Here is a 72,089-nt window from a genome sequence, read left to right as displayed (position 1 = left end):
AATACAAAATGAAAAAAAAAAATCTTCGAATAGAACTCTCTATTCTAGTGAAGGATGAGAACAAAAATTTATAGTCATTCTTGCTGTAACGCCTTACTAATTCAAGACCGTTACATCGTGTGTTGAAAATAGTGTTTAACTCGTTAAGCGAGTCATTTGGACTCAAAAATTATAATTCAAGTTAAACGTTGGTTTTGGTATTAAAAAGGTTTGAATATTTACAAGGGATCCCAAAGAATTTAAATCAAAATACAGGTATAACAAAATTACAAAACTAGTTGACCTAAGCGGAAAAATAGAGCTAATACTGCATGTTCCTTAAAAGTATCTCGACCGTGGTGGCCGATCAAGCCGAGTATGTACGCTCCGCCCCTACAGCTCTCCAACTCATGGTCGGTCCAATTTTCCTTTGCCCTTACCTGCACCATAAAGAACCTGTGAGCCGAGACCCAACAAGAAACCTCAATCCAGTAATATACATATTCAGATAAGCATTTATATCAAATATATGCACTATAAATCATAAACAGATTCACGTTGATTTTCCAACAAGTATAACGACTCATACTGAGTAGATGCACACCGCATCCCTGCAATGGCCCCACCACTACGGCCTACATTACGCATGTAGTGTCAATAACGACCTCCTGGTCGATCAATCACAACAACAACCAATCATTACAAACGATTATAACAACACATGCTTATATATAGCAAACATTTAACTTTAAATAAATTCATAGGACAGTCATACTCGTGTTCGATAATCAGGACTCAAGATCCTACACTCAATGCATGTGTCAGTTTTCTTACCTCAAGTCCTATGCTGATGACAAAATGACCTCGAGTGTGATCCTCTTTCCCGAGCCTCGCAGAACTCTTAGTCACAACATAAATGGTATGCTTGTTTGGGACTAAATCTCATTCACGGGTTTCAAAACTAAACCCTAGCTTTCGAGACCTCCCATTCCATTCAATTGGGTAATGGAATTGCCCCCTGAGCCCCCAAGTGGGTCCTTAAATCAAATCCCCTAAGCCCCAAGCCTTATTCCTAAAACCTGAAATCGGTACCTTAAAAAGGTATTAGCGCCGTGGAGCCCCCACTAAGGGTCGCGACTCCAAAGAAGTCCAAGAAGCCCTCCTAATAATAATAAAAAATAGTGTCGCGACGCCTCTGCTAAAGGGTCACAACGCCACAATAGTCCGAGAGCTCACTCTTTAATCAAATCCCACATTAGCCCCGTGACACCCTTCTAATAGGGTTGCGGCGCCACAGGGGTCAGAGGGTAAAGCATGCCCTCAAGGTAACTCATACGCGTCTCAGCGTTTAGCTCAAGAGCCACGGTGCTACCGCGAAAAAACCCAGAAATGGGACTTCCCCCTACGAATTCAGACCCCAAAACCCAACAAAATGATCCAAAAACGACCCCAATCTCACTAGGTGACTAACATATCATAACCTAATAGTATAAACACTCCTAATCATAACTTAAAACTAACAATTGACACACCTAGGATCAAAATTAATAATCCATCAAAACACAAAGAAAACTAGCTGAAACAATAAAAAGAACTCATACCTTCTTCCAAATCTAAAATTCCTAGCTTGATTACTGGCTTGGCAGCTGGTAGACACAATTTGTGAACTCAAATTTTCCTTAGCTACTCTCAACATTCTCAAAACTTGGCCTCCACTTGCTACTAGAGTATGCGCCTTAGGTGGGTTCAAGAAGAAGGAAACTAAGAGGAAGGGGAATGCTTTGAATGTGAAGTGCTTAGCACTTGGCTTCTTTCTTTAATCTAATGGTCAAAAGGACCATATTACCCTTACCTCAAATAACCCTCGTAATAACCCCCAATGGCATTTTGGTCATTTGCCTAAATTCCACTAAACCTCAAATTTCACAACTAATCTTAAAATTACCAACCAAACCCATCAAACACAACTATTCCACCACTTAATTTCATTTATCAACAATTTTTCAAAATATATCAAATTACCAAAATACCCATTGGCTCCCCCACGAGCCAAATATTTATCCCCGTTGTGACTTTCCGCTAAAATTGCTCAAAAGGATCCACTCCTGTCGAATATCACAAATATATCCACATAATCATGTGGTCTCAAGCATATAGCACAAAAAATACAAATATACACTCAATCGGTAAAAATTACAAAAATATCCCTTTTTTAACAAAAACGGGTCTTTAAACCCATTTAAGACACATAATCATGCATATTGACTCCACGTGCCCTCCTGGCACGCTAATCCAAACCATTATTCTTATTAGGAGTTTTGGGATATTACAACTATCCCCCTCCTTATAGAAATTTTATCTTCGAAGATTACATGAACATCTCGGGATACCAGTCTCGAATATCTGACTCGAACTTCGGAGCCATGTTCTTTACCTTGTTATTTCTTTATAACACTCTCACTAAGGTGACAGTCTTATTCATTAAGACTTTATCCTTTCTATCCTAAATGTCCACTAGCTTCTCTTCAAATAATAAGTCTCACTGTAATTCTAGGGTCTCATAACCCAAATAAGTGTAGTACTCAACACATCCTTCCTTAGCATCGATGTTTAAAACACCCTAAGAACCTCCACTAATGCTGGGGTTAGGTTAATCTATTGGCCACTTGCCTAATTTTTGTTAGGATCCCAAAGGTCCAACAAGCCTAAGGCTCACTTATCTTTTTCTTCCAAATTATTTTTTCTCTTTAATCTGTGATACTCGGAGAAGCACTGAATCTCCAATCTTGGAACTCTGCGTTCCTATATTTGGATTTGCGTAACTTTTCTGTCCTTTCAATAAAGCGAATATTCTTGCTCTAACATTTCCCAATAATTCCATCGGTCCTCTATACCTTTTCAGGAGCACAATACTTCCCTCCTCCCATTTCATCCCCATAAATGGGTGGTCTTCACTTCCTATCTCACAATATCTCATACGGAGTCACTCCGATAGTTGACTGATAACCATCATTGTAGAAACCCAATCAAGGGACTGTACTTACTCTAGGGTCCCTAAAACCTAATTCACATGTTCGACGCATAATCTTTAAAGTTTGAATCATCCTCTCAGATCATCCTCTCAATCACCCTTTGCGAGCCTTTCCAAAAATTGGAAATAAATAATGTAGGATCCCGATCTGGCACCATAAATTTCGGTGCCCCGTGGAGATACACAATCTCCCTTCACATACAACTTAGCATGTTGATCCATATTATAATTCACTTGCAGGGGAAGAAAGTGCGTTGACCTGGTATATCGAGTCACAGCCACTCATACCAAAACCATGTTACCCACAACCCTGGGCAATCCATCCATGCTTATTCTCAAATACCCAAATGTCATAATAACCCCACTGGCCTCTAGTATTCAGCCTTCATTTGCTGAAAGGTTAGGTGCTTAGCCACCAATATACAAATTTCAAATCTTAATACACTTTCGGGGTGCCTGGGTGTAGCAAGTATGGAGTGGTATGAGATTCTTCCAGACTCTCCTTCTTGATGCCAACATCCATCGGAACACATATTCGATCCTCATATCTCAACCTATCCACATGACATTAGTAGAGTCCTTAGCCACTTCTACTAAGATTCTCTTTCTTTGTTTCACTGTTTGCAAAATTATATTTGTCAATTTATTAATCCCAAACTCTATGCCAATTCTAGTCATTTCCTTAATTGATTTTGTTGTGATATGTTTTGAATTATTCACTTGGCGTGGACTTTTCCAACTTATGGTATCAGCTACTACGTTAGTTTTCCGTAGATAATAAAGGATTTCACCGTCAATCATTCACCAGTTCTCACCAACATCTTTTTCTCATATTTGAACCCCATGGGTAGTAAAAAACTCTAAACTTTCACGCCAGTGTATGTCTCACACTCCCCCCCCCCCCCCCCCCCCTCCACATAAGTATTGCCACCACATCTTAAACGCATTATCATGACTATCAACTCAAGTCCCGTGTAGAATATCTCTATTCTTATTCATTTAACTACCATGAAGCATAAGCAATCACCTTCCCAGCCTACATATGAACATATTCCAGTTCCTGTCATGTTGTACCTCCAAATACTACGAACTTCTCGTTTACAAACAACAAAGACCGTATCCACTATACAATCTTTGTATATCAATCCACCACATACTTGTACTGATACCATGGTCCAATTATTAGCCTTTATTTCAACTCTTGGAAGCTCAATTCACATCTACAAATCCAGAAAACCCTTAAGTTCTCATGTGTTAATTCAGTCAAGGGTACTGAAGTCTTCAAAGACTCTTCAACAAAAAGCCAATGGTATTTCGCCAATCCCGAGAAAATTCTACCCTCCGAAACGTTCCCTTGGCCATACTTTTACTGCTTCTATCTTAACTATATCAAACATGATCACATCCTTTCCCAAAATATGACCCAAAATATCACTCAAAGAAGTAAGAACTCACCTTTCTTGAACCTTGCCTGCAATTTATGTTTCCTTAGCCCTATAATATCAAACAGAGATGTTGCTTGTGTTCTGTCTCTGATTAGGAGTAGGCTAATCTGTTACCAGTAAACTCAAACATTAATTTCCCAAATAATCCTTGAACTCTCTACATGTCTAATCTGTGCAGGCTGTAATGCCCCGACTAATTTTAAGACCCAAGACCATTAAAAACTACTAAGACTTAGCTACTATTTTGGAATACATGTATAAAATAATAGAATTTCATTAAAAATCCAAAATATGGGATCCCATTATTTAATGCATAAATACATAAAAAAAAACATAAACCATTAATTAATCGTTCAAAAACTAATTGCGAAAATACATAAATACATAAATAAAAAGACTTGAAATAACTTCATCCTTGATCTTCCAGCTGTCCATCCATTTAGTCCATCCCCAATACACATGCCAAAGTTGCCATGAATCTGTCCCGCATTCCAAGATTATTTTCCTACACCATCTAAAATAAAAGGAATGAGCCTAATGCCCAGCAAGGAAAATCTACTAAAACATAACATAAATCATAAGACTAAAAACATATACTATAAAACATGTAACGTAAAAACGTATATCATATAAACATAGGACTACAATATTAATGGCCATTAACTCATTACCGTAGTATATGATAAAACCATCTAGGTCCTCAGTCTACTAATCGAGGTAGGTTAGATCACAAAATAGTATATGATATACCATCTAGGTCCTCAGTCTACTAATCGAGGTAGGTTTAATCATAACTCTAATCCACGATAATGATAAAAAATCTTGGGATTTATTTGCTATATAAGCAACTATAATACCCAAGTGACTATACCACAAAACATATTCATATACATATATAACATAGCACTATAACATATCATATCATATAAACATTTCATAACACATAATCTAACCTATTTTCCTTACCAAAAACCGGGATATTGGTGACAAGAGCGGGATTGGAAAACTCCTAAAACCAACAATAAGAATTATGAGTTTATAAAGAAATGGAGATGAAAAGGAGATCTAAACCATCAAGATAGAAACTTACTGAAAAACCTTAAGTTTCAAGAAACTTAAATACCTAACCAAGAAGCCATAAAATCAAGTTAGGATCTGAAAGAAAATAAAAGAACTATAATGAACTAAATCTAAGGATAAAAATACCTTGGATAGTCTAGGACTTTGATCTACACCTCAAGACCGAAATATCACTCTATCTTACTTCCCAAGTGTTTAGAAAAAGCTTAGATTGAAAAGCTTTTAAATCCAAAAACACTAGTGTTTTCTCTCTAGAATAAACTTAGCAGCTTGGAGCCTCTGAAGAATGCTTGAATAATGAATGAAATGGTTGAGTACTAGGTCCTATTTATAGAGTTCAAGGAGTGAAACTAATCCCTTTTAAAAAGAATAAATAAATGAATATTAATTGAATAAAATTTGAATTTTTGTTCAACAGATGCCTAGAACTTGATCAAAATCGTTCAAGAGCAAGTCCAAGTTGTTGAGGGCTATTTTAAGCTTGGATTCGACGAAGTTTCAAAAATATGTGTGTGGAGCCGATATATCGCCCCCCATAGGCGATATATCGCCTCCCCCATATTCCCGAGCCTCCGTAGTTCATTTTTGCGAAGTCGATGCATTTTCCGTATCACCCATAGGCGACATATCGACCTCTATAGCTACGATATATAGGCCTCTATAGCTACGATATATAGGCATACACTGATATTTTAAACACGTTTTTGCACGTTTTCAGCACACTTGAAGTTTCTTAAAACAACTTTGACTGAGTAAAACAGGATCCTAACAGCTGCTGGAAGGTTCTATTACTTCTAGATCTATCTTTTATTAGTTTATTAATCTAAAATGCTTAAATCCTTAATAAACATGCATGTGACAAGTGTCACGCTTATCTAAACCTTAGGTTATAGTAAATAATATTTCTAGGACCAACTATATTAATACTTTCTAGCTAAGTAAAATTCCGAGACGCTACAATTCTCCCCTACTTAAAAGAATTTCGTCCTCGAAATTCACTTACCAAACAATTTCGGATACCGTGCTCAAATGTCTCCCTCCAACTCCTACGTTGCCTCGCGTTCTGAACTATTACTTCATAAGAACTTGTCTATCGAAATACTCTTAGACCGTAATACCTTCATCCCCTCCTCTAGGATGCTAACTGATTATTCCTCATAACTCAAGTCTTTCTGAAGTGCTAATGTATCATACTTGAGAATGTGAGATGTGTCTGACACATATCTACGCAACATCGAGATGTGAAACACATTGTGGCTATCTATTAGAGCTGGCGGTAGTGTTAATCAATATGCTACCATTCCCACTTTGTCCAATGTCTCAAAAGGACCTATAAACTGGGGACTAAGTTTGCCTTTATTCCCAAACCGCTTCACTCCCTTCATATGAGATATCCTTAAAAAGACTTGATCTTCGACTTTGAATTCCATATCTCACCGCTTGGCATATGCGTAACTCTTTTGTCGACTCTGAGCAGCGAGCATACGCTTTCTAATTAGCTCTATTGCATCTTGAGCCTTTTTAACAGCTTCGGGTCGAAGAATTTGTCTTTCTCCTACCTCATCCCAATGTAATGACGATCGACACTTCATTCCATAAAGTAACTCATAGGGTGCCATACGGATCGTTGCGATGTAGCTATTGTTGTAGGAGAATTCTATAAGTGGCAAATACTTACTCCACAATCCTCTGAAGTCTAGTACACATGCGCGCAACATATCTTCTAAAATCTGACGCTCGGACTGATCATCAGTCTGAGGATGAAATACCGTACAAAGACTAAACTTGGTACCCATGGCTTGTTGGAAGCTACTCCAAAATCTCGATGTAAACACCGATCCTCTATCAGATACTATGGTCTTAGGGATTCCATGCAGTTGTACTATTTCTCGAACATAGATGTCTGCGTACTGGTCAGAAGTGTACGTAGTCTTGACAGGTAGGAAGTGAGTTGACTTGGTGAGTCTATCTACCACAACCTAAGCTGAGTCGTGTTGCTTATTTGTTTGTAGTAACCCTGTCACAAAGTGCATGGCTATGTCTTCCCACTTCCATTGCGGAATACTAAGCGGTTGAGTTAATCCTGCAGGTCGTTGATGCTCCGCCTTTACTTGCTGGCATATAAGGCATTTGGACACATATTCTGCTACGTCTTTCTTCATTCCCGGCAACCAATATAATGCCTTAAGGTCATGAGTCATCTTGGTCGACCTCGGGTGAACTGAGTATGGGGTAGTGTGTCCCTATTCTAAAATATTTATCTTAATTCCATAATCATTCGACACGCACACTTGTCCTTTATATCTCAAGAACTCCTGTCTTGATATGGAGAAATATGTAGTCTTGTCTTCTTTGACTGCAGCCATATGCGATACTAACTTGTCATCATGCCCTTGCCCGATCTGTATATCTTCTAGTAAACTCGATTGGATGGACAAGTTATCCAATTGACCCCTGACTAGTTCTATTCATGCAATAATTAGTTCTTGCTGAAGCGACTTTTCTATTCCAGATAACGTTGCTAAATTTCCATGAATCTTCATGCTTAATGCATATGCAACTATGTTCACTTTCCCTGGGTGGTATAGGATTTCACAGTCATAATCCTTTACTAGTTCTAACCACCTGCGTTGCCTCATGTTGAGCTCTTTCTATGTGAAGAAATACTTTAAGCTCTTATGGTCCGTATAAATCTCACACCATTCTCCATAAAGATAGTGGCACCAAATTTTCAATGCGAAGACCACCGCTGCCAACTCCATATCGTGTGTTGGATAGCGTTGCTTGTATTCCTTCAACTGCCTTGAGGTGTAGGCTATTACTTGGTCATTTTGCATCAGCAGACAACCCAAACCTTGCTTTGACACATCACAGTATACTACAAACTTGTCATTGGGTGTCGATACACAAAGTACTGCTGCTGAGCATAATTTATCCTTGAGCAACTATAAGCTTTCTTGACATCTATCCGTCCAGTTGAACTTTTGCTGTTTCCGGGTCAGGTTGGTAAGCGGAGTGGCTATCTTAGAAAAGCATTCTACGAATCTCTAATAATAGCCTGCTAGCCCGAGAAAACTTCTAACCTCTGACACATTCTTAGGTCTTGAACAATCCTTCACAGCCTCTACCTTAGCTGGGTCTACAACAACTCCATCTTTGGATACTATATGGCTGAGGAACTCTACTTGCGATAGCCAAAATTCGCATTTCTTGAACTTGGCATAAAGTTGATGCTCTTTTAGTCGCAGCATGGTCAATCTTAAATGTTCGCCGTGCTCGACTTCGTCCTTGGAGTACACCAAAATATCATCAATGAATACTACAACAAATTTTTCCAAGTAATCCTTGAAGACCCTATTCATTAAGTCCATAAATGCGGCTAGAGCATTGGTAAGACCAAAAGACATAACTAGAAACTCGTAATGTCCATATCGAATTCTAAAAGTTGTCTTTGGTATATCCTCTTCCCGTACCTTAAGCTGGTGATAACTAGATTGTAAATAAATCTTTGAAAATACAGTCGCTCCTCGGAGTTGATCAAATAAGTCGTCGATCCGGGGTAGCGGGTACTTGTTCTTAATTGTCACCTTGTTCAACTCGCGCTAATCGATACACATTCGCATGCTTCCATGCTTCTTCTTCACAAATAGAACCGGTGCTCCCCAAGGCGAATGGCTCGGTTTGATGAAACCCAAGTCTAAGAGTTCTTGTAACTGCATTTTCAACTCCTTGAGTTATGTGGGTGCCATCCGGTATGGTGCCTTTGAGATAGGCTCGGTTCCCAGTACTAGTTCGATTGTGAAATTAATTTCCCGAGTAGGTGGTAACCTTGTTAAGCCGTCAGGAAATATCTCTGGAAATTCCTTTATAATGCCGACGTCTCCAACCTTTAGTGGGTTTTCTTGTGCCACATTCGTGACTCTTGCTAAGAATGCGTGACATCCTTTCTCTATCATCTTCTGAGCTTTGAGAGATGAGATAAGCGGTGTCCGTAGTCCAGAAACCTTTCCCATAAAACATAATTTCTGACCGTCAGGAGTTTCGAACGTCACTTGCTTACATCTACAGTTGATGGTTGTGCAATGCCTTGCTAGCCTGTCCATGCCCAGTATTACGTCGAAGTCCTTGATCTCTAGCTCTATCAGGTCTCCTTCTAGTTCCATCTCCTCGATTTTGATCAGCACTCCTTGTACTATTCGTGATGATAGAACTACTTTGCCCGAAGGCAACTCCGTAACAAACATAGTTCTAAATCTACCACAAGGTTTGCTAATTTTTCTATCATTCCTAACGAGATATACGAGTGTGTTGCTCCCAAATCAAACAATACTGAACATATACTATTGAGGATAGGCAGCTGACCTGTGACTACTTTGTTACTAGCTTTGGCTTCTCCTTGGGTCAAGGCAAAGACTCTGGCTGGAACCATCTTGCTGTCCCTCTTTTCTTCTTGTTTGAGCTGCGGACATTCCTTTTTCCGATGACCTTCCTGGCCACAATTGAAACAACCTTTGGTATTTGCATGACACTCCCCAGGATTCCTTTTCTGGCACTTGGAGCACTAAGGGTATTCTACATAACCCGGCCTATTATTTCCATTGTTATTTCGTGCTCTTTTGTCACCATCAGCTTGCTTATTATCAGGATACTTTCTTTTCTATCCATTATTATTGTGCTAGTTATTGTTGTTGTTTCTACCATTTTGAGTCTGACTCTACTGCTTGGGTTCAGATTTGCTGGTCTCTTCCTTACTAATATTGGCTTGGAGCCTTTCCACCTCTATAGTCGTTTCTAGAACATTAGCGTAAGAAGTGGTTCCAGGGTTTGCAAGCTTGACTTCTAGCTCATTCTTGGGTATGAGTCCCCTGGTGAACTTGGTAACCCTCAAGAAATCGGTTGGGACCAAATTTTATGCGAACTTAGCTAGACGATCAAATTGTCGAGCGTACTCGAATACTGACAAATTGCCCTGTTTCAGACTGGAAAACTCTTCCACCCTTGTAGTGATAACAACCAAGTTGTAATACTTTTTGTGAAATAGCTCCACAAATCTAGCCTAAGTCATGGTGGCGACATCATGAGTTTGCTGTACTAAATCCCACTAGATTCTAGCATCCTTTTTCAGGAGAGAAGAAATGCAGGATATACAATCCGCGTGCCAAGGTTCATGTGTGCTAGAATAGGCCCTACATTCCTGATCCATTCTTCTGCCTCAAAGAAGTCGGTTGTCCCTTCAAAGTTTGGAGCATGCTACTTACGGAAACGCTCATAGATTGGCTCTATGTGCTGAGCTGAATAAGGTGCGTGGTTTGCCATCGGCCATCCCCTATATGGATATCCTACTTATTGGGGTGTTTGAGCCGCTGGTTGAGGCTACGGCTGAGGCTGTTGTCATTGTTGTTGAAGCAGTTCTTCTACTTGTTGACGTAGCAGGACAATCTCAGTGGTGTTGTCCACAGGAGGTGGTGCATTTCTATTGGCAACAGCAGTATGTAGCACGTGTTCCCCTTCTTCGGACTGGAGGGGCTTCATTACTCTCGTTGGCGGTGCTGGGGGCGTTGTCATTCGTGCGTGCAGACCTTCGTAGCGACGTCTTCAGCAAAGTTCTAACAGTTGAGAAAAACATGTTAGAACTTACCCTAATATGTTCTAAGGAAAAACTTAGTCTAAGCAAACATAACTCGGACCTATCAATTATGATTTCTTATGAAAAATTATGTAAGCATTCTTTATAATTAAGGTGTGTTTCTATACTTAGAAAAATAAGCAATCTTTATTATTTTCTAAGTCTGTTTCTAACCACCCTATATGACTTTATTCTCAGGCTCAAAACTTGTCGTTGTTCCATAGTTAACCATATTGAGGGAGGGCTGAGATCAGTAAAATCGTTCCCACTACTATGGCCCCCTAAACTCTCAATACAGAACCTGATCCATTGATTTGTATACACCCTCACCGAACTCAGTCATTATTTATTTATTCTAAATTTATTATGATTGTAAAAAAAATCAAACTCATACATGTTATTCAAAAATAACAACTTTATTCATTTGGAAAAAGATTTTCACTAAGTACAATCATAAATTCAAAGATAAATAAAGAAACTATAATAAAAAATAACTAGGGTAAAATCTTAAAATCAAGATCTTCTACATCTGACCCTTCATCTAACATATCATCATTATCTATTTCTTCATAATCATCATTACTATGAGCCTCGAAACTACCTCGGGGGATATTCATTAAGATATTATGCTTTTGTTCATTAGTGAATTGAAACTCAAACTTAGAGGTAAACCTAAGTAAAAGAAAATAATATCTCATGGCTATCGGTAAATCATCTTCATCATCTATAGTCTCCCATAATTCTTCTAATTTCAAAACTACAAAAGGAAAATCCTTAAAAAGCCTGATTACTAAGACATATTGTTCCATGACTCTCATCATAATTTGCTTAGTGGTTTGAAGGTGAATTATCCCCTTGTAAAATTGGATCAATCTTTGAGTGATTCTTTCGAGCACTCCTATTGTATTCTTTGGTTCTCTAATCCTTTTCAATGCCTTAATGGCTCAGATATCATGATAAGTCGAAGCTCCATTCATTTTGACTAAAAACATAATAACTAAACGTTAACTATCAACATAAACATAATAATCATAATATAAACACTAACATTCGTGGTTAGATCTAGAGCTTGTGCTTGTGTGTCAAGGAGAACTTCATGCATATGAACCGTGGGCTCTGATACCAACTGTAATGCCCCGACTAATTCTAAGACCTCAGACCATTAAAAACTACTAAGACATAGCTACTATTTTGGAATACATATATAAAATAATAGAATTTCATTAAAAATCCAAAAATACGGGATCTCATTGTTTAATACATAAATACATAAAGAAAGCATAAACCTTTAATTAAACTTTCAAAAACTAATTGCGGAAATACAAAAATAAAAAGACTTGAAATAACTTCATCCTCGATCATCTAGCAGTCCATCCATTCAGTCCATCCCCAATACAAATGCCAAAGCTGCCTTGAATCTTTCCCGCCTTCCAAGCTTATTTTCCTGCACCATCTAAAATAAAAGGAATGAGCCTAATGCCTAGCAAGGAAAATCTACTAAAACATAACATAAATCATAAGACTAAAAACATATACTATAAAACATGTAACGTAAAAACATATATCATATAAACATAGGACTACAATATTAATGGCCATTAACTCATTACCATAGTATATGATAAAACCATCTAGGTCCTTAGTCTACTAATCGAGGTAGGTTAGATCACAAAATAGTATATGATAAACCATCAAGGTCCTCAGTCTACTAATCGAGGTCGGTTTAATCATAACTCTAATCCACGATAATGATAAAAAATTTTGAGATTTATTTTCTATCTAAGCAACTATAATACCCAAGTGACTATAACATAAAACACATTCATATACATATATAACATAGTACTATAACATATCATATCATATAAACTTTTCATAACACATATAATCTAACCTATTTTCCTTACCAAAAACCGAGATATTGGTGACAAGAACGGGATTAGAAAACTCTTAAAACAAACAGTAAGAATTATGAGTTTCTGAAGAAATGGAGATGAAAAGGAGATCTAAACCATCAAGATAGAAACTTACCGAAAAACTTAAGTTTCAAGAAACTTAAATACCTAACCAAGAGCCATAAAATCAAGTTAGGATCTGAAAGAAAATAAAAGAGATATAATGAACTAAATATGAGGATAAGAATACCATGATACTTTAGGACTTTGATCTACACCTCAGTATTGAAATATCACTCTATCTTACTTCACAAGTGTTTAGAAAAAGCTTAGATTGAGAAGCTTTTAAATCCCAAAACCTTAGTGTTCTCTCTCTAGAATAAACTTAGCAGCTTGGATCCTCTGAAGAATGCTTGAATAATGAATGAAATGACTTAGTACTAGGTCCTATTTATAGAGTTCAAGGAGTGAAACTAATCCCTTTTAAAAAGAATAAATAAATGAATATTAATTGAATAAAATTTAGATTTTCATTCAACAAATGCCCAGAACTCGGTAAAAAACGTTCAAGAGCAAGTCCAAGTTGTTGAGGGCTATTTTAAGCTCAGATTCCACAAAGTTTTCAAAAATATTTGTGTGGAGCTGATATATCGCCCCCCATAGGTGATATATTGCCTCCCCCATATTCCCGAGCCTCTGTAGTTAGTTCGTACAAAGTCGACGTGTTTTCCGTATCACCCACAGGCGACATATCGGTCCCTATAGCTGCGATATATCGACATACGCTGATATTTTAAACACATTTTTGCACGTTTTCAACACACTTGAAGTTTGTTAAAACAACTTTGACTGAGTAAAACGTGATCCTAACAGCTGCTAGAAGGTTCTACATCTTCTAGATCTATCTTTTATTAATTTATTCATCTAAAATGCTTAAATCCTTAATAAACATGCATGTGACAAGTGTCACGCTCTTAATTATTCTATCTAAACCTTAGGTTATAATAAACAATATTTCTAGGACCAGCTATATTAATCAAACCTTATGATAAAATTAATATTTCTAAACTATAGGTTAAACTTGTAAAATCCATAATTATTTCTATGAGTTTCCAACTAACTCCTGACTTGAATCAATAATCATGAAAACTAAAATACTACACGCTACTACTACTACTATTACTACTACTACTACTACTACTACTACTACTACTACTACGACTACTATCTAGCTAAGTAAAATTTCGAGACGCTACAATTCTCCCCTACTTAAAATAATTTTGTCCCCGAAATTTACTTACCAAACAATTTCAGATATTGTGCTCGAATGTCTCCGTCCAACTCTCACGTTGCCTCGCGTTCTGATCTATTACTCCATAGGACCTTGACTATTGAAATACTCTTAGACCGTAATACTTTCATCCCCTTCTCTAGGATGCTAAACGGCTGTTCCTCGTAACTTAGGTCTTTCTGAAGTGCTAACGTATCATACTTGAGGACATGAGATGGGTCTGATACATATCTACGTAGCATCGAGATGTGAAACACATTGTGGCTATATGCCAGAGCTGACGGTAGGGCTAATCAATATGCTACCGTTCCCACCTTGTCCAATATCTCAAAAGGACCTATAAACTGGGGACTAAGTTTGCCTTTCTTCCTAAACCGCTTCACTCCCTTCATAGGAGATATCCTTAAAATGACTTGATCTCCGACTTTGAATTCCACATCTCGCCGCTTGGCATCCACATAACTCTTTTGTCGACTCTAAGCAGCGAGCATACACTTTCTAATCAGCTCTACTGCATTTTGAGCCTCTCTAACAGCTTCGAGTCCAAGAAGTTGTCTTTCTCCTACCTCGTCCCAATGTAACTGTGATTGACACTTCCTTCCATAAAGTAACTCATAGGGTGCCATACCGATCGTTGCCTAGTAGCCAATTGCATTAATCAGCTCTTGCCGAAGCGACTTTTCTTTTCCGGATAACGTTGCTAAATTTCCATAACTCTTCCAGCTTAACGCATCTACAACTACGTTCGCTTTTCCTAGGTGGTATAGGATTTTGCAGTCATAATCCTTTACTAGTTCTAACCACCTGCGTTGCCTCATGCTGAGCTCTTTTTGTGTGAAGAAATCTTTAATCTCTTGTGGTCCGTATAAATCTCACACCGTTCTCCATAAAGATAGTGGCACCAAATTTTCAATGCGTAGACCATCGCTGCCAACTCTATATCATGTGTTGGCTAGCGTTGTTCATATTCCTTCAACTGACTTGAGGCGTAGGCTATTACTTTGTCATTTTTCATCAGCACACAACCCAAACCTTGCTCCGATGCATCAAAATATACTACAAACTTGTCTTTGGGTGTTGGTACACAAAGTACTGGTGCTGAGCATAATTTATCCTTGAGCAACTAGAAGCTTTCTTGATATCTATCCGTCCAGTTAAACTTTTGCTATTTCTGGGCCAGGTTGGTAAGCGGAGTGGCTATCTTAGAAAAGTCTTCTACGATTCTCCGATAATAGCCTGCTAGCCCGAGAAAACTTCTAACCTCTGACGCATTCTTAGGTCTTGACCAATCCTTCACCGCCTCTATCTTAGCTGGGTCTATAGCAACTCCATCTTTGGATACTATATGGCTGAGGAACACTACTTGCGATATCCAAAATTCGCATTTCTTGAACTTGACATAAAGTTGATGCTCCTTTAGTCGTAGCATGGTCAATCGTAAATGTTCCTCGGCCCCTATAGCTGCGATATATTGGCATACGCTGATATTTTAAACATGTTTATGCACGTTTTCAGCACACTTGTAGTTTGTTAAAACAACCTTGACTGAGTAAAACGTGATCCTAACAGCTGGTGGAAGATTCTACAGCTTCTAGATCTATCTTTTATTAATTTATTCATCTAAAATGCTTAAATCCTTAATAAACAGGCATGTGACAAGTGTCACACTCTTAATTATTCTATCTAAACCTTAGGTTATAATAAATAATATTTCTAGGACTAGATATATTAATCAAACCTTATGTTAAAATTAATATTTCTAAACTATAGGTTAAACTTGTAAAATCCATAACTATTTCTATGAGTTTCCAACTAACACCCGGCTTGAACGAATAATCATGAAAACTAAAATACTACAAGCTACTACTACTATTACTACTATCTAGCTAAGTAAAATTCTGAGACGCTACATAGGCCTCTAGAGCATTGGTTAGTTCAAAAGCCATCACTAAAAATCCATAACGTCCATACCTAGTGTGGGAGGTAGTTCATAAAATATCTTCTCCCTTGATCCTCAGCTGGTAATAACCAAAACAAAGATATCCTTAGGAGGATTATCTTACCTTGCCACAGGTCAAACCAAATCGTCAATCATTGGAAGTGGATAATTATTCTTGATAATCACCTAATTCAGCCATCCGTATTCGGTACACATCCTCGATGACTTGTCCTACTTCTTAACAAATAATATTGGCGCACCCCGTGGTGAGAAGCTCGGTATAATCAACCCAAAGTCGAGTAGCTCCTTCAACTAAACTTTTAGTCCTTTCCACTCTGTTGGTGCCATTCGATACGGTGCCTTCAAAACCGGTTCTATCCTTGATGTCAGTTCGGTAACAAAATCAATCTTGCGATGCGATGGTTTTCCCGGTAGACCTTTTGATCCAACTGGTACAAATCTTGTCGTATCCACCACACTAACTAGGAAACCCTTGCATCTTCCTTGGGATAGGTCTCTAACCTTCAACATCAAAGTCATTGGGATGTGAGGTCCGTTCATAGCACCCAAGAGAACAAATGAGTCCTCTTCTTCAACTCAAGGGTTACCATTTTCCTTTTACAGTCTATGGCCACTCTCACTTGGCCAACCAATCACATCCAGTACTATGTAAAACTCTTTAATTACTAATTCTATCAAGTTTGCATACCACTCCCTACTGTCTACCTCTACTGGTACTAATATAATTCAACCTTCTAGAGGCTACTGATTCCCAGTAGGCGATAACGTCCCAAATTTCACAACATACATATCACGGGGTCTACTCAGTTCATCAATAACCTTACTAAACAAACAATTGCATGCCTAGTGCCAAAATAAATTTGTAATATACAAGAAGAGTTAATGATAGAAATATGACCTGTCACCACGGAAGGACTAGCCTCAGACCCCGTTTATGTCAAAGCCATTGCTCAGGCTTGAATCGAATTGTCTACTTTCCTCGGTCCCTCATTATTCAGTTGCGGGAAATATTTCTGGAGATGACCCACCACGCCGCATAGGAAACATTCCTTAGCATGACATTCCCCCAAGTGGCTTCTTCTGGACGGAGCACACTCTAGTTAAGTCTTTCAGTTCTCACCCCTTCACTGACAGGTACTCTAAGTGCCTCAGAACCCTATCTTTAGTCCAGGGGTGATAAATATGTCTATAGCCTTTCGTTTCTGATCACTGGGGCCTATGCCCCTACCCAATTCAGTAAAATGAGGTACCATTCTCTGAGTGTCGCGCCCTACGGTGCCCTCTCTCCATATCTCATCCTCTGCACCCTCAAAAGTAAGGGAATTCTCTACTATCTGAGCATAGGTAAAAATCTTAGTTACTGGAGTGATTCTGATTCAATGGCTACTGTTAAATTCTGCCCCCGCACCAATTCAAAAGGAAATTTGGCCAACCCATCGAATTTAATGGCATACATTGTGGCACTTTCATTTTTCCCCAAACTAGATTCATAAATCTATTCTGCTTCTCAGTTCAAACTACGTCATTGTAATACCTCTCATTAAAAATTGTCTAAATTTCTCCCAGCCCATTGTAACAACATTATGAGTCTGGGAGACCACTTCTCACAAAGTCCAAGCATCATCTCGTAACATATACATGACAATGGCCACTTTATCATTGTCCGTCACCCTGATAGAGTCGAGGATGGAGCTAATCATTCCCATCCACTAGTCAGCTCTTAGTGGATCTAGGCCTTCCTTAAAAGCTGAAGGGTAGTGTTTCTAGAATCTCTCGAATAGTGGTTCCCATCTATTCTCAACCTCAACCTGAGCCAAACGGAGCTGACCAGCAGAACAAATGGAGTAGCGCTCCCGGGTAGAACTTGTTGTCTCTACCACCTAATCTTTTCCTCTTGCCTCTGTAGTCTCGTTTGCATATCTATAAACATTTGCTACCAATTCCAAGGGGTAGGCGGAGGGTTCTGGCTCTGATTATCATTTTCGGCCTCAATATCAACACTGCACGGTCCAATTGACTGCATTGGATGAATAATTTCCAAGTACATTTGCAATCAATGTCTCGGCCTATCAGGCTTGATAATCGTATCTAGAACCCATCCCACAATCAAAACCAAACAACACAAAATTCACATACAACAATAATGCTAAAACACATTTCTATAACATTCATGTATCAATCAATAGGCCTTGCTCTAACAGTATATATCATGCTCTCTATTCTAGCATGCAGAGAAGGCATATAGTTCAATTAAACAACTAAACATGTATTCAACCCATTACCCACCGAACCGTGACTCAAGCTTGTCTTTAGCAGCAAGCATACATATTCGGTCAATCTTCTGGAACCAAAAGCCTTGGCAGCTTTGATACAAACTTGTAACGCCCCACTAATCCATGATTGTTACACCGTGTGTTAAAAATAGTGTTTAACTCCTTATGCGAGTCATTTGGACTCAAATAGTGTAATTCAGGTTAATCAGTTGTTTTGGTATTAAAAATTTTGGTCGATGAAATCAAACTTTTCATTAAAATGGTTTGAATATTTACAAGGGATCCCAACAATTTTAAATCAAAATAAAAGTATAAAAAAATTATGGAATTAACTGACCTAAGCTTAAAAATCAAGCTAATAACCCATGTTCCTCAAAAGTATCTCGACCATGGTGGCTGAGTAGGGTGAGTTTATACATGCAGCCCCTATAGATCTCCAACTCATTGCTAGTCCAATTTTCCTTTGCCCTTACTTGCACCACAAAGCACCCGTGAGCCAAGGCCCAACAAGAAAACTCAATCCAGTAAGACAAATATTTAGATAAGCATTTATATCAATTATATGCTATATAAATCCTAACCAAATTCACGTTGATTTTCTAGCAAGTATAATGACTCATGATGAGTAGATTCACATTGCTTCCATGTAATGGCCTCGCCACTACGACCTACATTACACATGTAGTGCTGATAACGGCCACGTGACCGATAACTCTCTCCCATCCAATCAATCACAACAACAACCATTCATTACAAACAGTTATAACAACATATGCTTATATAGAGTAACCATTTAACTTTAAACAAATTCATAAAATGGTCATACCCGTGTTCGATAATCAGGACTCAAGCCCTACACTCGATGCATGTGCCAGTGTTCTTACCTCAAGTCCTGTCCTGATGACAAAACAACCTATTGTGTGATCCTCTTTCCCGAGCCTTGCGGAACTCTTAGTCACAACATAAATGGTACGCTTGTTAGGGACTAAGTCTCAATCACGGGTTTCAAAACTAAACCCTAGCTTTCAGGACCTCCCATACCATTCAATCAGGTAATGGAATTGTCCCCCAAGCCCCCAAGTGGGTTCTTAAATCAAATCCTCTAAGCCCAGAGCCTTATTCCCAAAACCTAAAATTTGTGCCTTAAAAAGGCATTAGTGCCACGGTGCCCCCACTAAGGGTCACAGCTCCAAAGAAGCCTGAGAAGCCCTCCTAATAAACGCAGTGCCACAACAGTCTGAGAGCTCACCCTTTAATTAAATCCCACATTAGCGCACGAAATCGTTCTAAAAGGGACACAGCACCACAGGGGTCAGTGGGAAAACCCTGCCCTCAAGGAAACTCATACGCATCGCGACGCTCATCCCAACAGTCGTGATGCCATTGCGAAAAAACCTAGAAATGCGACTTCCCTCTGCGAATTTCGACCCCAAAACGGAACAAAATGATCCAGAAATGACCCCATTCCCACTAGGCGACTAATATATCATGAAATAACAGTGAAAACACTCCCAATAACAACTTAAAACTAACAATTGGCACTCCTAGGATCAAAATCAATAATCCATCAAAACACAAAGAAAACTAGCTGAAACAATAAAAAAAACTAATACCTTCTCCCATATTCAAAATTCCTAACTTGGCAGTTGCTAGACACAGCTTGTGAACTCCAATTTTCCTTAGCTATTCTCAAAATTCTCAAAACTTGGCCTCCACTTGCTACTAGAGTGTGTGCCTTAGGTGGGCTCAAGAAGAAGGAAACCAAGAGGGGAGGGAATGCTTTGAACATGAAGTGCTCAGCACTTGAATTCATTCCTTAATCTAATGGTCAAAAAGACCATATTACCCCTACCTCAAAGAACCCTCTTAATAACCCCTAAGGGCATTTTGGTCACTTGCCTAAATTCCACTAAACCTCAAATTTCACCACTAATCTTCAAATTACCAACCAAACTCATCAAACACAACTATTCCACCACTTAATTTCATTTATCAACAATTTTCCAAAATATATAAAATTACCAAAATACCCCTTGGCTCCCCCCAAGTCGGGTATTTATCCCCATTGTTACTTTTCGCTAAAATTGCTCAAAAAGATCCACTCTTGCCGAATATTACAAATATATCCACATAATCATGTGGTCTCAAGCATATAGCACATAAAATACAAATATACCCTCAACGGGTAAAAATTACTAAAAATGCCATTTTTAACAAAAGTGAATCTTTAAACCCATTTAATACACATGATCATGGATAATCAATTATATAGTAATATAATCCACATATTTGCTCCATGTGCCCTCCTGGTACACTAACCCAAGCCCTTAATCTTATTATGAGTTTTGGGACGTTATACTTGCCCTCCACTTAATAGAATGAAACTAAATAAAAGAAAACTAGATTTGCATATTTAGAAGTGAGAAATTAGACCTGGCCAACACAAGTTAAGCAAACCCGTCGTCACTAACAATTTTACCTCTCCCCAGATTTGTCCACCACCACAAACCCATCACACAACCATCGAATACCCTAATGCTTGCATGCATAGCCAATCCATTTGTGAAGATCCTCATTCATGCACAGTCACCCCCGTATGTCGCAAAGCTTCATCGCCCATGGTTGTCTTCCCCAACGTTGTTGTAGAGCAGTGTCATTAGAGATCGAATACCAAACCTTAAGATAATGAAATAGAATTTCAGTATATAGTTTTTTTCTTCTAAATAAACCTGGTATTTAATAGCAAGTAATAATTTAAATGTTTCTATATATCTTTTTATTAGTTATAGTTAAGTCTTAAAATTAATTTTAAAATGTTTTTTAAACTTAAATGAATTAAATTATGAAAAATGGGTTTAAGTTTTTTCACTCTTAAAATGGAATTTTAGATCATTTTTTAAGTTAAAATTAATTTTTTAAGAACTTAATAAAAGTTTAATGAGTTTAACAGATTACGTGCTACCACATACACAATTAGATGGCACTTAACGACTAAGTACCCATGACTGCCAAGAAATTGTGAGGGAATGTAGTTTATCTACAAAAAAAAGGATTATTTAACTGCTACATTGTGAAAAACTTAAGTATTTTGGCCACCATAATTGCATTGAAATTTCAAGTTGCTTGCACTACTACTACAAAAAAAAAAAACTATTTAAAGCACTTGATGTGTGACATAAGAAAAGACCTATTGAGTTAAACTAAGTGCGTGACGTAAAACCCAAGGAGTTGTAATATCTGCTTTTCTTAAAAAGGGTATTTTGGTAATTTAATACTCTTGGGGGGTATTTTTGTGATTTATGGATATGTGATATGAATATTTGTGTGAATATTTTATGAAGGTAAATATCGAGGGTATTCAGAATTATGATAAAGCAACAATTTATGGTTTACTTCAACTATAGGGGCATTATAGTGAAGATGTTATGAAGGTAGGGTCCAAATTAGAATTCAGTAATTGTTGAGGACTGAATTTAAAACAGAAATATCAATTATAGATGTAACGTCCCAAATTTTCTAATAAGACTTAGTGCCTTGATTAGCATGTCGGGAGGGCAATAATTGATTCAATTATGTTATTACGTGGAATAAATGATTATGTGATTAGAAATGCATGTTTAGGTGAATTAAATATGCATGCGGGCCCATTTTGGTTAATAGGGGCATAATTGTAATTTAGGCCCGTTGAATTCATAAATGTAAATTTTATGTATGTTGTGCTTGAGACCACAAGATTGTGATGATTTTTTTGTTATGTGTGATCCAGACGGTCCTAGGGAGCGGAATAGTCACAACAGGGTCGAATACTCAGCTCAGCTCATCTCTCTCTCTCTCTCGACACTCTCATTCTCTCTCTTTCTCGACACTCTCATTCTCTCTCAAGGAATAAGGAAATTTTTGATGAATTCAAAGGAGAAGGCTTAGAATTCAAAAGGGATTGAAGCTAAAAGTTATTGAGTTTAGCGTAGGCTAGAATCACACATTTGAGGTAAGGATTTCTATTGATTTTACTGAGTTTTAAGTTACGGTTTCTGTAGTGTCCCAGAATATTTACTTGGGTAGCTAGATAGTAGTAGTAGTAGTAGTAGCTAGTAGTAGTTTGTAGTATGACAGTTTCCGTGGATTTTGGTTCAAACTGGAACTTAGTTGGAAACTCATAGCAACCGTTATGGATTTTATAAGTTTAACCTATAGTTTAAGAATATTAATTATAACATAAGGTTTGATTAACATTGTTGGTTCTAGAAATATTATTTATTATAACCTAAGGTTTTGATAGAATTAATAAGAACATGACACTTGCCATAATCGTGTTTATTAAGGATTTAAGTATTTTTGATGAATAGTTTAAATAAAAGAAAGATCTAGAAGCTCTAGAACCTTCTAGAAACTATTAGGATCACGTTTAGACTTAGTCAAAGCTGTTTTATCAATTCAAAATATGCTGAAAAAGTGCAAATACGTGTTTGATATATCAACGTATGCCGGTATATCACAGCTATAGGGGGCGATATATCGCTTACAGAAGATATGGAAAACACGTCGACTTCGCACGAACGATCAAACGGGGCTCGAGAATATGGGGGAGGCGATATATCGCCTATAGGGGGCGATATATCAGCTCAAACTCTCATTTTTGGAAGTTTAAGGATTTTTCAATTTAAAAATAGCCTTAATCACTTGCACCTGCCTTTGAACGATTTTGACCGTGTTCTGAGCACGAGGAACATTTAAGGATGACCACGCTGCGATTGAAGGAACATCAACTTTACGCCAAGTTCAAGAAGTGTGAATTTTGGCTGTCGCAATTAGCGTTCCTCGGCCATATAGTATCCAAAGACGGAGTTGCTGTAGACCCAGCTAAGGTAAAGGCTGTGAAGGATTGGCCAGGACCTAAGAATGCATCGGAAGTTGGAAGTTTTCTTGGGCTAGCAGGCTATTATTAGAGGTTTGTAAAAGGCTTTTCTAAGATAGCCACTCTGCTTACCAACCTGACTCGGAAATAGCAAAAGTTCAACTGGACGGATAGATGTGAGGAGAGCTTCCAGTTGCTCAAGGAGAAGCTATGCTCAGCACCAGTACTTTGTGTATCGACACCCAATGACAAGTTTGTAGTCTACTCGGACGCATCGAAGCAAGGTTTGGGTTGTGTGCTGATGCAAAATGACAAAGTGATAGCCAACACCTCAAGGCAGTTGAAGGAATGCGAGCAACGCTATCCAACACACGACATGGAGTTGGGAGCGGTGGTCTTCGCATTGAAAATCTGGAGCCACTATCTTTATGGAGAACGGTGTGAGATTTATACGGACCACAAGAGCTTAAAGTATCTCTTCACACAGAAGGAGCTCAACATGAGGCAGCTAAGGTGGTTAGAACTAGTAAAGGATTGTGACTGCGAAATCGTATACAACCCAGGAAAAGTAAACGTAGTTGCTGATGTGCAAAGCAGGATGAGTTACAGAAATTTAGCAGTGTTATCCAGAATAGAAAAGTCACTTCAGCAAGAGCTGATCAATGCCAGAATAGAAGTAGTTATTGGTAAATTGGCTAACTTGTCCATCCAGTCAAGTCTATTAGAAGATATACGGATCGGGCAAGGGCATGTTGACATGTTAGTAACACATATGGCTACAGTCAACGAGGGAAAAGCCACAAATTTCTCTATATCAGGACAGAGGTTCTTGAGATATAAGGGTCGGGTATGCGTGCCAAATGACTATGGAATTAAGATGAAGATTTTAGAAGAGGCACACAATACCCCATACTCAGTTCACCCAGGGTCGACCAAGATGACTCACAACCTTAAGGCTCTGTATTGGTGGCGGGGAATGAAGACAGACGTAGCAGAATTTGTGTCCAAATGCCTAGTATGCCAGCAAGTAAAAGTGGAACATCAGTGACCTGCAGGCTTATTGTAACCTCTTAGTATTCCGGAATGGAAGTGGAAAGACATAGTCATGGACTTCGTGACAGGATTACCACGAACAAATAAACAGCACGACTCGGCTTGGGTAGTAGTAGATAAACTAACCAAGTCAGCTCACTTCCTGCCTGTCAAGACTACATACACAGCAGACCAGTACGCAAACATCTATTTTTAAGAAATAGTACGACTGCATGGAATTCCTAAGACCATAGTATCGGATAGAGGATCGATGTTTACATTGAGATTGTGGGGAAGCTTGCAGCCATGGGTACCAAGTTAAGTCTTAGTATGACATTTCATCCTCAGACCGACGGTCAGTATGAGCGTACCATACATATTTTAGAAGATATGTTGTGCGCATGTGTACTAAACTTCGAAGGATCATGGAGTAATTATTTGCCACTGATAGAGGTCTCCTACAACAATATCTACCAGTCAACGATCGATATGGCATCCTATGAGTTACTTTATGGAAGGAGGTGTCGATCGCCATTACATTGGGACAAAGTAGGAGAAAGGCAACTTCTTGGACCCGAAGTTGTTAGAGAGGCTCAGGATGCAGTGGCGCTGCTTAGAAAGTGTATGCTCGCTGCTCAAAGCCGACATAAAAGTTATGCGAATGCCAAGCGGCGTGATGTGGAATTCAAATTTGGAGATCAAGTCTTCTTAAAGATATCTCCTATGAAAGGTGTGACACGGTTTGGGAAGAAAGGAAAACTTAGTCCCCGATTTATAGGTCCTTTTGAGATATTGGACAAGGTGGGAACACTTGCATATAAATTAGCCCTACCACCAACTCTAGCAGATAGCCACAATGTGTTTCACATCTCGATGTTGCGTAGATATGTGTCAGACCTATCTCACGTCCTCAAGTATGATATGATAGCACTCCAAAAAGACTTGAGTTACGAGGAACGATCGGTTAGCATCCTAGATAGAGGGATGAAGGAATTTACGTCTAAGAGTATTCTGATAGTCAAGGTCTTATGGAGTAATAGTTCTGAATGGGAGGCAACGTGGGAGTTGGAGGAAGACATCTTAGCACGGTATCCAGAATTATTTGGTGAGTAAATTTTGGGGACGAAATTCTTTTTAGTAGGGGAGAATTGTATTGTCCCAGATTTTCTTAGCTAGATAGTAGTAGTAGTATCTAGTATTAGTTTGTAGTATGTTAGTTTCCGTAGATTTTGGTTCAAGCCATGACTTAGTTGGAAACTCATAGCAACATTTATGGATTTTATAAGTTTAACCTATAGTATAGAAATATAAATTATAACATAAGGTTTGATTAATATTGTTGGTCTTAGATATATTATTTATTATAACCTAAGGTTTAGATAGAATTATTAAGAATGTGACACTTGTCATAATCATGTTTATTAAGGATTTAAGTACTTTTGATGAATAGATTAATTAGAAGAAAGAGCTAGAAACTCTAGAACCTTCGAGCAACTGTTAGGATCACGTTTTGACTCAGTCAAAACTATTTAATCAATTCAAAATATGCTGAAAAAGTGAAAATACGTGTTTGATATATCAACGTATGTCGATATATCGCGGCTATAGGGGCCGATATATCACTTACGAGAGATACGAAAAACACGTCGACTTCACACGAATGAACGAACGGGGCTTGTGATATAGGTCTAGGCGATATATCGCCCAGGGTAGGCGATATATTTCCCTTGGCATATATTTTGGGAAGCTTGAGGATTATAAATTTAAAAACAACCTTAACCACTTGGACCTGCATTTGAACGATTTTCACCGAGTTTTGGACATCTGTTGAACGAAAATTCAAATATTTTTCATTTTATATTCATTTATTTATTCAAATTAAAAGGGGTTAGTTTCACTCCTTGAACTCTATAAATAGGACCTAGTACTCAGCCATTTTCTTCATTCTTCAAGCATTTGTTTAGAGCCTCCAAGTTGCTAAGGTTACTATAGAGAGAAACACTTGAGTTTTGGGGTAAAAGCTTTATCATTCTAAGCTTTTCTAAACACTTGGGAAGCGAGATATAGTGAGATTTTGATATCGAGGTTTTGTTCAATTCATAAGATCATTCAAGGTATTCTTATCCCTAAGTTCAGTTCTTTATGGTTCTTTAGTTTTCTTCTATTTTCTTTTCAGATCCTTACTCTTATTTATGATTCTTGGTTAGGTATTTAAGTTTCTTGAAACTTAAGGTTCTTTTCTATAAATTTCTACTTGGATGGTTTAGTTCTCTTTTCATCTTCATTCTTTAGAAATACTCATGGTTTTGCTATTGGTTTTTAGGAGTGTTTCAATCTCGTTCTTGTTCTCAAATATCCCGGTTTTTGGTAAGGAAAATAGGATAGATTATATGTGTTTATATGTTTATGTTATGATATGTTTTATGCTATAATATGTAAATGTATAAATATGTTTTGTAGTCCTTGGGCATATGACTTGCTTAGAAAGCAAGCCCCAAGAATATGTTTTATAGTCGCTTGGGAATATGACTTGCTTAGACAGCAAGCCCCAAGAATTTTTATCATTTTCATGGTTTAGAGTTATGATTTACCCTACCTCGATTAGTAGACAGAGGACCTAGATGGGTTATCATATACTACCATGTGATCTAACCTACCTCGATTAGTAGACAGAGGAACTAGATGGTGTAACGCCCTACTTCCTTAAAGCTGTTACTAAGTGAGTTTAAAGCGTGCAATTAACTCGCTAATCAAGGTTTTAAGACAAAAGTGTAGGTAAACCATAAACAAAGACTCATAATTTAAAAAATATATTCATTCATTGGAAATTATAAAATGTTTAACGTTTGGGATCCCAAAACACTGTTTAGAAATATTTACAATTCCAAAAAAATATGATTAAAGTTGACTATATGACAAAACTAGGTTTAATACAAGCGTCTTCCGAAAATACCCATGGCCGTGGCAGGCAGGCAGGCCAAACATGTACGCGTTGCTTCACGCTCTCTGTACTAATGGTTGGTCGACTTTCCCCTTGCCCTTACTTGCACCATAGAGCACCCGTGAGCCGAAGCCCAGTAAGAAAACTCACACAAATAGATAACATAAGCATACCTATCATTTAACTTACAATTAAACTGCCAATGGGCTAAACACATACGGCCATGCCGCCCCAGGCACTTTACCAGGCCCTGGTTTCGCGGTCTACACCGTGAGGATATCCCAGGTATCCTTTAGGGTCTCGCCCTGACAACTCGCACTCCGTGTGCTAAATGATGCTTCCGGCCCCTTGCCGTACTCGGCCTTGTCGTTCTCGGCCTTTGCCGTTCCCAGCCCTCACCGTTCCTGGCCCTCGCCGTTCAATCACATATATGCACACATAACATAATTAAACAAATTCTTAAACATGTATAAACATATTCAATGGGGATACGCCCTGCAACACAATCATACAGGGTCGTGCCCTACAACACAAGCTATAGGGCCTTGCCCTGCTCTACGGGTACAACAGTTTTCTTACCTGTGTCCCGAGCTTTCCAAGCACCGATGCCCCGAGCACAGTCCTGTAGTCTGAGCCTCACTGAAACTCTAGTTACAACGCATCAACAAAATCCATCCATCAAGGTATAATCCATTAAATAACTTTGGGTTACCATTATAATCCTCGGAACCTTGAATTCTATCAATCTCGGTGATAAAATCCATCTCGAGCCTTAACAATTGGGTTCCCAAGCCAAAAACCCACAAAACACCCAACATTTTGAACTAGGGTCGCTGCCCAACCCCTTAAGGGTCGCAACAAAACAGAGGCAAATCACATCCCTAGAAGGAGACATAGGCCGCAACATGCTTAGCCAAGCGCTGTGGCGCACCTCAAGATCAAAGGCCTCCCCAGGCCTCGTGTGTACACGGGCTGCGGCATGCCCCTCCTAGGGCCGTGGTTTGACCTGCAAACCCAGAAAACCAGCCTTTCTTTCAAGTTCTTCCCCGAGCTTAATCCCATTTCTCATAACCCAAACTTCAGCCAACCCTAGAATTAAGTCTAGAATTCATATCCATATGGCCTAAACATCCCAACAAGCCCATAAACTAATTCTTACACCCATAAACATACAAAACCAATCTTGAGCACCAATCCATGCATGCCTAAGTTATAGCAATCAAACCAGCAGAATTTCAGCTTGTTCATCAAGTTAAAAGCTTACCTTTGAGCTTGATTAAATCCCTAAATTACTCCTCTAATTTCCAGCTTCTAGCCCCCAAAGTCAGCTTTGAATTCCTCCCTTGATCCTAAAGAAAATCAGCTTCCTTCTTCCTTCCTCTCTTAGCTTCTGCTTTCCTCTAGAGTTTTCAAAAACAGAAAGATCAAGTATATGCCCCTTAGTAAATAACGTGAAGAACTTCCTTTCAGCCTCAAGTCTATCCACCCTTGAAGCCAAATTACCATTTTGCCCCTTAAACCTATCCTTAACCCTTAAGTAATCCCAAGGGTAATTTAGCCATTTTCCAAATCTCGTTAAGTCCCCGAGGGCAAAATAGTAAATTTCCCCAATATTCCCTCCTAAACATTCTAACCTCAAATATATCTTCAAATATTTATTTTCATAACTCGATAACCCAATAAAATATCTAATACCCGAAATACCCATCGACTCGCCCCGAGTCAGGTATGCGACCCCGTTGTGACTTTCAAGCTTAACCGCTCCTTAGGACTGTCTCGGATCGTGCAGCACAGATATATCACAAATATATCGCAATATTCATGATTATTACATTTGTGCCCTCAATGGGCTAAAATTACAAACATGCCCCTAATAACCAAACAGGGCTCACATGCATATTTAATTCACCTAAACATGCATCTCTATTCACATACTCATAAAAGTTCACATATTGTAATAATAAATCACTTATTGCCCTCCAGGCATGCTAATCAAGGCCCCAAGCCTTATTAGCAAATTTGGGACGCTACAGATGGTTTATCACATGACATGTTAATGAGTTAATGGCCATTAATATTGTAGTCCTATATGATGTACGTTTTTATAGTCATATGTTTTATAGTATATGTATATGTTATAGTCTTATGTTTATGATTTATGTTGTTAATAGATTTTCCTTGCTGGGCATTAGGCTCATTCCTTTATTTTTAGCTTGATGCAGGGAAATGATTATGGAAGGCGGAAAGATTCATGGCAGCTTGGCTTGTGTGTTGAGGATTAATGGATTGAATGGACTGCGTGACGATCAAAATCGAGGATGATGTTTTTTTTAAGTATTTTTTATATATGTCTTTATGTATTTCCGCATTTAGTATTTAAACAATTAAAGTTTACGCTTTATGTTTTATAAACAATGGGATCCCATACCATATCACATTTTTACCTTATTTTGTATTGGTACAATATTTTGGGTTTTAAATAAAGTTATGTTATTTATGTTGTATGTTTCCCAAAATAGTAGTTATGTCTAGTAGTTTTAATGGTCCAAGATCTTAAAATTAGTTGGGTCACAACAATTTAGAGGTTTTATGGGGTTGAACTTTAGGATATGATTTTTGGATTTTCATGAGTTTGTGGGGTAACTTTTGGGGTATCTATGTTAGTTATGTTGCTTTGATATGAGTTGAAAATTGAATTCTATGTTAAAGCTTTGATTTGGGTGGATTCTAAAAAGTTTAGCTCATAAGAATGCATGAGGATTTATGGGTTTTGGGCCCGAGCCGCAGCCCTATTCTTCAGGCGCTGCGGCGCGTCGCAGCCTATGTTCCCTAGATGATAGAGCCAAAGCTCTCTAACTTGCAGCAGGCCGCAGCCCTAGGGGGCGGGACGCGGCTCAAATTTTTTAAAATGTCCAAAATAGGGTTTTAAGCTCAGGAACCCAAATCTTAGGGCTCGAAAAGGATTTTACTACTCGGTTTTGTAGAATTCGAGGCCCCGAAGGCTATTATTTTAATTGGAAGTTCTTAATTGGTTAGGGCTTGATGGATGTCCATTTATTGATGCGTTGTGACTAGGTTTTACATCAAGGCTCGGGTTTAGCGGATCGTGCTCGGGATCGCATTAATCAATCATCTCGGGACACAGGTAAGAAAGTTGTTTGTGCTTGTAGAGCAGGACATGGCCCGAATATCTGTGTTTTTTTTTTGGTATGTAGATGTTTATTACTTGTTATGCCATGTTTGTATGTTTGTGAATAATCGGTGAAGGGCGGGGACGGCGAAGACCGTAAACGGAAAAGGCCAGAAACGACAAAGGCCAGGGACGACAATGGCCAGAATTGACATTAAGTATCCTGAATGCAGGTCGCTAGGGTGAAACCCTCTAAGGGTGCTATACTTACCCACTCAGTGAAGACCATGAACTCAGTGCCTGGTAAAGCACTTGGGTCGGCATAGTCCTCCATATGTTTAATCAATTATCTGTGTAAGCTATTTATTACTGGATTGAATTGTGATGTGATTTATGTTGAGTTTTCTTACTGGGCCTCAGCTCACGGGTACTCTATGGTGCATATTAGTGCAAAGGAAAGGTTGACCAACCATGAGTTAGAGAGCGTGGAGCGACGTGTACATGTTCGGCATACCTGGTTGCCACGACCGGGTTTGTTTGAGGAATTTACTGTAAATGGTTGATTTTTTCGCTTAGGTCAACTGTATTGAAACTTTTGAATTATAATACATTTTTGAAACAATATTTTGAGATCCCAATGTATAACTTTTATGACTTTAATGAATGTCCAAATCTTTTATAATTAACGTTCGTCAAATGAGTCTTTATTTTAATTTAATCACACTTTTTAATCTAAAACCTTGATTAGCGAGTTAATGACACATTTATAAATCACATGGTAACGAATTTAAGGTAGTAGGGTGTTACAACTTGGTATCAGAGCATGCCAAAGTTTATGGTTCCTGGAGATCGATCGAACATGTACGCTCGCTGCCAGAGACAAGCTCGACTCAGGGTTGTCGGTAATAAGTGAATTATATGTTTAATTGCTTGTTTGAGTTGCCCTATTTTCTTGAATATTATAGATAGAGCATGATGAATATGTCTATTGTTGACGGTGAGAACTCGTCAACTAAGTTAAGTTGGAAAAAATTACAAAGTAAAGATTATCAATAGAAAAGCCTTGGAAATTGAAGTATGAACTCTAAGAACAATTGCAACAGAACAATGGTGAAATCAATTTTCATTCACTGGGATACACTTGCTACAGTAAATTTTCCAACCCCCCATTAGGTGGGGTTAGAGTTCATTTTATAGGGGGCTCTAATGGCCCTGGGTACATGGTGGTCCAGAAGGTACACGAGTACACAAACAAGAGAGTGGCTCCAGGGGTAGTGGTGTCGGCTCTGGGACATGGTCAGAGTTCGTGGGAGCACCTCAGCTTTTATACCCAGTCATGACTCCACTACTTGTCTTGTATGGGTGTCAGAGACATGGTGGTGGTGTAGCCACTCCTTGAACTATTCCCAACCGCCACTACTTGTCGGGTACAGGTGTCAGGCCTGTCCCATGATCTTTGTAGGCACGTACGTACCCCTTTAGATGTACCTTGTTCGTATTCTTTTTGTCTATTGTGGGCCACCTTAAACCGTGGCATCATGCGCGCGTAGCCTTACACCTAAAGGTTGTTGGGCCTCGTGTGGCCAAGGCTGGGCGATGACAGGTCTCGCGCCTGGGAACGGGCCGCACTCGCGAGACGCAGGGACACGGGGCCTCGCGTGGCCGAGACTGGGGGACGACGGGCTTGCACCTGGGCACGAGCCGCACTTGTGAGGCGCTGGGACACGGCGGCTCGCGTGGCTGAGGCTGAGCGACGACGGGCTTGCGCCTGGGCACAGGCTGCACTTGCGAGGCACTGGGACACGGGGCCTCGCGTGGCTGAGGCTGGTGCGACGACGTGCTTGCGCTTGGGCACGGGTCGCACTTGCAAGGCGCTGGGACACCGGGCCTCGCGTGGCCGAGGCTGGGCGACGACGGGCTTGCGCCTGGGCACGGGCCGCACTTGCAAGGCACTGGTACATTGGGCCTCGCGTGGCCGAGGCTGTGCGCGAGGCGGGTCTCGCGCCTGGTCACGGGCTGCACTCGCGAGACGTAGGGACACGGGGCCTCGCGTGGCTGAGGCTGGGCGACGACGGGCATGCGCCTGGGCACGGGCCGCACTTGCGAGGCGCTAGGACGCGGGGCCTCGCATGGCCGAGGCTGGGCGACGACGGCCTTGCGCCTGGGCACGGACCGCACTTGCGAAGCGCTGGTACATTGGGCCTCACGTGGCCGAGGCTGTGCGCGAGACGGGCCTTGCACCTGGGCATAGGCGAGGGCTTCGGATGGCCTCGCATTGCCGAGGCGCGACGCCGAGTTGGTGACTATGCAGACATGGCCTCACGTGGGCGTGCTGAGAGCGAGGCGGGGCCTTGTGCCTGGGCGTGGTCGAGCGAGGCGGGGCCTCGCGCCTAGGCGCGTCTTGGATCTATTGTGGGCGCAGAATATTGAGCATCCACATCTATATATATATGATGCCATGGGACACCCCCTTCGATTGCTATGTGTTTACGTTGTTGTATATTGTGTTGATGTGTTGCCTGTGTTTGACTGATGGGATTGGGAAGTGGCTTTTGGAAATTTTTATCATGCTTGATGTGCGCGTCATTGATTGTAGGCATATTGAAGTTACGCCTTTGAAGATCGATTAGACTCCACAACAATATGGCCAAAGATGACAACCAGGGTCAGGACCCGCCACCAGCCCCACCGAACTAGCAAAAAATGTTTGTAGAAATGCAAGCTACACTTTAGTAAACTGAAGACGAACTTCGAGAATTAAGGCAGCAGGCCACTCCTCGGGGTGTTGGGTTATAGATTCCACAGGCTGTGGCACCAATGTCACCCTAGCCTGTGATGGAGAATAGGTGGGAGCCCTTGTATGAGAGATTCAGTAAGCAACACCCTCGCACCTTTGATGGCGGTCTAGACCCACTGTGGGCAGAGCATTGGATGAATATGAATTCTTCCATCAAGGATTTTATGAGTGTGGTAGGGAACGAGAGGGTGGCCTGTGGCAGTTATATGTTGAGAAAAGACTCCCGCATCTGGTGGGAATTTGCGTCCTAGAGGAGGGATGCGAGTGTTATAACCTGGGAAGAATTTAAAGATGTATTCAATGAGAAATACTACAGTGTCCCAGTTCGAGCTGCAAAGGTGGATGCGTTTATTAACCTGACTCAGAATCGAGTGACTGTTACAGAATATGCACTGAAGTTTGACCGGTTAGCGAATTTCACACTGAATTTGGTGCCTACTGATATGGCATGAAGGGATCGATTTGTAAGGGGATTGAACATATGATAGCCTGTGATGTTAAGATAACATTAGATCCGAGGACTACCACTTACACTCAGGTAATGGAGAAGGCCCTTACAGCTGAGGGGGCTAAATATCAGATATGGAGAGAGGGCACTGCAAGGTACAATACTCAGAGGATGCTGCCTCCTTTCACTGGTTTTTGTCGGGGTAGTGGCCCTAGCGAGTAGAAGAGAAAGGCCCCAGATTCCTTTGTTCCTCCGGGTCTAGATAGGAGGGCACGGGGTGCTTTCAATGGCCGTCAGGGCGGGGGAGAGAACTAGAGAGGCTTCCCAAAGTGTCCTCGGTGCAGACGACGACATCAGGGGGAGTGCAGAGTCAGGGCATGCTTCACTTGTGGGAGTGTCAGTCACCTGAGGAAGGACCGTCCACAAGCTAGGAAGGAAGAACCGAAGAAGAGCGACAGCCTCACTCCAGCCAGAGTGTTTACATTGACCTAGGCCGAGGCTGAGGCTTAGGCTTGTCCCTCGGTCATGACAGGTCAGATTTCTAGTGCCGATTCTTCATATACTACATTAATTGATTCAGGAGCTACTCATTCATTTGTATTTCTAGTCTCTAGGAGATGGGTTAGAGCATTACTAGTAGAGAAAGACAGTAGAGAGTTGCCTGTGGATCTGATTGAGTTAGCGATGGATGACTTTGATATGATTTTGGGGGTGGATTGGTTATCAAAGTACGGGGCGATGATAGACTGCAAGCGAAGAATGGTGACCTTTGAACCGGAAGGGGAGGTACCCTTTGTATTTGTGGGGACAGTGAGTGGGCCATGAGTACCTATGATCTCTACACTGAAGGCTAGCGACCTAATGCAAGAGGGTTGCATAGGATTCCTAGAAAACATAGTGGATTCCACTAGGACTATTTCAGTTGGACCGGATGAGACCAGACTAGTGTGTGAGTTTCTTGATATATTCCTAGCAGACCTGCTAGGGTTGTCACCACAACTAGAGATCGAGTTCGTCATAGAGTTGGCGCCAGGGGCGGAGTTAGTATCCATGACACCTTGTAGAATGGCTCTAGGGAAGTTGAAGGAACTAAAGATTCAGTTGCAAGAGGTACTGGATCTAGGATTCATTAGACCCAAGTTTTTGCCATGGGGTGCTCCAGTGTTGTTCATCAGGAAGAAAGATGGATCCTTAAGGATGTGCATCGACTACAGAGAGTTGAATAAGTTAACCATTAACAATAAGTATCTGTTAGAGAATATATTTTTATACTCAATGGAAATATGGAAAAACCAAAATACAATTTTATGCAAAAAATACAATAGACAAGGTAATTGATTAAATAAATATTACAACTCAATTGCTCAAAATACAAGTAAATAGAAATAAGAGAAGGAAGAGAATTATAAGAACTAAAACCCTAAAACAAAAGATACCAATGAATATGTAAATAGAAATAGAGGAAGATGGTTACAAACTCAATACAATAATAATACAAGAAGACCAACAGAATGAAAAGATCAATGAAAAAACAAACTCTCACACAACCAAAGTGTAGAGTAGTGGAGATCACCAACTTGAACAAGGTTCAAAACCTTTGTGCAAAAGCTTGTTTCCCCTATTCTCTAAGCACCAAGGGATCTCTCTAGGAAATAGCTCTCTAGAATTATCAAGCTTTTATGGTGTATTTTCTAACCAAATGCTTTGTGGATAAAAAATGGTGTATCTTCACTACACCAAAATAGGACTACCTCAACATTAAATTCTAACAGTAATGAAAAAGTGTTATGCTAAATGTGTTAAAATTATAAGCGGGTTCACTCAAATTTTTGGAGCCATATGTTTCCTTTTTCATTTCTTTTTCTGCCAAGTTTAAAAGATTTATTTATCATTTTATTTAATTTTCTCTACATACTTCATCTTCCTCTAAGACCCATCTCTCTCGGTCTCTCACTCCCCTCCAGGAAAGATAAATCCCATTTAGAGTACTTGTAAACAACGATTCAAAGAAATATGAGAAGGCTACAAAGGGACCAAGCCAAAGCAAATCTTCTCATTACGTCAACCATTTCTCCAATCTCTCTCTTCCTGGTACTTTTGACCCTTTTCTCACAAACCCATTTCTCTTCATCCGTCAGGGTCCTCAGATTGAACTCCGACCGTCCATTCACTCCCGCCCTATCATCAATCTCAGACGTCCACGACCTCCTCCCCAAATTCGGTCTCCCAAAGGGTCTCCTCCCCAATTTCCAATCTTACTCTCTCTCAGGCGACGATAGTTTCGAGGTCGAGCTCAGAAGCCCTTGCTTTGTGTACTACGATAAGAAGATTATAGGGAAATTGAGCTATGGGTCGGTTTCTGATGTGATTGGAATTGAAGCCAAGATGCTCCTTTTGTGGGTCTCTATGACTAAGATTCATAGCGATAAGGGCTCAGATAGCATCAGATTCTATGTTGGATCTTTGTCTGAGGATCTTCCTGCCTCAAAATTTGAAAATGCTCCTGACTGTAAGAGTAAGGCTTGCAAATCGACCAACCTCGAATCCATTTGAGTCTTCAGGTATATTCATTATTCACACACACACACACACATATATACTATTGCTTTCTTTTCTAATGATTTCAAGACTATTTCTCTACCAAGTTTGGTAATTTGACTGTGATGATGGGATAACTTTGTTTGATTGGTTCATATTTTGTGTTTGACATTGATTGTTGATTTACTCAGTAATGAGATTATTTGGTTCCAATATGATAATTATAAGATTATTTCTCTACCAAGTTTAGGAATTTGACAGGGGATTATTTTATTTGGTTTGTCCAGGCACTAAGAACCCAACAACAGCCACCCATCAATCCCTCCCTCTACACTTTTATTGTCCATCTCTTGAATGATCCGCTCATTGGCCGTCCATTTCTCCAACACCACCCCTCTCTCAGTCTCGTCCTCTATTTCTCTGAAAACCCAGCAATGACTAACAATCTCTCCTTCCATATATTTCTCAAACCCTCTTTTTTGTTTCAGGTTATTAGTTTTGTATTAATATTTTAGAGTTTATTTTCAATGGTAAATGAACTCATTTATGATTTTTAATTTATTTCATGAGAGAGTAGTATTTCTCTTCATGTATATGTATTTGTGGCCTCTTATAACCTAGTATTTCTATTGAAATTGCTTCAATCTTTTAAATTTCTCTATTCGTCATATTTCAAACTTGCTAGTCAAATTATATTGAATATATAGTTGATTCTTATGAAGCTCACCATTAAGATACAATATCATACAGTATGCATAAAGAGGCATTAATTGTTTAATTGCTCTGGTTTCTTTTCCAAACTATTGCAGTAAACAGGAATTTACTCTCCAAGATAAAGAATCCACAAAATGATACCATTGAAGTTGGGCCTAGAGATTATAAGCTGACCTTTTCGTCTACCTCAGGACAACTAAAACAGATGTAAAATTCTAAAACTGAGGTAAGTTGTTTAATTTCAAAAAGTAACCATGGAAATATTTCTTAACCCAGTAGTTACATATTATAAAATCAGGCAAGCCAACCACAAATGGGCACTAAAAATTGAATGCTAACTTAAGTTTATATGTCAATTTTACATCTGTAAGGAACTTTTTTATGTCTTTTCTCTGACTTGACAAAAAAATTTGCATGCTAAAATAATGCTCATTTGATTGTCATATATTACAAGGTTGATGTACTAATACAACAGAGCTATCTCTGGTATGGTTCAAGCACTGGTGATTCTGATTCTCAGGTAAGCACTTCATGTGCTATGGTTGTCGAGTTATTCAAGTCCCAAATTTGTCCAAGCGATGCCTTCAGTACTTAAAATGATCTGTCTTGCAGGTTTCAGGGGCATATATTTTCTGGCCTAATGGGGCACCTCCAATTGTTGTTTCAAGATCAGTATGCACTTTCTTGCAGTTCAATGTATATATATGTTATTATTTATTTTCTATAAAAAAATTATAAGACCAATTTATGATAATAAGCTTTGAAAACAACAAATTAACCAAGAGCTTCTAATGGTTTTGACTTCTGATCTGTTATATAATTTCATGCATTTTACTGGTTCCACTAAAGGTCATTTGTGGTAATTTCATGACTTCTGATCTGTTGTAACGATTTGTCTGTAAAATTTTTAGTTTGACTGCTTATGATGGTCTGTATTGCTTTTTTAAAGTATATTAGTAAGCTTTTAAATAATGCCTTAGAGGTGTTTGAATGAATGATTCACTAAGATATATGTGAATAATTTCTTATCAGTGAGGAAATTGGATTTTTGGCCCTGAATTTTTTCTTAATGTTGATTATTTAAGAGTCCATAATTGTAAGTGTTAGTGTAAGACCCATGTATTTATGCTCTTTAGCTATAAATATATATAAATGGCTTTATGAGTGTGAATGAGGTAGGTTTTAGTTATATATAGTGGGATGTGCTCTGTTCCATAATTTTTCAAATATTTCTGAAGAAATAGTTACAGAGTCAAATTGGACCAGTGAGTTAAATGATTTCAAGGAAGCATCATAGTATCACTTTATATAATTAATTTATGATGTTCTGATAAAATTTCTGACCATAGTTCATACTTATTATATAATAAATTGACAAGCTTTTACATTATTTTACAAGTAATTTATATAAAATAAATTAAATGCACTTCTTTATTTTTAACTCCATATCAGCTTTAGATGTCTTGTTTAGTTATTCCACTTTGAAAGTAAATGGGTTCAATAGAAAGAGATTGTGGGTTCTTTATCATTAGTATATCAACCACAGAGACCTCTTCTAGAGACATCATCAAGTATGTTGTTGCCTTGTATAGTTTTGCATTGTTTTAAAGGTTTCTATAATTAGCAATTTTGCATTTCTCATATGATATTATGTGAACATCCTTTTGTAGCATCTGTCGATTCAGCTGCAACCGGACATGCGAGTGGAGTAGATTGGCAAGAAGAGGTTTACCAGAAGGTAATATGACTTGTTCATCAAACTAATTCCACCTATCAAGCTAGGATTCTGTAGCTGTTATGGAAGTAATTAAGATAATTGTGGATGACCAAGAATGTGAAACATACATGCAGTAATAAACTATAAATATCTGATTGGGAGGATAAAAAAATGATGAAGACATTGTGTGAATGACAGAAATTATGGTTGTTATTATATTTCATAAAAGCATGTACTATGTAGCTGACTGATGCATGTTAATTTAAGTTATTGGCACCTGAAAAAGTTAAAGTTAACTGTTTTTTTTCCATTTGTCGGCAGATCAAAACAATGAAGGAATTGTACTTACCTGAACTTCATGAATTGTATCAGAAAATTGCTGGCAAATTACAGCAGGTACGTTCTCATTTTTACTTACAAGGATCTGTTCAAAAATATATGAAATTTAATTAAAATAAACATATTAATGAAAACCCATAGTATAAAAGTAGAAAAGGGAAAGAAATTGAAACTTTTTAGCTTAAGTGAACCTTTTCTTATACTGTAAGCTTACTTGAGTCTGTTTTTTCTTTTGCCAGCTTACTCGATGGTTTAATGAAAGCAGTTAGTCATTGCTTTTTCCTTTCACTTGATAATGTATTCATTTTTGGTGGATCCTCATTTTTTGTCGGTTAATGATTTATAATAATCTCTGGTTTCCAGGTAAAATCTATGTCACCTAAGGCATTGAGTGCTTCTGTCAGGGACATTGGCTCTGTTGTCAGCATGGATGGTCAAAGTTGAGTACTATAGTACTCTCTTGCATATCCTCAAAGTTGGTCAGCCATAGATTTTGATGGCTAGAATTTTCCAGTGATATGAATTGCTGTGTGTTTTTTGACTTTGGATTGAAGTTTTAGTGCCATATTGTGGATACATTCCTCTGTTTTCATGTGATTTATTTTTCATGCATCTGGTTTAAATTTCAATTCTATTACTATTGATCCTAAATTAAGTTTATGATTTCATGGATTGTGTTGAAATGCCTATTCTCAAGTGTTCCCTCATTTGCTTCTGCCTTATTTTTGTGCATGCATATTTAATGTTTATTTCTATTCCTGTTAATTTATTGGAACATATATAATACAGTGCTAATTGAATATATATATATATATATATATTTATATATATTGTTCTGAGAACACTCCTTGCACTCATGTCCATGGTATATATAGTTTCTCATTGTTTTAAATATTGATTTATGTTTTTGTTTGTGTATTTCTCTCTTGTTTTGGACATTTAGCATTAGCTAGTTAGATTAAGTTTATTTTGTTGACCCAAACTCTTAAGTCTCCTTGTTTTGATGATTAACAAATATTTGATTATTATTTGTTACTAATGATCTGTTGATTTTGTAGCAAAAACTAAAGTGAATTAGCACTTCAAAGTCAAAATTATGACCAAGGGCAAAATGGTCATTTTACCAAGTTTTCCAGAAATGACCCAAAATGGACTTCAAGACTCAAGAAACTCAAGATAAAGGTTTAACTTAATTTCTTAGTCTTGTAAAGTGATTGCAAGTATACTTTAAGTCATAAGTATAGAATTTGGCTCACTCACGCACTAAAAAATGGTGATTTTTTAAAATGAGAAATAAATATCCTAAATTAATTTTTAAGAAAATACATCCCGATACGGTCGTAACGCAATTGGAATTTTTGAAATCGGATAAACGAGCTAAAAGTTATAAAGAATTGAAAAACGGGAAAATCGGCATAATCTGAGTTTTGCTCTCTGTTTGCCATCCGGAATTCCGGATGGGCAACCGGAATTCCGGTTGCTTCCAACCGGAATTCCGGTTCCCTCATCCGGACTTCCGGTTCGCGGCAGACAGCTTCGAAAATTAACTCCTAACGGCTATAAACGGCTAGTTTTTTCCCAAACTCTATATAAACTCGTTTTTTTCTTCAAATTGGTAGTTGGCTGAGCATTTATTACATATACCAAACCAAATCCATTGATTTCAAAGAGCTTTCAAAATTTAACTCATCCAAACACATATTCACACACTTGAGCCAAAATTTGTATTTATTTCTTCTAAGTGTGCTTGCTAATCACTCTAGGTTTCTCATTGTATTATCATACTTCTAGAGTGATTTTTGCTTGTAATATCAAACACATTCCCATATTGAGATTGAGGTGAGGTTGGCACCGGTTTTGTAAACAACCCGGTTAGAGTGAGATTGGCACTTCAACAATCCGAAAAAGAGGTTGATAGTCCTTGGTGGTGGAAAACTATTGTAAGAGGTTTGGAAATACCTTGGTGAAAAATTCCCGGTTGTAAGGGTTAGTCAAGCCCGCTAACTTGGCTCGATAGTTGAACTCAAAGCTAGGTCCTTAGCTTTGAAGACCAAGGACGTAGGTGGCTTAGTTCTACCGAACCTTGTAAAATTCGAGAGTTTGCGATTTCTTAACCTTCAACTCTTTACATTACAAGTTTAATTATTTGCTATATCTATTTGATTGCCATATTATTTGCTTTTGCTTGATAAATTTGATTTATTGCATAATTTGGCATATTAAGTTTTAAATTTCCGAAATTAGTTTAAATTTCCAATTCACCCCCCCTCTTGGAAACATATCTTGGGTTAACAATTGGTATCAGAGCTAGGGCTCATTTATTTGATTAGATTTTACAATCTAGAGCATGGCGTTTCCAAGTAATTCACAAAATAACATGTTAGAAGGTCTAAGCACAACTAGAGCACCATTCTTTAATGGAGTAGACTTTCCCTATTGGAAAATTAGGATGGAAACATATCTTCAATCTATTGATTATGATTTGTGGCATATAATGTCTAATGGTCCTTACATTCCTAAACATGTCATTAATGATAAAGAAGTTATTAAGACATATGAGGCATATGACGAAGAAGATAAGAAAATGCTTTCTAAGAATGCTAAAGCTAAATATGCACTTATATGTGGATTGGATAGAGATGTGTTCAAAAATATTGAACAAGCCTCTACCGCTCATGATATGTGGAAAATGCTTGAAGTCACTCATCAAGGAACAAATGCTATGAAGGAAACTAAAATTCAAATTTATTCTACTCAATATGAGAACTTTAAGATGAAAGCGGATGAAACTATTGCTAACATGTATACTCGTTTCACTACTATCACTAATGGTTTGAATTCTCTTGGCAAGGTACTTTCACAAAAGGAGATGGTGACCAAGATTTTGAGAAGTCTCACCAAAGCCTATCAAGGCAAAGTGATTGCCATTCAAGAAGCCAAGGATCTCTCAACACTTCCCTTGGAAGAACTAATTGGCTCACTCATGAACCATGAAATTTTCATGAGTGCACAAGATGAAGAGGAAGTTGAGAAGAAAAAGAAGACTATTGCATTCAAGTCTTCCTCCTCCCGTGCCATTAGTGAGGATGATGAGGATAGCATGTGTAGTGACATGGAGGATTTGGCACTCTTCACAAAGAAGTACAAAAAGTTCATGAAATTCAAGAAGAACTTTGGGAAGAAGCCACAAAGAGGAAGTGATTCAAAAGAAAAAGAAAGAAGGAGCAAAGATGATCCACCAATTTGCTTCGAATGCAAGAAGCCCGGTCACATGAAGATGGATTGCCCAATGAGAAAGAAAAATAAATACAAAGGAAGGGCAATGTTGGCGGATTGGCTCAATAGTGATGAGGAGGACTCCGACAATGAGGAGAAGAATGAAGTAGCTAACATGTGCATGATGGCTCTTGATGATGGGGTAAGCATTTCTAGCCAAAGTGATTATGATAGTGAAAATGATGATGATAACTTAGAAATACCATATGATGAGTTGTCTAGTTCATTTAAGGATCTATTTAATGATTTTGGAAAATTGCTTGCTAAAAACCAAACTCTTAGAGAAAAGACCAACATGCTATTAAAAGAAATTGAGATTTTGAAATTAAATGAAAAAGAACTCTTAACTAAATCTCAATGTACTACTTGCTCCTCTTATAAGAAAGAAATTGGAAAATTGCATGATAACATAAAAAGCCTTAAGAATGACATATATACTTTTACAAAAGGTAAAGAAGGCTATGAACTTATGCTAGGGAGTCAATCTTGTGGTTTTGAAAAAAGTGGTATTGGATATGATCCTAGTAGGAAACAAAAATTTTTGAGAAACTTCTTTGTAAAACCAACTAGCCTACCACACTTTACATGCACATATTGTAACCAAGATGGTCATACTATTTCATATTGTCATGTAAAGAGATATGCATATCTAGGCAAGACCAAATGGGTACCAAAGGGTTCCAAAACTAACAAGAAAGGACCCAAAGTTGTTTGGGTACCAAAGGCCAACAAATGATTTTATTTTTGTAGGAATCAACAAGGAAGAGCAAAAGCTTGTGGTTCTTGGATAGTGGTTGTTCCAAGCATATGACCGGTGACCCATCAAGATTTTCGAGTTTTAAGAGCAAGGAAAGTGGCTTTGTCACTTTTGGAGACAATTCAAAAGGAAAAATCTTGGGCATTGGTGATATCGGTAACATATACTCTCCATGTATTAAAAATGTGCTTCTTGTTGATAACCTTAAACATAATTTACTTAGTATTAGTCAACTATGTGATAAAGATTTTCGTGTTGTTTTTGAATCCTCAAAATGCTCCATTGAAAATGCTTCAACCAATGAAGTTATTTTTGTTGGAGAAAGGAAGGATAATGTTTATGTTATTGATGTTGATTCATTTGATAGCAAAAATAAATGTTTAACCGTTATGAATGATAATTCTTGGTTGTGGCATAGAAGATTAGGACATGCTAGTATGGATTCTATTTCAAAGTTGGTTAGAAAAGATCTTGTTGTTGGTTTGCCATCTATTCCTTTTGTTAAAGATAAACTTTGTGATGCATGCCAATTTGGAAAACAAATTAAAACATCTTTTCATTCCAAGAAAGAGATTTCAACCTCTAGACCTTTGCAATTGCTTCATATTGATTTATTTGGTCCTTCAAGAATTGCTAGTCTAGGTGGTAAATACTATGCATTTGTGATTGTTGATGATTTTTCTAGATTTACATGGGTTATATTTTTGAAACTCAAAAATGATGTTTTGGAAAATCTAGTTAAATTTTGTAAGAGTGTGCAAAATGAAAAAGGGTATTCAATCACCTCCATTAGGAGTGATCATGGTGGAGAGTTTGACAATGATGCTTTAGAATTGTTTTGTGATGAACATGGTTTTAACCATAACTTTTCGGCTCCAAGAACTCCACAACAAAATGGAGTTGTCGAAAGGAAGAATAGAACAATTCAAGAAATGGCTAGGTCAATGCTCAATGAAATCTCATTACCTAAATATTTTTGGGCCGAGGCCGTTAATACTTCTTGTTATATTTTGAACCGTGTTTTCATTAGGCCTAACATGAATAAAACCCCTTATGAGCTTTGGAAAGGGAGAAAACCCAACATTGGATATTTTAGAGTTTTTGGATGTAAATGCTATATTTTGAACACCAAGGACAACCTTGGAAAATTTGATGCAAAATCCGATGTTGGAATTTTTATAGGTTATTCAACACATAGTAAAGCTTATAGAATTTATAACAAAAGAACTAATGTTGTTGAAGAATCTATTCATGTTGCATTTGATGAGTCTAACCCTCCTACAAGCAGAAGTGTAGATGATGATGTTGTAGGTTTGGGAGAAGAGGTTCAAAAGCTTGACATTGGAGAATCATCTAACGCTCCATCACAAACTCCCAAAGAGGAACTACCCGAGGAAAAGGTAAATGAAAGCAAAGGTATGGATTCTAACCTCCCTCATGAGTGGAAGTTCAAAAGTGCTCATCCCATAGACCAAATTCTAGGTGATCCTTCACAAGGAGTCACAACTAGAAGCTCCCTTAGAAACTTATGTAATTTCATTGCTTTTATTTCTCAAATTGAACCAAAGAATTTTAAAGAGGCCGAGTTCGATGAATCTTGGCTTCTAGCTATGCAAGAAGAAATAAATCAATTTATTAGAAATGATGTTTGGGAGTTAGTTCCAAGACCGTCACACCAATCGGTGATTGGAACAAAATGGGTCTATAGAAATAAGGTAGATGAGCATGGGGTCATTGTGCGTAACAAGGCTAGATTAGTGGCCCAAGGTTACAATCAAGAAGAAGGAATTGATTATGAGGAGACCTTTGCCCCGGTAGCAAGACTTGAGTCCATAAGAATGTTATTAGCTTTTGCATGCCACAAGAATTTTGTCTTGTATCAATTGGATGTTAAAAGCGCTTTCTTAAATGGATACATTATGGAAGAGGTTTATGCTCTCAACCCCCCGGTTTTCAAGATCACAAACACCCTAACCATGTTTACAAATTAAAGAAAGCATTATATGGTTTAAAGCAAGCTCCTAGAGCTTGGTATGATCGTTTAAGCACTTTTCTTATCTCAAATGGTTTTTCAATGGGAAAAGCGGATAATACACTTTTTATTAAAAGAAAATCAAAAGACATTATTATAGTACAAATCTATGTTGATGATATTATTTTTGGTGCTACTAATGATGTTCTTTGTGAAGAATTTTCAAAGTGTATGCATAGTGAATTTGAGATGAGCATGACGGGAGAGCTCAACTTTTTCCTTGGACTTAAAATAAAGCAACAAAAGAATGGAATCTTCATAAGTCAATCCAAGTATATCAAGGATCTACTTCAAAAGTTTGACTTGGCCAATGCAAAGTCCATGAAAACCCCTATGAGCACCTCCATAAAGATGGACAAGGATGAAAGTGGTAAGGATGTTGACATCACCAAGTATCGAGGTATGATTGGCTCATTATTATATTTAACTGCTAGTAGACCCGATATTTTGTTTAGTGTTGGTCTATGTGCTAGGTACCAATCATGTCCCAAGGAATCCCACTTAAGTGCCGTTAAGAGAATCTTTAGATACTTGATAGGCACAATGAATCTAGGACTTTGGTATCCCAAGAACTCAAACTTTGAAATCATTAGTTACTCGGATGCGGACTTTGCCGGTTGTAAGTCGGATAGGAAAAGTACTAGTGGAACATGTCACTTTCTAGGAAACTCTTTAGTGTCATGGTTTAGCAAGAAACAAAACTCGGTAGCCCTATCCACAACCGAAACCGAATACATAGCCGCCGGTAGTTGTTGTGCTCAAATACTTTGGATGAAACAAACTCTTAAGGATTTTGATGTTGATTTTGAATGTACACCCATAAAGTGTGACAATACTAGTGCCATTAACCTCTCTAAGAATCCAATCTTGCATTCTAGAGCCAAGCATATTGATATAAGGCACCACTTCCTTAGAGACCATATCCAAAGAGGAGACATTATGCTAGATTTTGTGAGCACCAATTTCCAACTAGCGGATATTTTCACCAAGCCTCTTAGTGATGAGAGATTTAGTTTTATTAGAAGAGAGCTAGGAATGACCAACATAAATGAAATTTAAGGTTTACTAGCTACTTGAATATCATATCTCTCCTTACTTACTTATGCATGTATACTCTCACTATAATATGATTCTATGCATAAATAAGCAAAATCTTATAACACTTGACCTATTAGATATATGTCTTTGAGGATAACAAATTATAGGTCATGATATGAATCTTTGGTGAACTTTGAACTCATTTTTGATTGAGTAAATATGTGAATTTTTGCATATGTGCCTAGTATATGTGTTTATGTGTTTAAACTTGTCTAAATAAGTCTATCTAGTATGCCTATAGGGTTTCTATGCTTGAATTACTCTTTGAACAATTTTTAGGTATGCTAAGTATTGAAAATTTGTTAGTTTTTGCCTAAATGAGTGTTTTTCGCCAAACTTACTCAATTTTCAACATTTTTCAAATCCGTCAGTTTGAGCACCTCAAATTTAACACATTTGAACTATTGCAAAAAGAATTTTTCGATTTGGTTGCATAAAACTCATTTTTGGTAGATTTCTACTCTTCAAGGCCTTTTTAATGCATTTTTCGAAAAATCTACCCAAAATGCTCAATTTTCATCATTTTTCGAAACCGTAACTTCCCACACCTCACATTTAACATTCTTGAGGTGTTGCAAAAAGAATTTTTTGATTTAGATGCATAAAACTCATTTTTGGTAGATTTCTACTTTTCAAGGCCTTTTAAGGCATTTTTCGAAAAATCTACCCAAAATTCTCAATTTTCCATATTTTTCGATTCCGTCACTTCACACACCTCATATTTAATATTATTGAACTGCTGGAAAAAGAATTTTTCAATTTGGTTGAACAGATTTCGTTTTTGGTAAGTTCTTGGCTTTCTTGAATTTCTTTTTAAAACTTACCGTAAATCGTCATTTTTCAACATTTTTCAGATTTTCTTGTTTGAGCATATTCATTTTCTCATATTTTAGGTGTTAGAAAAAGTTTGGGGTCAATTGGGTTAAAAACGAAGTTTTTAGGCACGTTTTTGAAAAGAGGGCTGGGCTGGTGCACCAACCGGAATTCCGGTTGGCTGTGCACAGACCAACCGGAATTCCGGTTGGCGCCTGACAGCAGCTACTTCAGTTTTTTTTGGCCTTTTAAAATGCATTTTTACTTTTTCTTGTGTACTTGTGTATTTGCATGGCTTTATGCCTTATGTATGAATGTTTAAACTATTTAATCCATGTTTGTTTATGATTTATTTTGTGAATTCTTTTGCCATCCTTTTTGATGAATCAAAAGAGGGAGAAGTGATAGGATTATTTTTAACTGTTTTGGCAAAACCTCAATATCTAAGACTAACAATGTTATTTGAACTTAAGTGATATATTGAGGGGGAGTTTACAAAATCATGCAAGGTAAAACTAAAAGGTAAATTTCTTTTATCCTTGCACACATTAAGGGGGAGCTAATCTAATATTCATATTTAAAAATATCTTCTTTCCCTTGTAAAATAATCAAATATTTGATATCATCAAAAAGGGGGAGATTGTTGACCCAAACTCTTAAGTCTCCTTGTTTTGATGATTAACAAATATTTGATTATTATTTGTTACTAATGATCTGTTGATTTTGTAGCAAAAACTAAAGTGAATTAGCACTTCAAAGTCAAAATTATGACCAAGGGCAAAATGGTCATTTTACCAAGTTTTCCAGAAATGACCCAAAATGGACTTCAAGACTCAAGAAACTCAAGATAAAGGTTTAACTTAATTTCTTAGTCTTGTAAAGTGATTGCAAGTATACTTTAAGTCATAAGTATAGAATTTGGCTCACTCACGCACTAAAAAATGGTGATTTTTTAAAATGAGAAATAAATATCCTAAATTAATTTTTAAGAAAATACATCCCGATACGGTCGTAACGCAATTGGAATTTTTGAAATCGGATAAACGAGCTAAAAGTTATAAAGAATTGAAAAACGGGAAAATCGGCATAATCTGAGTTTTGCTCTCTGTTTGCCATCCGGAATTCCGGATGGGCAACCGGAATTCCGGTTGCTTCCAACCGGAATTCCGGTTCCCTCATCCGGACTTCCGGTTCGCGGCAGACAGCTTCGAAAATTAACTCCTAACGGCTATAAACGGCTAGTTTTTTCCCAAACTCTATATAAACTCGTTTTTTTCTTCAAATTGGTAGTTGGCTGAGCATTTATTACATATACCAAACCAAATCCATTGATTTCAAAGAGCTTTCAAAGTTTAACTCATCCAAACACATATTCACACACTTGAGCCAAAATTTGTATTTATTTCTTCTAAGTGTGCTTGCTAATCACTCTAGGTTTCTCATTGTATTATCATACTTCTAGAGTGATTTTTGCTTGTAATATCAAACACATTCCCATATTGAGATTGAGGTGAGGTTGGCACCGGTTTTGTAAACAACCCGGTTAGAGTGAGATTGGCACTTCAACAATCCGAAAAAGAGGTTGATAGTCCTTGGTGGTGGAAAACTATTGTAAGAGGTTTGGAAATACCTTGGTGAAAAATTCCCGGTTGTAAGGGTTAGTCAAGCCCGCTAACTTGGCTCGATAGTTGAACTCAAAGCTAGGTCCTTAGCTTTGAAGACCAAGGACGTAGGTGGCTTAGTTCTACCGAACCTTGTAAAATTCGAGAGTTTGCGATTTCTTAACCTTCAACTCTTTACATTACAAGTTTAATTATTTGCTATATCTATTTGATTGCCATATTATTTGCTTTTGCTTGATAAATTTGATTTATTGCATAATTTGGCATATTAAGTTTTAAATTTCCGAAATTAGTTTAAATTTCCAATTCACCCCCCCTCTTGGAAACATATCTTGGGTTAACATATTTTTCATTAAAAATATTAATTTTTAATAGAAAAACTTGTTTTAAATAATTTTGTGAATCTTTTATAATGTTATCTAATGGTGATCATATTTTATTTTCTCTTTTTATGACATTTTAAATATGTTTTTTCTTCTATTTGTTTAGTGTACATTATTCTATATTAAAAATATCCCATTTCCATTTTCTTTATTGTGATTTTAAAATAAATTGTAGAAGTTATGGAAGGATTGGTGTTAATTACCATTTAGCTTTCATTCATATTTGGGCTTGCAGCAATATTGAAATAACAACCACATGGAACTAATGATTTGATCTGACCCAACGATTTTGATCCCTTATTAGGGTGCTTTTGGTGCACTTTTCATCAACTAAAACTTGTTATGGATTCACTTGTATGGGTATTTTGGCTAATAGTAAGCAATATTGAAGAAACTGGGCTAAAACCTTTAACTGATTAAAATGCTAAAAAAAATTTTCAGGTGCATTTTTTTTATTATTGTTTTTTTATATGATTATGTTGGATAATAAGCAAGTGTAGATAATTCTCTTATCTTGTTGGTACATATTAACAGAGTTTCAAGTTCTGCAGTCAATTTTAGACCTTATGTTGGATAATATATATACATAATTTTAGACCTTATGTTATAAGTTACTGCATTCATACATATATATTTGGATATAATTGTAGATTTTCTATCTGTTAAAAGCTACTGAATCCATACATATGCAGGTTCTGGCTACTATACATGTCATTACCATGATTTGAAATTTGTGTACCACAAGCGTATTGGTGTTATTAAAAGCATTTTTTCTTGTAGCATGCTGTTTAAACTTTATTGCTTGGTCCTCTCTTGATGATGCCTTGTCTTCTGTTTTTACAAGTGAGCATTACACTCCTATTTATAGAGTTTGAGATACCCTTTTGAATTTCAAATTCCACCAACCCCATGGCTATTACCAATGTTTAATTAGATGTTTATGGAATTAAAATGAAGATTTGAGAGTTATTTGGGATGTTAGAACCGATCAATTTGGAAAAAACTGAAAAACCAAGTTGGATGTCAGCCTCACTGGCTGCGTCTAGGACTTTTCAGTGGCCACGACCACTGACATCTGTCCCCCAGGTCGTGACCACAAACCATTTTCAGCACAAAAAAGTCATTTTTTCAAAACATTCCAAAACGTCCCAAATCCTTTCTCACATGATTTTGTAACCTCCAAACACCTATTGAGAGTTAAAAACATGTCTCCAACAGCCATATTTCATCATGGCTTTGTGAAATCCAATCTCAAATGTGTAACATATAATATACACATTATTGGGTAATATTTGGGAGTTACAAATTTGTAATTGATTTTGTAACTCTAAAATATATGTTACATTTGGGCACACACATGTGTCTAATTTTGTAACTCTTAATAATATGTTACAAGGTGTGACAAATCATATTTGCGTGACAAATCACATTTTGTAACATTATTTAATCTAACATTATATTATATGAAATAATATAATATTCCCCCACTAGATTAAATAATCCCTTTTTGTAACACTTATTTAATCAATCAAACATTATATTAAAATATAATATTCCCCCACTTGATTAAATAATCACTTTCTATAGAAACCTTTGCATTGGTGCATAAAGTAAAATGTCTTTCGACTTGAATATTACCTTAGTGTAATTATCACAAAATTTGTTGAAATTTTGGTTGCCGAAGCATTGAATCACTATCCCTTGATAACAAACCAGTGAACACACACACACCTTTGCTGTGTTCACTTGAGACCTCGATGTCTCGCTTTGGCACCGTTAATGGCCATGTGCACATTCTATTCATAGACTTTTCTTGAGAGTGACTCTCAATTCTCATGAGGGTCTATATAGGTAGAACTCTTATAGTATTTTGTTATTCTAAAATACTTGTCTTTTCAAGACTGAGTTCTATTTAAAAAAATCTTTCAGTTTTAACCCTTATTTTGGTAACACACTAGTACTCATATCTCAGATGGGACAAAATTTGAGTACTACTACTATTCACTTGATTGACTTGTTATTACATATTGAATCTAATACTAGTTTGGTTACTAGTATTAAGATAGGTTACCATCAACCGTGAATCTCTTTAGGGAGTCTAAGTCCCACCCCTTAAGATGTAGAAATGATTTCATTTGAATCATTTCTTTTCTCATGTATTCATACTTAGACACTCTCATTATTTTATTCAAACTTTGTTGCTAGCCATAATTTGATTAAAATAGTTGCCTCTTTAAAATAGTGATTTTGACCATAGTCAACACCCCCATAGTTTAATATCCAAGATAAACATTTGAATGTTAATTCTAGAAACTTATTTTGTTTCTAGAATTCTCATTTATGTTTTAAATTTATTCCTTCCTGAATCAAAATATTACAAAAGAACAACTTTAGACACCAAGCATGTTTAGATTTGTTCATTCTATACACATATAGCCAATGTGATTTAGAATGTGGAATTCCAAATCATCTATTTGATAGGATGATCAAATTAATCAATTGATTAACTTTTGGAGAATCACCCCCACATTTCTCACATAGTGATAATCACTTTAAAATAGAATTCTCTTCCTTTCTATTAAGTCTTTTATCCTCCAAAATAAATCTAGACTTATAATTCTCAAAGTTTATCATGAGTCATCTAAGCCACATGATAAACTCTCAATATATCAAGATAAAAACCTCAATGTTTATCTTGATTTATTTACTTGCTAAAGCAAGACACACTTCTTTAAAAGCAACTTTTACTTTTAGTTGTCTAAATAATCTCAAAATCACTTAAACAACTTTTGTGCATTTTTAAGAGTCTCTTTGAGATTCTTTTGCAAACATCAATTTGACATATATTGATTTTCTCATAAAAATCAAAATGAAAATGTCAATTTTTTAAAAACTTTAAATCAAAGAAAATAAACCCTCATTGATTTACTTAAACACTTTGATTTCTTATGTTTTTGTTTAAGATTATCTCCTCATTGAGATCAATTTAAACATATAACCATCTTTAACCAAAATGAATAAAGTTCTCTTTTATCACCATTGGTGTAAAGATTCAAAATTGCTTCTCCAATTTTGAAATGTCTCCTCGTTGAATATTTAAGAATTATTTTTACTAAATAATTCTCAAATACATTTCATTTGACCACACTCTAGACTATAAGTCTATTGAGTCAATATGTCATCCTACAATTTTTGAATCCACCTTGATCCATTTTTCTTGCAATGGCAAGACACAATCATTAAAAGATGTAACCCCCCTAGGTTCATCTTTTCTTATCTCATAAAACGAGATGCTCATCTTTTAAATGAGAAAATTTTCAATTCTCAAATATATTTTATTTATTCACAAATCACATACTAACAATAATATAAGATAAAACTTATTAACATCTCACAAATGTTTGCATGATTATAATTTAATATAATTTCACATAGTTGTCAACATACATAACTAATATCATACTAATATGACTCTTTATTAATATGAAAATATGAATTACAAATATCATACACATATGATTTCACATTTCTATTGATTCACAAAATCAATATATTTATACATGTCATATAAAACTCATATAGTTGTCATTCTAATAATTTTCTATTAACACAAAATAAGACAATTCTATGACATGCTAGCATATTACTTAATAATCTACTAGATTATTTATATATTAATCACATATAACAAAAACTCAAAATATTATATTATCTTCTAATCTAACCACAAAAAAACAAAGGAGATTAGAAAACAATGAACCTCATTTATAAAATTTTCTTCTTCTCATTTCTATGAAAACCATTAGATCTTCTAAGAAAACTAAAAAATAACATTACCTTATCTTACCATATTTTCAAAGTTGGATCCTCGTATGATTTCCATGGTTTCTCCTTCCATTGAAAAAGAAACATAAGGTTTTGATTGTTAGAGAATATATTTGTATACTCAATGGAAATATGGAAAAACCAAAATACAATAGACAAGGTAATTGATTAAATAAATATTACAACTCAATTGCTCAAAATATAAGTAAATAGAAATAAGAGAAGGAAGAGAATTATAAGAACTAAAACCCTAAAACAAAAGATACATATGAATATGTAAATAGAAATAGAGGAAGTGTTACAAACTCAATACAATAATAATACAAGAAGACCAACAAAATGAAAAGATCAATGAAAAAACAAACTCTCACACAACCAAAGTGTAGAGTAGTGGGGATCACCAACTTGAACAAGGTTCAAAACCTTTGTCCAAAACCTTATTTCTCCTTATTCTCTAAGCACTAAGGGATCTCTCTTGGAAATAGTTCTCTGGAATTATCAAGCTTCTATGGTGTATTTTCCAGCCAAGTACTTTGTGGATGGAAAATGGTGTATCTTACAAGTGAGCATTAGGCTCCTATTTACGGAGTTTGAGATACCCCTTTGAATTTCAAATTCCACCAACCCCATGACTGTTACCAATGTTTAATTTGATGTTTATGGAATTAAAATGGAGATTTGGGAGTTATTCGGGATGTTAGAACCGTTCAATTTGGAAAAAACTGAAAAACCAAGTTGGCTGTCAGCCTCATTGGCCGCGGCCAGGACTTTTCAGTGGCTGCGGCCACTGGCTTCTGTCCCCCAGGCTGCGGCCACAGGCCATTTTCAGCACAAAAAAGTCATTTTTTCAAAACGTTCCAAAATGTTCCAAATCCTTTCCCACATGATTTTGTAACCTCCAAATATCTATTGGGAGTTAAAAACATGTCTCCAATAGACATATTTCATCATGGCTTTGTGAAATCCAATCTCAAATGTGTAACATATAATATACACGTTATTGGGTAATATTTGGGAGTTACAAATTTGTAACTGATTTTGTAACTCCAAAATATGTCACATTTGGGCACACACATGTGTCTAATTTTGTGACTCTCAATAATATGTTACAAGGTGTGACCAATCAAATTTGTGTGAAAAATCACAATTTGTCACATGATTTAATCTAACATTATATTATATGAAATAATATAACAGTATCCACTGCCCAGGATCGATGACTTGTTTGGCCAGCTACAAGGGGAAGACGATGTTCTCTAAGATTGAGCTTCAGTTCTGCTACCACCAGTTAAGGATTAAAGAAGAGGACATACCAAATAACGCATTCCGTACGTGTTATATGCATTATAAATTTCTAATCATGTCCTTTGGATTTACCAACGTCCCAACAACCTCTATGGACTTGATGAATAGGGTTTTTCGGAATTATTTGGATAAGTTTGTGATCGTATTCATCGAAGATATACTGGTGTACTTCCAGTCAGAGACAGAGCACAAGTAGCATCTTCGTTTTGCACTACAACAGTTGAGAGAGCATAGGCTATATGCTAAGTTCAGCAAATGTGAGTTTTGGTTACCCCAAGTAACATTTCTGGGCCACATTGTGAGTAAGGAGGGGATTTTGGTGGACCCAAGCAAGATTGAGGCAGTGAGAGATTGGCCCAGGCTGAGCAGTGTACCAGAGCTTAGGAGTTTCTTGATATTGGCAGGGTGCTATCGGCAGTTCATTGAGGGATTCTCCATAATAGCTACACCATTGACTGAGCTGACACGTAAGAAGACCAAGTATGTCTGTATAGATAAATGCGAGAACAGTTTCAAGAAGTTGAAGCGGCGACTGATCACTGTTCCGATATTGAGTCTTCCATCAAACAATGAGAAGTTTGTGGTCTACTGCAATGCTTCGAGGGAGGGTTTGGGTGTGTATTGATGTAAGCTGGAAAAGTGATAGCCTACACGTCGAGACAACTGAAGAAGTATGAGCTGAGGTATCCCACTCACGATCTGGAATTGGCGGCAGTGGTATTTGCACTGAAGGTTTGGAGGCATTATGAGAAGTGCAAAATGTACACCAACCATAAAAAAGTCTAAAGTGTTTTTTAACTGAGAAGGATCTGAATATGCGCCAAAGGCGTTGGCTAGAATTGGTAAAGGACTACGACGACAACATTTTATACCATCCAGGGAAGGCCAATATGGTGGCCAACCCATTGAGTCGAAAGGGCCCAAGGCAGTTATTTAGTGTGAGGCAGATATCAGAAGAGTTAGCTGAGGAGATGACCGGAGATAGAATTGAATTGGTAGTTGGTCAGCTAGCCAATATCACACTTCAAACCATTCTCCTTGTGAGGATCAAGGATGTGCAAAAGGAGGATCCATAGTTAAGGAAACACAGGAAGGATGTCTTAGCCAGAGTGGCTAGAGACTTTTCTATTTCAGAGCTGGGTTTACTGAGGTATAAAGGTTGGATTTGCATTCCAAGGGATTATGGTATCAGGTGAGAGATTCTAGAGAAGACTTATACCACTACCTACTCCTTACATCCGGGTACGATGAAGATGTACCAAGATTTGAGAACTTTGTATTGGTGGTCGGGGATCAAGAGGGATGTAGTGAATTATGTGGCCAAGTGTTTAAACTGTCAGTAGGTGAAGGCTAAATATCAAAGGACAGGAGGGTTGCTGCAACCTTTAGAGATTCCAGAGTGGAAGTGGGAGGATATTTTTGGGAGAGAGTGAAATAACACTACCACAAAAAATTGAATCTACACAAAATTTGAATTGACAGAGACTTAAAAAAATATTGAGAAAGAACTTGAAAACCCAAGTAGATCATTGGAGTTCTTCAATCTTTGATGGAGCTTTAAGACCCTAGGTAAGACCACCACTCTCTTTGAGAAAATCCTTCAAGCTAATGAAAACTACCAAACCAAGGCTTATACACGTTGAGAAACGCTGTTCTAATACTCTATTTTCCAGCCACCATTGATGCTTGAGGTCTTCTCTTTGAGGAAATGAGGATTGAGATTGAACAAGCCTTCAACTCTCTAAGTCAAGCACATTATTGGAGAGTTCTTGGATAAAACTAGAGATTCTTGGAGCTAAAGAGAGAGAGAGAGGGTAGAGAGAGGTTGGAGAGAGTGATCAAGTCTTCCAAATCATTGTTTTTTACCCATATATAGAGTAGACACCGTCATTAGGTCCAACCAACAGGATTAGACTTATAAAATACGTAATTTAGAGCATTTAAGTAAATCCACGTAATCCAGCAGGGGACACGTCACCTGCTAGGGTTTTTGGAAACCCTAGCCTTCAGGCGATGTGTCGCCTCTTGGGTATCAACATATCGACACCCCCTCTGACTTTGGACACTTCCAAAATTCCCAATAATACTCCAAATGCCACCAAATTTTTTGGGAACCCTTAGATACTATTGTGTATCACTTTGGACCCAAATATTAATTTTATTAGTGCCTACAATTTGAAACTCAAATTCACATATTCACTATGTGAATTCTACTAAGTGTTTATACTTTGCTTGTATTTTAACACTTATCATTTGTATTTAACCAACATAACAATCCCCCACTTGGTTAAATACAAGCCACATTCTCTAGCTTAAACAGTTTTGGTGCATAAAATAAAATATCTTTAGGTTTGAACTTTATCTTAGTGAAAATTCCACAATGTATTATCGAAATCATTAGTAGCTTAAAGCTTGAACCAAGTATTCCATATGATAACATCGGTGATACTTCACATACCTCCAGCACAATTTTTGTTTTCACACTTTCTCGCTTAGCACTATCATGGCCATGTGCTCATCTCTTCATAGACTTTTCAGGGAGAAACTCCAACTCCCATGAGAGGCAGCACCACCTCTAAGTCCATATAGGTGAAGTTCTTACAACATATTTGCTGCCTTTTAGATGCTTGTTGCACTAAACTAAACTTCATTAAAAGCCCTAGGCTTAACCCTAATTCAGTAGCAACCAACACTAACTATCTCGGATGGAACTCTTCATAAATTTTAGTGTTGAAACTATTCACTTATCAATGACTTTTTCTTACCAGTTGAATTCTTTCCCTTGATTTGTACAAGTTGAGAGTTGAGTTTCCATCATTGGTGAATCTATTCTTCTAGGAGTTTCAATCCCATTCCTTTTGAAGTAGAACTTATTAACCTTCTCACAAGAGGTTTTGTATCCGCTAAGTTCTCACTTGTTTTAACATATGAGATTGATATGATTCCACCTTGAATCAATTGTCTCACATATTTGTGTCTTAGACTAATGTGTCTAGACTTTTCATTATATGCACTATTATATGCTCTAGCAAGTGCAGATTGGCTATCACAATGTATTGAAATTGTTGATACGATATCCATGGTTAAAGGAATATCCATCATGAGATCCCTAAGCCACTCAACCTCTTTGCCAGTTGCCGCTAATGCTATAAACTTCGCTTCCATGTTTGAGTGTGATATACACATTTGCTTCTTGGAGCCCCATGAGATTGCATCTCCTCCAAGAGTAAACACCCAACTAGTGGTGGAGAGATTATCTCCAATTCTCGATATCCAATTAGCATCAGAATATCCTTCAAGTATCTTTAGAAAGTTTGTATAGTGAAGACTATACTCTTTGGTACCCTTAAGATAACCTGGTATTCTCTTAATAGCTTTCCAATGCTTGATACTTGGATTGCTAGTAAACCTACTAAGTTTACTAATCGCATATGCAATATCCGCTCTTGTGCAATGAGCGACGTACATTAGGCTACCTATTGCACTTGCATATTCTAATTGAGCCACCACTCTTCCTTCATTCTTTTAAAACTTCATGTTTGAATCAAATGGTGTATGAGCCTCTTTGATTTTGAGATGACTGAATTTGTCGAGCACTTTCTCAACATAGTGGGTTTGACTTAACACAAAATCCCCACTATTCCTTCTAACTTTGATACCTATAATAGTATCTACCTCTCCATGGTCTTTCATTTTAAAGTTAGAAGATAGAAGCCTTTTCGTTTCCATTATTCCTTTCATGTCATTACTCAAAATTAACATATCATCTACATATAGATACACAAGTATGACATGGTCACCACAAGTCTTAGAGTATAAGCATTTGTCCGCATTCTTGTGTCTAAATCCATTAGAAACAATGACTTTATCAAACTTCTCATGCTAATGTTTTGAAGTTGTTTCAAACCATATAATGATTTGACAATTCTACACACTTTATGTTTATTTCCTTGAAGAACAAAACCTTCCGGTTGTTCCCTATAGACCTCCTCTTCGAGATCCCCATTTTGGAATGCCATTTTGACATCAATTTGGTGAACATAAAGGTTGTATATAGATGATAAGGCAAACAACAATTTTATAGAAGTAGTTTTTGCTACCGGTGCATATGTGTCAAAGTAATATATTCCATCTCTTTGTTTGAAACCTTTGGCTACTAGCCTAGCCTTGAAGGTTTGTATGGTGCCATCGGTATGGTATTTCTTTCTAAATACCCATTTGCACCCAATTGGTTTGGACCACTTTGGAAGGTCAACCAATTCCCAAGTGTGGTTTGACATAATTGAATCCATTTCATCATTAATTGCCTCCTTCCAAAAAGTAGAGTCCCTAGAGGACATTGCTACCTTGAAAGTTTTGGGATCATTTTCTATTTGAAGTACTATTGGATGTTTCTAGGCAACTTCCTCATTATCACCTTCAACAAGGTATAGTGTCTCTATTGGAGAACACTTCTCATTTGATCCCAAATCTTCGAGCCTTTGGCTACTTCTAGGCAATTGAGGTTGCTCACCAACTATTCTAGGAGTCTCCTCTTGAAGCTCTCTAGTTTGAGTTGGTTCTAACTTATTGTCATCGCATGACATGTTCTCAAAGAACTCAACCTCTCTAGATTCAATTATTACATTAGACTCCAAGTCTAATAATCCATAAGCTTTGCTATTTTGGGCATCTCCCACAAATGCACATCCTATAGCTCTTGGACCCAACTTGGTCCTTTTTGGATCGGTGCTCTTGCAATAAGCACGACGCCCCCACAATTTAAGATAACCAATGTTTGGTTTCTTTCCTTTCCATAACTCATATGGAGATATATTATTTTTATTCATGGTAATACGATTCAAAATATGACAAGTGGATAGCAAGGCTTCACCCCGCAAACTAAAATTCAATTTAGAATGTAATAGCATAGCATTAATGATCTCAATAATTGTTCTATTCTTTCTTTTCGATATAAAATTTTGTTGTGGAGTATAAGGGGTTATACATTCATGAATTATTCCATGTTCTTCACAAAAAAAATTAAATTCATTTGAAAAATATTCACCACCCCTATCACTTCTAAGTATTTTAATTTTCCTTTCAAGTTGATTTTCAACTTCCGCTTTATACACTTTAAACACATCAAATGCTTCATCTTTATTTTTAAGCAAATATACATATGTGAACCTAGAGCAATCATCATGAAATTAATAAAATATCTACTTCCTCCTCTAGTCAACATTCTATTAAGTTCACATAAATCACTATGTGTCAACTCTAGCAACTTAGATTTAACACATAATTCACATTTTTCATGCTCAACGTTATCACAATCAATTAATCCGCCTTTGACAGTCATTTTAATTGTGCTAAATCCAATATGTGCAAGTCTAACATGCCACAAAGTAATAGAATTTGAGGCAAGCATATAATAATAAGAAGAAACTTTATTGTTCACATGGTCAATGGAAGTACAAAGTTTGAACTTGCCATCACAAGCATATGCCCTTGCAACAAAAACATTGTCTTTAGATTAAATAAGCTTTCCGGAATCTATCGCAACCTTGATTCCCGATATGCCAAGTAAATTTCCACTCACAAGGTTTCTACTCATTTCTGGTACATACAAAACATTGGTGAGTAGAACCTTCTTATCGAATGTGAAGAACAAGTCAATAGTTCTCTTTCCTTCAACCTTGGACCTTTTCTCATTGCCCATTTGGATTCCATGCCCTTCCTTTGAAAATTCAAAGGTCTTGAATAAAGATCTATCATAGGTTACATGAATGGTGGCACAAGTATCATACCACCACTCACTCACCTTTCCATGTATGGTATTAACCTCACTTAGTGTTGCCACTAGTTCCTCTTGGGATGAGTTGAATTTTTCCTCATTGTTATGGCTCCTCTTAAACCTAGAATCTCTAGCAAAGTGGTCATTCTTGCCACACACAAAGCAAGGTCCCTTGGAACTTTTGAATTGCCTCTCATTCTTCTTGGGCCCCAAGGTTTTTGGCCCTTGCCCTTGTTCTTGCTATTTCCTTTGTCCTTGTTAGGAGTATTTGCCACTACATTAACCTTCGAAGTCTTTCCATTGGACTTCTCATCATTCAAATCTCTAGAATGAGATTCCTCCTCAATTCTCAAGTGTTTAAGAATTTTCTTCAAATAAATCTCTTCATTTCTATAGAGCATCTTTTTCCTATAGCCTCTCCATGAAGGAGGTAACTTGGCTATAATGACACCCACAAGAAATTGTTCCGGCAATACAATTTTAAGAGTAGACAATTTATTCACCATAATTTGCAGCTCATGAATTTGAGGGAGAAGGGGTTTATCATCATAAAATTTAAATTCCATGTATTGAGTAATAAGAAATTTCTTTGTACCTTCCTCTTCCGCTTTGTACTTCTTTTCCAAGGTCTCACAAATGTCCTTGGCGGTGTTGGTGTAGAGATCATAGAGTCTATCCGATAGAGCATTGAGGATGTGACCCCTACCAATCAATTTATCTTCTTCGCACTTCTTCATTTCTTTGACAATTTCTTGAGTATTATATTCCTTGGGCTCTTCAAAGGCTTTTAGGTCTTAGTCCAATACATAGAAAACCTTCAAAGTGGGGAATAATAATGTAATTTTGTCTTGCCAACGAACAAAGTTAGTTTCATCATATTTATCTAATCTAACAAAGTCTTGTGTCTGAATCTCAAAGCCGAAAGAGAGTTAGATTCTTCCATGATATGCTATCTCAGATTATAGAGTACTAGAATGTTGGGAGAGAGTGAAATAACACCATCACAAAAAAATTGAATCTACACAAAATTTGGGTCAACAAAGACTAAGATTGAGAAATAAATTGCAAACCCAAGTAGATCAATGGAGTTCTTCACTCTTTGATGGAGCTTTAAAACCCTATGCAAGACCACCACTTTCTTTGAGCAAATCCTTCAAGAAAATCAAAACTACAAAACCAAGGCTTATATGCGTTGAGAAACGTTGTCCTGATACTCTATTTCCTAGCCACCATTGACACTTGAGGCCTTCTCTTTGAGGAAATGAGGATTGGGATTGAACAAGCCTTCAACTCTCTAAGTAAAGAACTTTCTTGGAGAGTTATTGGAGAAAACTAAAGATTCTTGGAGCTAGAGAGAGAGAGGGTAGAGAGATATTGGAGAGAGTGATCAAGTCTCCCAAATCACTATTTTTGACCCATATATAGAGTAGGTACCATCATTAGGTCCAACCAATAAGATTATACTTGTAACACATGTAATTTAGAGCATTTACGTAAATCCATGTAATAGAGTAGGCGATGTGTCGCCTCTTGGGTGGCGACGTATCACCACCTCCTTATACTTTGGACACGTCCAAATGTCCCCGAAAGGCTCCAAATTCCACCAAACTTTTTGGGAACCCTTAGATACTTTTATGTATCACTTTGGACCCAAATTTACATTTTATTAGTGCCTACAATTTGGAACTCAAATTCACATCTTCACTATGTAAATTCTACTAAATGTTTATACCTTGCTTGTATTGCTTGTATTTTAACACTTATCATTTATATTTAACCAATCATAAAAAATATCACCATGGACTTCATGGTTGGATTATTAAAGACAGTAGGATAGTATGATTATGTGTGGGTGATTGTGGATAGGTACATCAAATCAGCCCACTTTTTTCATGTTAAAACAACTCATACGGTGGAGCAGTATCCTGAGTTGTATGTTAAGGAAATTGTGCGACTTCATGAGGCTCCGAGGTCGATAGTATCTCATAGGGACCCCACCTTCAGATACTAGAGAATATGTTACAGGCCTGTGTACTAGATTTTGAGGGATCTAGGAATAAGTGTCTCCCTTTGATTGTGTTTTCATATAATAATAGCTATTAGGTGACCACCTGAGTGGCTCCGTATGAAATGTTATATGGGAGGAAGTGCAGATCACCTATCCATTGGGATGAGATGGGTGAGAAAAAGTACTTAGGTCATGAGGTTGTTCAGAGGACCAATGAGGCGATTGAAAAGACTAGAGCTCGAATTCTGGCCTCCCAGAGTCGACAGAACAATTATTTAGACTTGAGATGCAAGAGTGTAGAGTTTCAAGTCGGTGACCATGTGTTCCTCAAAGTTTCTCCTTTGAGAGGAGTAAAGTGATTTGGAGTGAAAGGCAAATTAAGTCCTAGATTTGTCGATTCTTTTGAGATTCTGGAGCGGGTTGGGGAGGTATCTTATAAATTGGCAATGCCTCCAGCCTTATCAAGGGTTCACAACATATTTCATATGTCCATGATTCGGAAGTACGTATCAGGTTCTACGCATGTGTTGAGTTATGAAAACCTAGAGTTGGATTAAGATTTGTCATATGAGGAGAGGCTGGTTTAAATTCTAGACCGAAAAGATAAAGTCTTGAGAAAAAAGATCATTGCCTTAGTAAAAGTGTAGTGGAGGAACAACAAGGTGGAAGAGGTAACTTGGGAGCTTGAGACTTATATGCAGGATTGATATCTTGAGTTATTCAGGTAAATTTCGAGGACAAAATTTCTGTAAGGAGGGGATAGTTGTAACGTCCCAAATTTGCTAATAAGGCTTAGTGCCTTGATTAGCGTGCCAGGAGGGAAATAATTGATTTAATTATGTTATTATGTGGATTAAATGATTATGTGATTAGAAATGCATGTTTAGGTGAATTAAATATGCATGTAGGCCCATTTTGGTTAATAGGGGCATAATTGTAATTTAGGCCCGTTGAAGGCATAAATGTAAATTTTATGTGTTGTGCTTGAGACCACAATATTGTGAAGATTTACTTGTGATGTGTGATCCGACACAGTCCTAGGGAGCGAAATAGTGAAATAGTCACAACGTGGTCGAATAACCAGCTCGGGGTGAGCCTAGGGGTATTTTGGGAATGTAGCATGTGTTTCGTGTTACTGGGTAATGGGTAGTGATTTAGCAATTATTTGGGTATGTCAGGATTAAATTGGGGGTTTATAGGACTATTTGAGGAATTAGAGGGAATGTGGCAAAAGACAATTTTTTCCTTGGTGGTGTTAGAAGGGTTAAGTCGATTAGGGGCATTTTGGACATTATGCAGCTGAGGATAGACTTAAGCTAATCAGAATTCTAGAACTAGGGAGAAACAAAAACACACCCTCACCTCATCTCTCTCTCTCCCTTTCTCTCTCTCTCTCGACACTCTCATTCTCTCTTAAGGACAAAGGAAATTTTTGTTGAATTAAAGGGAGAAGGCTTAGAATTCAAAAAGGAATGAAGCTAGAAGTAATTGGGTTTAGCTCAGGATAGAATCACACAATTTAGGTAAGGATTTCTGCTGACTTTACTGAGTTTTCCGTTATGGTTTAGAGGTTTCATGGGGTTGAACTTAGGATATGATTTTTGGGATTTCATGAGTTTCTTGGGTAAGTTTTGGGGTATCTATGTTAGTTGTGATGCTTTGATATGAGTTGTAAACTGAATTCTTCCTTAAAGCTTTGATTTGGGTGGATTCTAAAAAGTTCAGCTCGTAAAAATGCATGAGGATTTCTGGGTTTTAGGCTCGAGCCGCGGCCCTGTTCTTCTTGCGTCGCGACTCGTGTGTGCGAAGAGGCGTGGGAAGCCTCTGATTTTGCCGCGGCGCAGGCAGGGCATGTCGGTGCCCTTTTCCCCAGATGAGAGAGCCAAAGCTCTCCGACTTGCAGCGGGTTGCGATCCTAGAGGGTGGGTCGCGACTCAAACTAGGGAAAATGACCAAAATAGTGTTTTAAGCTTGGGAACCCAAATCTTAGGGCTCGGGAAGGATTCTACTACCCATTTTAGTATAATTTGAGGCCCCGAAGGCTAGTATTTTAATCAGAAGTTTTTAATTGGTTAGGGCTTGTTGGATGTCCATTTTTTGATGCATTGTGACTAGGTTTTGCGTCAAGGCTCGAGGTTAGGGGATCATGCTCGGGATTGCATTAATCAATTAGCTCGGGACGCAGGTAAGAAAATTGATTATGCTCGTAGAGCAGGGCATGGCCCGAATATCTATGTTTAATGTTTAATGTTTAATGTTTAATGTTTAATGTTTTATGTAGATGTTTATGACTTGTTATGCCATGTTTGTGAATAATCTGTGAAGGCCAGGAACGGTGAAGGACGGGAACGACAAAGGCTGGGAACGATGAAGGCTGGGGACGGCAAGGGTTGAGATCGACATTAAGCATGTTGAATGCAGGACGCTAGGGCGAGACCCTCGAAGGGTGTTGTATTCACCTACTCGGTGAAGACTGTGACCCAGTGCTTGGTAAATCACCTGGGTTTGCATAGGCTATTATATGTTTAATCAATTATCTACTTAAGTTGTTTATTACTAGATTGAATTGTGATGTGCTTTTGTGGAGTTTTCTTGGTTGGCCTCGGCTCACAAGTGCTCAATGGTGTAGGTAAGGGCAAAGGAAAGGTCGACCAACCATGAGTTGGAGAGCATGGAACGACGTGTACATGTTCGGCCTACCTGACTGCCACGGCCAGGGTTGTTTGAAGAATTTACTGTAAATGGTTGATTTTGTCGCTTAGGTCGACTATATTGAAACTTTTGAATTGTAATATATTTTTGAAACAATATTTTGGGATCCCAATGTATAACTTTTATGACTTTAATGAATTTTTGAATCTTTTATAATTAATGTTCGTCAAATGAGTCTTTATTTTGATTTATTCACACTTTTTAACCTAAAACCTCAATTAGCGAGTTAATGACACATTTATAAATCACATGGTAACGACTTTAAGGTAGTAGGGCGTTACAATAGAGAATTGAGGTAAAATTACCCATAAAGGCATGATGATTGGGTCACTTAATAGGTCATTAAGAGTAAGTTAGTAATTGTGGTCATTATAGTTTTCTAGGGCTTAATAGGTCTTAAGGGAGGGAGGGAGGAGAGAGAGAGAGAGAGAGACTCTTGACCAAAACCCTAGAAGGAAGAAGAAGAGAAGAAGAAAAGAAAAGAAAGAAAGGATTGTGATCTTCATCCTTGGAGAGTTTGGAACGTCTAGCAAGGAGGAGATTTCAGGGTCGGTGGCTTAATAGACTTTGGGCAAGTGTTTTTCAATTTTTTTTTTAAAGTTTTCATTATAGTTCTTTAGAGTTCTTGAAGCTTTGATGAAGCTTTGGTGGTGATTAATGTTGTAAAGAGATAAAGGGCTTAGTGTTTGATTTTTAATGCATTATTATGTTTAGATTTGTTTTTATGAGGGTTAGAAATATGCTAGAATCTGATTTAAGGTCATTGAATGATTGTTTTAAGATTTTAGAATAAAGCTTGGGGCAGAAGCTTTGAATGGTTGTTATTGCATGAGACATGTTGTAATCTAGACTTTAGGGATTGTGCGTGAGTTTATTGTATCTTGTTTAATTATGAGAGTTGCATGATCATAAAGAGAGATTTATTATGAGAAAACCCCAAAAAGAATCGTTGAAAATGTATTTAAATTAAGAAAGTTATGGTTATTCAAAGTTGAGTCAGTGAGCAGATTTCGAACCAGCCCCACGTATGAGAGCCACAACATTCTGATTACATTGGAATCTTGGTTTGAATAGTGCCACAATGCTCTAATGGTAGTGTCTTAGCCCTAGGTCGCGACAGAGACCTTTTTGAGAGTTTTAAGGTCATTTTGAAGTTGTTTTAAGTGAGGTTTTTTGGGGACTTCCTCCTTGAGTTCTTGGGAACTTTTAGAACTTTCTTAAGGACACTTTAAGAATTCACCAGGGTTTAGAAAGATTAGGATTGATTGAATGATACTTGGCTTGGGTTATAATATTCTAAGAATGTTTGTTTATGTGCTATTGTTTAGGGCCCGGTAAGACTACTTGAAGGAACGTGGTTGTGGTCGCTGTTGGACTTGAGGTAAAAAGAGTGGGGCATCTGCACACAGAATGCACACTTTACGTATAAATAGTAAGTGTTGATTGATTATGAATATGCAATACCATATTATGATGGCTTATTTTCGTTACATTATGCACGTTATGTGATAATGTCTTTTATATATTAACTAATGTGTTCGGATACACGTAGTAGGTTGTTGCAAGGACAGTGGGCTGTCATGAGGATGGTACTATGTGTTTATGCATGGTATTATGATTTCAACAATGTTGTACAATTTTATAGATATCGTTACATTATGATATGTTACGAACTATGTTATATGGTATGATGTTACCTTGTGTATATGTGTGTTTTGGGGTTGTGTCATTTACAGCTCTTCTTGTTAGGCGTTAACTTTCGGGTACTCTGTGTTACATGTAAAGGCAAGGAAGTGGTACTACATTAATAAGTTGGAGAGCTCTGGTGGAGGGCGTACATATTAGGATTTAATGACCTTAGGTGTTGGGCCTATTAAACTGATTTATGTTTTAAATAAGAGCCATTTATTAGTTGTCTTAGTATTTTAAAGACTTTATTAACATGAGGTTTAGGTTAAGTTGTTTTATTTGTTTATTCTAAAATCATGATATTCCTGAGTCTCGTTTCATTTAAAAGATTATTATTTTGGTGGATATAACAATAAATGTTTTATTTTATTCATTTAACTTATCACAATCATGTCTATATTTTTATGAAAAATCACACATGTGACACTAAGTAATGAGGCGTTACAATGTTATAATGGGAAGATATTATCTAGCTCATCATAAGGTGACATAATATTGAGACTTATTATGTCATCCATGAGTGACATAATGAGTAAAAAAAATGCTCACATACCTACACTCAAATTTAACACAGATACAAAATTGAGTGGTCCATTGATTGTAATAAATTAAATAAAAATAATCAATCACAAAGATAATATCTACATATATCTTATTTTGGTTGAACTAATTTAATTATGGAAATTTTACATAAAGTGACAAAAAATTCTTTTTTTAATATTTTTACTTACACACGACATTTTAAACTTTTTTACTGTTCATCGTTTGTTTATTACACTTTTACGTACTCATCCATGCAACCTTATGTTATGTTAAAGGAAGACTATTGTATTTGTTTTCAATAGAAAATATTATGTTATTTGTTGTTCATAGTACGTTGGCCAATAAAAATAAAGCAACTCAGCCAAAATTCTGCCAACTCTATCACTCAATAAACTTCGAAAAAGGAAAAAAAATATATTAACCTTGAAAGGTCAACAAAGGCTGCACCTAAATTTTGGAGCCAACATTTGTTAAATAATAATGAGAACAATACTAAAAGGATCACGACAAAATAAAATAAAGTAATATTTGCTGTATAAATATAATTTTTTTTTACTTATATACATTTATGGAAAATTAGTTAATTGTTGTGTTGATGTCTAATTAATGTTTAATTTTTTTCTGATATATTTTGAATCTTTTTTTGAAAGACATGTTAGTATGCAATGGGTTGACTTCTACTTGTTCAATTATTTTTTTTTAGTAATTTTTTAATGCAGTGGGTTGATGTCTAGTTGTTGTCCAATTATTATTTTCTGGTTGTTTTTTTAAAATGTAATTGATTGCACTGTGTTGTTGTAGGGTTGTTGTTTAGAGTTTATGTATAGTTTTTTCATGTTAGTTTTTAGTTGTTTAAGTTTATTTATAGTTGTTCTGTTGTTGTGTTGATGTCTATTTGTTGTTTAGTTGTTTGCAGATATTTTGATTTAAAAAAAAAAAAAAACATGTTAGTATGCAGTGAGTTAATGTTTAGTTGTTGTCTTATTGTTGTTTTTTAGTTATTTATTGACACCGCATTTTTGTAAATATAAGACTTTAAAAAAATATATTTTTGAAAACTTAAGTTAGTATTTTCTTAAAAAAAAATCACGAATCGTAAAAAAGTAAAAAAATACAAAAGAAGTATATTTTTTAAAAAACATAGTTAAAAGTATCGTGCCCATCGGCGCATGGCACTACTTAATATTAGTACTTTTTTAGTTATTTAATTCTTATTATTATATTAGTAATTAGATTATTCAATATGATTTAAATGTGATTCAATGATTAGATTATTTAACATTATTTAAGTGATTTAATTAATTAAATAAAAATAAAATGAAACCCTAGAAAAGTGATATATATTGTTAGGATTGGTTAAATGCATAGTAAAATAAGTCAAGCACAAAGAAGTGTAAAATAATAGACTATTCCACTAAAGTCAATATGAGTGGGTTGACTTTTGGTGTATGCATTTTAAAACTATCATTTTGGGTCCAAAGTAACTATTTTGAGTATATAAGATTACTCAAAAAAATTGGTGACATTTGGAGGTGTTTTGGGGCGATGTACGAGGTCAAAAGTCAGTGTAACAGGAGTTGCATCAGCTGTTGAGAGGCGATGCATCGCTTGGCTTAAGATAGCCTAGACACGCGATGTATCACCTGTATGAGGGCGACAAATCGTGGGGACCGTCCATACGAACCCATACAGTTACGTGTTTAAGCACCAAAACTTAGTTTAAAATTCTCTAATCTCATTGGTTAACACTAATGACATTTCCTACACTATTTAAGGGGTTCATTTGAGATTTTGGTGTACCGATCACTCTCGACTCTCTCTCTCTCTCTCTAACTAACAAAGATTACTAGTTTTCTCCAAGATTTTCATCAGGAAAGTTTGATTTGTTTGAAGAGCAAGGCTTGTTAATCCCAAGACTTATTCCACCATTATAGTAATTTCAAGGAATCTCTTATGGGAGGCGAGGAATAGAGTTTTTAGACAAAAATTCTATTTTGTCAAGCCTTCTTATTCATTTTCATTGATTTATTACATTAAACTATAACTTTATGATTTTATGTTACTAGGGTTTCTCTCAAGAAATGTCCTCTCTTTCCTTTTTATCTAATTTGTTTATTCTTTCATTGTGTATATTAGTATATTGTGATTGATTATCCTAAATTACAATATTCTAATTGTATTGATAAGAGATAATCCCAACATATATATGTTTTATTATTATTTGAGTCGAATGATGGGTAAGATATGAGATCATAACACAAAAGCCCAAGTAAAAAGCAGATCTAGAAATCTCTTTCTTTAAAAGAAATGTTTCTTTACCTTTGTGAAATGCAAATTCATTAGATCTCATGTGTTGAGTACATCTAGTGAATCTTAAATTTTCCTAGATCCTTTTACATGGCTATACACATTCTAAGGTGTAGAGAACAGTTCAAAAAACTTAGGTGTGAGTTTGAACAGTTGTAAAGCTAGGATTTGATGATCATTTAGAATTACAAAATGATAGCTAGGATTCTTGGTATGTCATCAACTAGTATAATATTATTTCTTATCTTTTCTAATTCATTGTATTAATATATATATATACTAATCATCGCCTGGGTTGTTCTAGCATTCTTATTGTGACAGTCAGAATCTTGTGATCCACAGGGGGAAAGAACAGGTAAAACTTGTGCAATCCCACATCTGTTAGGAACGAGTTTCCTAATATGCAGCGGAATGGTGGTGTGGTTGGCCCAGTGTACAACAAAATTTTTGTAACATATTTAAACTACATTTAAATATGCGGATCCATTAATATACATACATTAATCATAAACAAGATAAGGATATAATTCATACCTCTTGAAGCCTATCAAGTATCATTGCTATCTTTTCGTATTTAGAACGATCTTCCTATCCAAGCCGCTCCCATGTACTCACACCAAGATCTTCCAAAGCGTTCTCTACACCTCAAGAAATGTGTGGGCACTTAGAGAATGAAGGATAGTTTATTTGTGATTCTACTTGATGTACTCAACTCATGAGATCAAGAGAATAGGCCTGAGAATTGGTTCTTTATTTTCAGGAAGAGAAAACTATCGTTCTATTTTTCACAGAGCGAATGTTCAGAGTTGTCTCACATACACCCATCTGAATATTATTCTGATTAGTCATACTTAAAAGAAAATATTCAAATTTTAAAAAATAAATCTGTAACCATTTTACAATTTACTTTTTAATTAATTAATTATTCTATTAATGAAAAAATCCAAAAAATAATTTTTGAATTATCCATTAATTAATTAATTAAATAAATAAAAATAAAAATCCCATCTCTGAAAATGCCCTACACGCCACACACTGTGTATGCACATGTAGCTTCCCTAATTTTAGGGATGTTGGTATTTCAATTTTTATTTAATTATTTATTCAAACTACTTTGTTAGATAAGATCCAACAACCTCATAACTAATTCAAATTTGAATTCAAAATAATTATCTTTTTAATTAATTATCAAATATAATTAATTATTTGAATAAATATTAATCTTTTAAATTCAAATCAAATTTGAACTTATCAGATTATTATCTTCCACTCAAATAAAGATATTTAATTAATTCTACCAATTAATTAAATCCAAAATTTTTGAAAATAAATATTTAATTTATTATAATTTCGAAAATTATAATTAATTAATTATTTAATTAAATTTCAAAATTAATTTAATTATTTGATATAATTTCGAAAATTATACAATAATTAAATATTAATTAATTTTGTTAACTACAACTAATTTGTAATCAATTAATTAATCACTATTATCATATAATTGCATATTTGGCCTAAAGAACAAATTTCTTCTTAAATATGTCTTTAAACTATTTTCCCTTCATACCAACTCTTACCTTGAACAGTGTTGATAGAGCCGCTATGGGGACCTATGGACCTATAATTCCAAGCTCCAATAAATTTGAGATTATTAATTAAACTCTTTAATAAAATAATCTTAATTTATTAATCTCATGATTATTCCACTATAAATATGAGACTGCACTCTTGTAATTATAGACATTTCATTTACTGAGTACTTTATAATCATAAAGTGTCCATTGATATAATCATTGCATACAACTTGACCCTCTAATAATGGTTCATAATTAATCGGGAATTAAATTACCGTTTTACCCTTTTAATTATCTCTTGTTTCTTTAAGTACCATTGACTCTACTAGTGAAGGTTAATTCATAACTAAATTATGAATTTGAGCTCAATAACCTTTCAGTCCCAAAAGTCAACCCTTAAGAGAATCATCATTCAATCTCTTGCGAGAAGGTATAGATTCCATATCTGTATACTATGTCCCCAGTCATCTATATTAATGAGTTCCCAAAACAAAAGTTTCTAGCCTGATCATTCTGACAGACCCTAACAAGTGAATCAAAGAACTCATATAACATAAATAGGAGTTCATAGTAACTTCAGGATTAAGATCTATTTGTATATGATCATCAGTTGATATATTTAATTAATACTTCGAAACGGTATTTAACTAAGTATTAATAAACATATCTGGTCCAATTCTATATATTCTCTAATATATAAAGCACCTCCACTAAAGTATCCTACCACACTAGTGATCCGGATCTAGATCACATGTATTCGTAATACTAGTGGACCGTACTTGCAGTAATTAATCTAAAGATTCCATAACTTTATTTTACTGCGAACTATTCAAGTTCATTTATCTCAAACACAATCCTCCCGTACCAATACATGTTTGAGATCACATATATGAACTTAGGAATTTTCCTGATATTTACATAATATTATCAAAGAATAATATAGCCCATAAAATATATGCATAACATATTCAATTTATTTATTTATTTTATAAAACAATGTCTACTACATATGCTTTCAGGGCACATTTCCAACTGTCTCCCACTTGCTCTAAAGCAAATGATTCATCTCTCTCATTCCCATGTTTCTTACATGCTCCTTAAAAGATTTTATGGATAAAGTCTTTGTGAAAGGATCTGCAAGATTATGCTCTGAAGCTATCTTCATAACTGCAACATCTCCTCGATGAACTATCTCTCTTAGCAAGTGATACTTCCTCTCTATGTGCTTTCCCCTCTTGTGACTCTGTGGTTCCTTTGAGTGAGCTACTGCCCCAC

General features: G+C 36.7%; 1 protein-coding gene and 1 long non-coding RNA gene across 12 annotated transcripts; both read left to right on the top strand.

The window, feature by feature from the left end:
• Positions 1-36,325: 36,325 nt before the first annotated feature.
• Positions 36,326-43,130, top strand: LOC133834764 (mediator of RNA polymerase II transcription subunit 15a-like). 11 transcript variants are annotated; one of them, XM_062264495.1, is made up of 8 exons: positions 36,326-36,344; positions 37,131-37,261; positions 37,490-37,555; positions 37,648-37,707; positions 38,488-38,606; positions 38,706-38,773; positions 39,074-39,148; positions 39,455-43,130. In XM_062264495.1, exon 8 carries the CDS (start codon positions 41,439-41,441, stop codon positions 43,101-43,103), a length of 1,665 nt encoding a protein of 554 aa, XP_062120479.1. In that variant the 5' UTR covers positions 36,326-36,344; positions 37,131-37,261; positions 37,490-37,555; positions 37,648-37,707; positions 38,488-38,606; positions 38,706-38,773; positions 39,074-39,148; positions 39,455-41,438; the 3' UTR covers positions 43,104-43,130. The 11 variants fall into 11 exon arrangements, with proteins under 11 accessions (XP_062120479.1, XP_062120477.1, XP_062120480.1 ...); XM_062264493.1 differs by adding an exon at positions 39,331-39,355 and having other exon boundaries at positions 37,648-38,773; positions 39,455-39,530; positions 40,150-43,130; XM_062264496.1 differs by lacking the exon at positions 38,488-38,606 and having other exon boundaries at positions 37,648-37,731; positions 39,455-39,530; positions 40,150-40,562.
• An 18,853-nt stretch (positions 43,131-61,983) lies between these two features.
• Positions 61,984-65,108, top strand: LOC133834763 (uncharacterized). Its single transcript, XR_009893430.1, has 3 exons — positions 61,984-64,171; positions 64,312-64,476; positions 64,616-65,108. It is a non-coding gene; the product is annotated as an uncharacterized LOC133834763 (long non-coding RNA).
• Positions 65,109-72,089: the final 6,981 nt, after the last annotated feature.

Source organism: Humulus lupulus, chromosome 5 (genome assembly GCF_963169125.1).
Source record: "Humulus lupulus chromosome 5, drHumLupu1.1, whole genome shotgun sequence".
In the NCBI taxonomy this organism is placed as follows: domain Eukaryota; kingdom Viridiplantae; phylum Streptophyta; class Magnoliopsida; order Rosales; family Cannabaceae; genus Humulus; species Humulus lupulus.
The sequence above is the reverse complement of the archived record's forward strand: the minus strand, read 5'-3'. Positions and strand labels throughout refer to the sequence as shown.

Bases quoted from the DNA above. Each gene is read 5' to 3' on its own strand.
- LOC133834764 (XM_062264488.1), top strand. From the start codon at position 41,439: ATGGCGTTTCCAAGTAATTCACAAAATAACATGTTAGAAGGTCTAAGC.